We start from the raw sequence: 72,089 nt of genomic DNA on the forward strand, positions 1-72,089 counted from the left end.
TGGCCCCCAAGCGCTTGGGCCCCTGCACCCGTAAGGGAGACCCAGAATAATCTCCTGGCTTCTGGCTTTGGATTGGCCCAGCTCCAGCTGTTGCAGCCGCTGGGGAGTGAACCAATGTAGGAAAGACCCTTTCTCTCTCTCCTCCCCTCTTTGCCTATAACTCTGCCTCTCAAGCAAATAAATAAATCTTTTAAAAAACACTAAATATAAGTGAATTAAATAATCCTATCAAAAAGTAGAGCTTGTTAGAATGTATACAAACACTGAACTCAACTATCTACTGTCTATTGGAGAAATACATTAGATTCTGTGATAATTAATTTTGTATGTCCCCTTGACTGAATTACAGTACGCCCAGACATTTGACCAAACATTATTGTGAGTGTGGTCTAGGATAGTATTTCTGTATGACATTAACATTTTAATCAGTAGACTGAATAAAGTAGATAGCTCATCATAATATGGGTGGCCTTTTCCAATTCATGGAAGACCTGAATAGACCAAAAGGCTGACTCTCCCACAAATAAGACGGACTCCTGCTTGACTGACTATTCTCAAGCTGAATTGTCAGTTACTTCCTGTTTTTAAATTGAAATATTGTCTCTCCCTGGGTCTGAAGCCTACCTACAATAAATTAACCTTAAAAAAACTTATCTAAAATAACATAGCTAGTAGTTTTGTACAGTAGACTTAAAAGTAAAATAAAAGACAATATTAACAAAAAAGATGTGAGGGGATTACTAATAATACAAGATCCATATGTTTACTACATATGAGGCAGAATAAAATTTAAGATATATATTGATTCATTTAAGATGTATACAAGAAACCTCAAGGAAACCGAGAAATGCATCTCACAAAGACATAAAAATTAAACCAATCATAGAAAAAAGTAATTATAAAAATGATCAGGTTAATATGGTACCAAAAAAAAACAAGAATAACCAAAGTGATCTTGAGTAAAAACAACCCAATTAAATACCTGAATAGATGTATCACCAAAGAAGGTACATAATCATAATTAGTCACAGAAAAATGCAAATTAAAATAACACTATTGATTAGAATGTTTTATATTAGGAAAAAATATCAAAGACAAAGTACACAATGTAAAAACACAAAGCTGTAGAAGTTACTATATAATTTTATGAATTTCTGTAAACCTCAATGCCAGAGTAGGCAATTAAGAGTAGCAATTAAGATGTCACTTGGAGTCCCACATCCCAATTCTGAGTTTCTGTTCCATTTCCAATTCCAGCTTCTTGCTAATTTGTACCTGGGGGTCTATGGGTGATGTCTAATGTACTTGGGCCCCTGACACCCAAGTGAGAGACCCAGATTGAATTCCAGGCTCGTAGCTTCAGATTCGCAATTGGTGAGTGGACCAGGGTGATTGAGGTCTTCCTCTCTCTGTTTCTGTGCTTTTCAAACAAAAATAAATAAATAAATAATAAACTTTTGAAAACTTAGATGCCTTCCAATACAAATTTAAAGATGAGAAAAATTTCCTTGTTTTTATTTTTTCCTTATTATTTCCTCAATTTTCCTGAAGGTGGTTAGGGGAAAATTTGCTGTATTATGAAAGAAGTAAGATCAAATGGTCAAAGCTAATGAGTGCAACGGCCAAGGTTGGGACAGAGCTGTCAGGAGTCAGGAACTGTATCTGGGTCCCACCCACAAGTGGCAGGAACCCAAACACTTGGGTTATCTTCCACTGTCTCCCAGGCACGTTAGAAGGAAGCTGGAGGGCCAGCGCCATAGCTCACTTGGTTAATCCTCCGCCTGTGGCGCCAGCATCCTATAAGGGTGCCAGGTTCTAGTCCCGGTTGCTCCTCTTCCAAGCCAGCTCTCTGCTGTGGCCCAGGAGGGCAGTGGAGGATGGCCCAGGAGGGCAGTGGAGGATAGCCCAGGTGCTTGGGCCCCTGCACCCACATGGGAGACCAGGAAGAAGCTCCTGGCTCCTGGCTTCGGATTGGTGCAGCACCGGCCATAGTGGCCATTTGGGGTGTGAACCAATGGAAGGAAGACCTCTCTTTCTGTCTATCTATATCTACCTGTCAAATAAATAATAAAAAAGATGAAAAGAAGGAAGCTGGATCAGAAAGGGGAAGTAGCTGGGATTCAAAGCAGACACAGGATAAGGCATTCCTAGAGGGAGTTTAACTTACTGTACCACAGCATCAGCCCCTGCTATTTAAAACAGTAAGAAAGCTTGCAAAAATAGAGGGTTTCCATCCAAATATATAAAGGAAGGAAAGTTAAATTAACATCCACAATAATTTTCTCTTCAAATGGCATTAGTTATATCACTATCATTTTTTTCACAATTACACTTCCCTTAAAACTGCAAGAAAATAAATGTTTTAGAGCAATAAATTGTTGTTATTACAAAATTTCAAAGATATTTCCTAATATTCAGCACTGTCTTTCATTTCTAAACAAATGTATCAATATTTGTTTAAGTAAAGGAAAAGGACTTACAATCACAAAAGTTCAAATAAAAGCCAAAAAAAAAAATAGCTCAACCCTGACAATCTATGTAATGTGGCTAGTTCTTTATGTATTAGTCTGAAATATCAGTGAACACATTTAGAACATGTTTCTAGTGGTATGCTAATGGAAGACAGTAATTAAATAACTATGTGTTCACAAATAACCTTTAACTGACATCAATTTAGGCAAGAATACACAAAAATTTAGCATTATGATGGCAGGATACCATTTTTTAAACGTTCTCACCATATTTTCAAAATCCAAACAAAACTGAATCACTCCAGCAATTTCCAGATTCCAATGCTATGTATCAAGAAATTGTAAACTGAATGTCAAATATATTTGGAAAAATTTGTCTTAGGCTAATACTTATGATCCCACCATGAAATTCCCAGCATCGTTTGCATTTTGCTTGAGAAAATGTCTCCCTTGTGTGCATCTAACATTGGTTCATTGATTTCTTCCTTTTCAAGTTATACAGAAACTTTTATTATTTATTTAGTTTCCAAGTTTTAATTATTAGTATAGAAATGACACGGAGTCACGCATGCTCTTTCAAAAATGAGCATTCCTTTTCTGTTCTTAACATATAGCACTAGAAAAGAAATTGGTCATTGGATCTCATGCCTACATTCTTTTTAGAGTTAATCAGAGGCTTCAATATACCATTTGTATTTTTCTGTTTATATTTATGTTAGGAAAAGGGGCACAGATTGGTGCCTTCTCACACGGGGCACCAAGTGTAAGAAAAGGGGCACAGAACAGAGAGGAGATAGAATACAGACTTGCAGCCAGACTGAATTTATTCAGAGAAAGCAGATCCACAGAGGTCCACCAACTGCCATCATGCTCAAGACTGAACAATGGCAGAGCCCCAGACGCCAGCAGGCTGGGCCCTTTCATCTTAGGTGTGCTGGGAGGGAGGTGGGGAGCAGGAGAAGATGAGCTTCTCCATACTGGTCCTTCCGGTTTGGCCCCTCGGCTTCCAACCCTGGGGTAGAATGCAGGGGTTGGGGTGGGGAACAGGTGGTGTGAGGAACTGATCTCTTGAAAACAGGCGAGGTAACAAAAAACCTAAAAGTGGCTGAGGCTTACGTCCTTGTTGCATCAATTTGCTTTGCGTTTTGTTTCCATGAGAAGCTGTGCATTCCTCTAAAATAACTTACACACGGCCCAGAGTGCTTGATTTAATTCGGCACCATGAGGAGATATCATGGTGCTACACTGACATGAAGGACAGCTGAAATCCGAAACTTAACCAATAGGATAGAATTAAGAATACAGACAGATTAAGGGAAAAGTTAGAATTCTGAATACTGACTCAAATAGACCAGACAACATGGTAAGTTTTTAAGGATTTTATTCAGGGAGAGAAGTGTGCAGGGAAGTGAGGGCTTTATTTAGGGCAGAAAGAGAAGCCTAGAAGCCAAGTTGAGTCCATACCAAGAGGAGAGCAGGCCAGGAGTGAGCCCTGTGAAGCAAGCATGCAGGCAGGAGAGCCAAGAGTGGGCAGCCCAAAGGTACGTGCCCACAGGGCAGCAAGGGAAGGACCCACCATGTTCCAAACCTTTTATTTATTCCCAAAGGGAGAGTGGTTTCATAGTCTGATTGGCAGGTGGGCATACAGGTGGGATCAGGTAGGGGCATGAGATCACACAGGGGTGTGGTGAAGGCACGGTCTTCCAGCTCACAAATCGAATCGATTTTATCCTATCTGCCTGCCTATATCAGCTGGAAACCATGCACAGGGACCGCTGCTGAGGGAATGGTGGGAGATGCACCCATGGGCAAGACCCTGCAACGACACCCAGAGAGCTCAGCTGACACGGAGGGGACAAAGCCTCTCCTGCGTAACAACCCCACCAATCCAGCACAACCTGGCGTGGGGCTGGGGGAGTGGTGAAAAGACCCTTCCTCTGAAGTGCACAGGCAAGCCCCAGCTCCACCCCCACCCATCCCACAAAAGGCTTCACCACCAGAGGCCCTGCGCTCTGTGAGAATCAACAGCAGGCAGGGCATTTCAGCACTGAGAGCAAAGCCATTCAAAAGTGTTAAACGGCTATGCTAAGAAGAAAAGACAATGCCAGCGACCAGGAAATCCTTGGACAGCCAGGCCAGAAAACCAGACACCAAACTGGAGCATCTAGAGGAGAAACTGATGACACCGAAGACAAGTCAATGTTGACTTTCCAAAGTGAAAATGAAGAAAGTATAAAATGGAACAAATATATATATATATATATCCAAGAGCTCTGCCTAAAGATTTATATATGTTTAATTGAATTTCAAAAGAAGAAGAGAAAGAGAATGGGCTAAGTCAACTATTTGAAGGTACAGTGGGCAGGAACATTAGAAAATTAAAGAAAAGACACAAACCATAGATCCCCAGATCTCAAATAGCCCCAAGAAGGATTTTTTTTAATCTAAGCTTATTACAGTCAGAATACTAAAAAAAAATCAAAGATGACAAAAATTTGAAAGGCAACCAGAGATCAAAGAATAAAAAAGTGCATAGAGAGACACAGATGAGAATGTGTCCAGCTTGCCATCAGAAACTATGCAAATCAGCAGTGAATAGCGCTGTTCATTTAAGTATGGACTGAAAAACCGGGAGTTCTACAATCCTGGGCAGCATGTGAGATTATCTTTCAAAAACAAAGGTAAGTGCTCTTTATCAGAAAGTCAAAAATTGTCTGATATCATTGCCAAGTGATCAAAATTGAAATAAAATTTTAAAATTTTCATCAGAAATTAAGAGTATACGGGCCAGCATTGTGACGTGGCAGATAAAGACGCTGCTTGCGACACCAGACCCCATTTGGGAACCAGTTCATGCGTGTCCTGGTTGTTCCAAATCTTTTTTATTAATTTTTTTATTTAGTAAATATAAATTTCCAAAGTACAGTTTATGGATTACAATGGCTCCCCCCCCCCATAATTTCCCTCCCACTCCCACCGCTCCCATCTCCTGCTCCCTCTCCCATTCCATTCACATCAAGATTCATTTTCAATTATCTTTATATACAGAAGATTGATTTAGTATATATTAAGTAAGGATTTCAACAGTTTACACCCAGAAAGAAACACAAAGTGTAAAGTACTGTTTGAGTACTAGTTATACCGTTAATTCACATAGCACAACACATTAAGGACAGATCCCACATGAGGAGTAAGTACACAGTGACTCCTGTTGTTGACTTAACAATTTGACACTCTTCTTTACGGCGTCAGTAATCTCTAGTCATGAGTTGCCAAGGCTATGGAAGCCTTTTGAGTTCGCTGACTTCAATCTTACTCTGACAGGGTCATAGTCAAAGTGGAAGTTCTCTCCTCCCTTCAGAGAAAGGTACCTCCTTCTTTGATGACCTGTTCTTTCGACTGGGATCTCACTCGCAGAGATCTTTCATTTAGATTTTCTTTTTTTTTCCAGAGTGTCTTGGCTTTCCATGCCTAAAATACTCTCATCGGCTCTTCAGCCAGATCTGAATGCCTTAAGGGCTGACTCTGAGGCCAGAGTGCTATTTAGCTGTCTTTATGGCATCAATTCACCATTGTATAAAAGACAACAAATACAATACGTGTGTTTGGAAAGGAAATAGACTATTTATTCTCATAAAAGAATTATTTGGTTAGAAAATTCAAAAGAAATCTTTAAATAAGTTACTAAAATTATAAGCAGATTTTACAAGATTACAGGATGCAAGTTTAATAGACAAATTTAAATTGTATTTCTACACATTATGAAAGGAAAATTAAATTAGAATATAAAACAATTTATAAATACATCAAAGCCATAAAATATTTCAAAACAAATTTAGTAAAATGCATTCTAAATGAAATTATCTAAAATATTGTGGAAATAAAAGCCCTAGAAAAACTAAGAAATACTGTGTTCATGAGTCAGAGACTCAAAATCACTGAGGTGTCAACTATCTCCAAATCAAGCCCTGGGTTTATGTAGTTCCATCAACATCACAGCATGGTAGAAAACTAATGAGGCGATTCCAGACTTTATATGGAAAGGACAAAGAACTGGTATAGACAAAACAATTTTTGAAAAAGAAAAATGAATTCTGAGAATTTATAATACACGATTTCAAGAATTTCAATAAACTACAGGGTTAAAGAGAGTATTTTCTTAGGATAGACATATGAAATAATGGAAAAGAACAGAAATACCATAAATAGATCCATCTGTATATGCTCAATTTATTTTCTTATGCATATGTCAACATAATTAAATGGAGAAATGAAAATCCTTTCAGGAATTGTTGCAAGAAAAAAGATAGCCTTATTCAAAAATCTAACAAAGCTTGATCTAAATTTCATATCATACTAAAAATATCTTAAATGGGTTAGAGATCTGATAGTATATGATAAAACTATAAAATAACTGAAACTAAACAATGGAAATCTTTGTGACAATGAGGTAATGCTAGGTAAGTTATTGACAAGTTAGTTAGCTTCAGAATTAAGAAGTATGACTCATCTGGACAACACAGTTTAAAAACTGAAAAGGCAAGACAAAACCTGGGAAAACACATTATCTTTTTTCTTTTTATGACTGATATCAGACTATTATCCATTATTTATAATCATACATACAAATCAATAATAAGATAAACAATCTAATAAAGAAATAAGCAAAATATTTGATTGTATTTTTCATCAAAATGATATATTAATGGAAAATTAGCACATGAAAATATGCCAAACAACTTCCATCAGAAGCAAAATGACATTGAAATCAAACTAACATACCACAATAAAGACACCAGAATGTCTAAAATTGAAAAGGCTGACAGATTGCTGGCAAGGACGTATTAGAATTGAAAAGCAAAATGACACCACTTTTTTAAAGAAATATTTGTCATATTTTTGTGAAATTAATATTTATTGAAGGTATAATCCAACAATTCTATTACTTGGTATAGGATTTCCCAATGAAAACATATATTTCTACAGAAAGATCCATACAGACGTGTTTTAGCAGCTTTTTTACTGCTAGCACCAAGCTAGAAATACCATGTATTCAGTAATAGGTGCATAGATAAATAGAGTTAATCTATAAAATTGAACATAATCCAAATACTTTAAGCAACTGCATCACTGATACATGCAAAAATGTGAATGACTGTCATGACCAAATGGAAAAAGCTGGAACAGGGAAAGCACAATGTATAACTGCATTTGTATGACATTGGTACAAAGAAACAATTGTAAGACCAGAAAAAAAAAAATCTATGATGGTTAATAGAATCAGTAAAGACTTCAACAGTTTGCACCCACACAGAACATAAAATGTAAAATACTGCTTCAGTACTAGTTATAGCATTAATTCACATTGAACAACACATTAAGACAGAGATCCTACATGAGGAGTAAGTGCACAGTGATTCCTGTTGTTGACTTAACAATTTGACACTCTTCTTTATGGCGTCAGTAATCTTCCTAGGCTCTAGTCATGAGTTGCCAAGGCTATGGAAGCCTTTTGAGTTCGCTGACTTCGATCTTATTCTGACAGGGTCATAGTCAAAGTGGAAGTTCTCTCCTCCCTTCAGAGAAAGGTACCTCCTTCTTTGATGACCTGTTCTTTCCACGGGGATCTCACTCGCAGAGATCTGTCATTTATGTCTTTTTTGTTTTGTTTTGTTTTTTGTTTTTCGCCAGAGTGTCTTGGCTTTCCATGCCTATAATACTCTCATGGGCTTTTCAGCCAGATCCGAATGCCTTAAGGGCTGATTCTGAGGCCAGAGTGCTGTTTAAGACATCTGCCATTCTATGAGTCTGCTGTGTATCCCGCTTACCATGTTGGATCATTCTCTCCCTTTTTAATTTTCTTTATATTCAGAAAATCAATATATACTAAGTTGATCTTCTGTATATAAAGATAATTGTAAATGAATCTTGATGTGAATGGAATGGGAGAGGGAGTGGGAGATGGGAGGGGTGCAAGTGGGAGGGAAATTATGGGGGGGAAAAGCCATTGTAATCCATAAGCTGTTTTGGAAATTTATATTCATTAAATAAAAGTTTAAAAAATACTTAAGATTCAAATCATTCAAGAGGAAAGGTTTTGGAAACAGCAATGATTGTTATACAACATTGTGAATGTAATTAATACCACTGAATTGTATACTTAAAAATTGTAGATATTATGCTACATATATTTTCCTATAATAAAAAATTTTTAATTCAAAAAATAGTAATCAGCAGGAGGAAGAGGAAATTGAATCCATTGGGTGGGAGGTAACTTCCAAGTGATGAAAATGTTCTATGTGATGCCATGGCTACATACTCATCAAATTAACTCAACTATATACTTAGGATTGCTGATCCTCATTGAATTTAAATTACAGTCCAAACTGTCCATCAAGTCCATCAAGTCCATCACTCACAGAGATCTTTCATTTAGGTCTTTTTTTTTTTTTTTTTTTTGCCACAGTGTCTTGGCTTTCCATGCCTGCAAAACTCTCATGGGGCACATGGGCATTTTTGCCAGATCTGAAAGTCTTAAGGGCTGATTCTGAAAAACTCTGGTTCTGAATGTCAGCTGAAACAGTGGTAGCAGTAGATATGAATTCTATATTAAATGTGTTTAGAAATTTTAAAGAAACACATGAGAATGTAAAAAACATGAATAATCAAGGGATCACAATAAAATTATTAAATAGGTTAATAGGAACAATATGTTAGAATGACCAGATTTAAAACATGTAATCCCATCGAAGTAGAAAATTCAGTGGTTAGGTTCAACAGAAAATTACAACAGAGAAGAGTATTATGAAATTAACAAATGGGTCTGAAGTGGAGGCATAAGAAAACTAGTAAAATAGAATCCTATGCTAAATTCTGTTGTGTAATGAAACTATAGGACACCAAATTTAATCATCTGAAGAGTAGAAAAATTAAGACAGAGCGAGAGAGGAAAAGAATTAAGTCATTAAAAGCCAATGATTAATCTGACAGCAGAGAAGTCAGAAGACAATAAAATAGCAGGTGTAAGTTACTCAAAAAAATAACTGGAAATATAAAAGTGTATGCAGAGCTAAATAACCATTTAAAAACAAATTAAAATAAAGACATCTTTGAACAGAAACTGAGACTGTTATTAATAGGTAAGATTAAAGGAATTCTTAAGATATGTGCTTCAGAAAGAAGGAAAATGACATAAAAACGAAGGTCTGAAATGGGAGCAAAAATAGAGAGAAATAAATTAGTAAATGGGTTTTACATTAAAAATAAGTGACCCATTACAGCAATTGCAATAATGTCTAAATTTTAGGATGGAAAGACACATCGCTTGGAATATTGGGACACAGCTTGTGAAGAATATAGATGGGATGGAAGTTAGTGGCCTCAAGTTCTCGCATTGTGTGGGCATGAAATGATAAAATGACCATACGTATGCCCACAGAATTCAAGAACAAATGCTGAAGAAGTAGGATGAAGAACACAATTTCCAAAGAACAGAAGAGAAATATGAAATGAAATAAACAGAATAAAAATCAACACCACAAAGGAAAGGCAAGACAAATGGCAAATAGAAAAAGAAATTATAACTATTTGGGGAAACCAGGCAGGGAGTTGGATTTCTGCCAGCCCTGCACTGTAATGTCATCCCTACCCCCTCATAGGCAAGAATATGGAATAAAGTTTAAGATATCTAGGTCCATAAGAACAAGGGTTAGTTTAAAAATGTAGGTGATAACCATAAATGCAAAAAGAACAAGCTACATTTTTCAGCACAGCAGATTTCATATTGAAATTATAAAAAAACTCAATATATGGGAGAGTTTTTAAAAAATTAAATCACTCATAGACTAAGAAGTAACAATGGAAGTGGTAAAATGTATCTATAGAAAGTAATAACAGTAAAAAAAAAACACTCAATTCAAGGTTTGTAAAATATAATAATAGTAACTATAAAAATGCTTAAAACTGTGTGTATGATATACAGAGATTTGTATGCTCTCTACAATATATATTTAAAGAGAATAATTTTTATTATTATAAAACTACAGAAGATAATGTAGTTTACTTCAAAAATTTATTTAAAATAGACTGAAAAGATGTTTACATTTTAGTGCAAAAATTTTTGGAAACCATGTTTGTATAGACAAAATAATGAAACAAAATTATGAGCTGGAGAACAGACTCACACACAGACAGAGACAGAAAATACAGTGGAGTGATACTGTCAATCAAGGGGGGAAGGGTGGTCTACTGAACAAGTTAAATTGGGGCAATTATTATCACTATTGAAGGAAGAGAATATTGACAGGCTCCACACAAAAAAAATCATTCACATGCACATTAACAACAAGAACATAAAAATTTTAGAACCAAAATATAAGATTGTATCTTTAAAAAATTAAAAAATTTTAAAGAAGATTGTATCTTTATAATATTTTTTCTCCACAAGATAGAAAAGTACAAACCATCAAAAACAAGAGTGATTCTCTTAGTCAGCATTGCTATTATTACGAAACATCAGAGGCAGGGTGTTAAACTTACAATTCCGCTGGTTCAAAGCCCCATGTCTCACGATCCGCTCTGGTTTGGCATCTGGTGATGGTGATCCCATTGGCAATCACATTGTGGCACAGGACATCGCACGGCAAGAAGCAAGGAACTTGTGATTTTGTCTATTTTCCTCCATGCTAATAAAACCTGAGGTCTCAGTCACAGGGACTCTATACTCAGGATCCAATCCAATCTAGCCACTTCTCAAAACCCCGCCCCCCACCAGACATCATGATTGAATAAAGTCTATGGCCTCTTCGTGCCATTAACATAAGACTTTAGATACTAAACTGCATGAGAGAAGGAGCCAAGTCTTATGCAAATCATAGCATTGATGATTTCAACCACATTAAAATTAATATGTCCACCAAGAGACACTTCAAGAAAATGAAAAACTAAAGTACAACTAGAAGACATTTGCAACATATACCATCCAAGATATGTAAAAACTGGAGGGAAGGTTTTCACTGTGGCATTGACTGTAATCACAAATGACTGGGAGCCATGCAAGTATTGATCAAGTGAGTAGAAAACTAAATTTTGTTCTACTATATAACAGGATAGTGTATTGCCCTGAAATTCATGAACTGACAGTACATTACATTTTTTAAAATGTGAGTGAATCACACAATTCTAATGGGAATGGAAAAATCAAAATTCAAAAGGATGCATATGGTCTATTTACAAGCGGTTGAATAATAAAAAATAATGTTATATACACTGCAAACTTACCTAAATATGAATATACTGTTAGAGTAGAAAGCACCACATGGAAATGACAAGGAATAAACATAGTGTACGGGGTTTCCGGAACAAGGAGAAAGATTCAATTCTGAAATGGCCATTGCATTTTCAACTGGAAATGCTTTATTCTTGAATATAGAAAGTGTGTATATCAGCTTTATTCTGCTGTCTTTTCTACATTTTATACATTTTAATTATTTGATAACAAAGTTTAAGCACAAAACCCAATTATTTACTCTTAGCTTCTGCTTAGTTGCGAGAAACTTTGTCAAAGGAAAAGTCAACTATGAGTTTCCCCAAAACTGGGCAATTCCAGAGATAAGAGCATCTAGACTTTGAGCTCCAGCAATGTGTGGACACCTTTTCTTGTCAGAAGCTTCTTACTTACTCAGTAGAATGTTTGCATTTCTTTTTTGCAATTTTAACTTTATATCATAAAATACTGTATAGAAATTCAGGCGGTTATATTTTCTTATGCAAAATTGGGCAATTTTAAAAAATGAAATGCAAAGCAACTACAATTCAAGAAAAGAAGTTCAAAGGTTGTTTCTCCATAGTTCACAACATGAGTTGATTATATTCCTGTTGATTATAAATGGTGTTTTAAAATTGTTTTCAATATTTGAAAGAGCCAAAGGGGATGCAAATTTACCAACATTAAGGTTCCATAGACTAATTAAAATTTCTTATTTATTTGTTTTGTCTATTACTACCTCAGTTCACTGAGAGTAACACCTGATGTTCATGCTAATTAGCAACTTTAATTGGATATTATCAATGTCTCTTTGACAATGAACAATTATTTTATCAATGCAGTCTATTTAGTAATCAGCAGGCTTCATACCACAAGGTCCAGGAGGGAATATTAATTAAAATTCTGCACAATGATATCAGCTTTGAAAATCACTGAGATATCCATCATCACACACAACTCTTAATCCTGTGACTATTAACAAAGCAAGGAAAAAACTCACAGTTTCCAGCAGGACAGATTTATGAGAACTTATTTCAGAATTTTCTCTATAATTTTATAGGAAAATAGTGTAAGAAAAGGAAGATCCAAACTAACCAAAACATACTACAAAATTCAAGTTCAGCCAAATTAGGGCGAAAAAAATCTGTAAGTATGTGAACATGTTATGAAAAGCAATTAAGACAACCACGACTGGTAAGAAGCCATAAGTACAGAGTCCTGATACAGAGTCAGAGAGGAAGGAAAGAGAAAGAGAATGCAGTGGTGGACGGGATCAGCTGCTTACAAAACACATAACCTCTTCATGTAAGAGAGCTCCACTTCATGTGGGACTGCTGTGAGTTGGGCTGAGAACGAACAAAGGAAAAAGCTTAGGAAAACCCATGAGGTCAGCCAAGTGCTCAGAGGTTGCAGACCTCAGAAGGTGGACGAGAACCAACTCTGGAAGAAAACGGATCTCTCTGGAGGACAGGAGCTGCTCTTACTGGTTAAGTCAGATTTGGGAAAGGCTTGTGGAAGGCTGATGGTTGAAGACTTCTGGCATTTCCAAGGTTGCGGGAGATGAAGTAGGAAAGTTACACAGAGGTTCCACATTTTTAAAACAAAAGTACATCTCCATAGCAATAGCACAGAGATCACTTGAGCTACAACATCCCCAAGGCTAACCTGACTCTTGTCTTATGCGGCTATCCCCTAATATATAGATATTATTTGTGCTAAAAATCACTCAAAGAGTTTAGTACTGCACGTACACACAGGTATTTTAAGAAAATATGAAAAAAAAAGCCAGTGGAATATTTCTTTAGCAGAATGGTCAGCAAATTTTTCTGTAATGGATTGTTCAGCAAAATTTAAAATAGACATAATAAAAGAGATAAAAAAGAGTTAGCAAGAAAATAGCAATAATAGAATATTAAAGGGCACATTAATATACTGGAAAAAAACTACAACAAAAGCACCACAAAGACAGGCCAAACTCTAATATACTATATGGCATGCTCATTTTTTATTGTATATGCATATATATAGTATGTATATATGTTTTATATAGTATTCCATATTGTATATGTATGGATTTTTAAATTTTTTGCACCAGAATAAACTTGTCTTTTCATTTTCCGTGAACATTTTGAAGAACTGTCATAGTATATTAGCATGTATTCCCACACCAACAAAAAGGGGAAAAAAACACTGAATAATCTACAGAAGCGTGATTTTTTAACCTACGAGAAAGCTAGGGCCCCAGGGAGACTCAAATCTGAAGAAAGATTGGCAGTTCAGCAGGAGCACTCATGTGTGGAAGTGAGTGCAGCGCAAGGCTCCACATAAGCAGAGAGGAAGAATTCGGCTCAACTTTTACCCAATTTCTAGAAGGGTGACAGTGAGATAAAGCAATTGCATAGGTCTAAGGAGAGTGGATACCCACTGTAGGTTTTCTTCCCCCAGCCCACTGTGCATCCATGGGTAACTGGGAGCAGTGTGAAAGGAGAAGACTTGCTTTTGCAGATCTGAAAGATGGCGCTAATGCTGCTGCAAGAAGATATGAAAGAGCCCCACCCCCAATCCCCAGTAACTTCCTTCCTGAAGAACCAAAGCCTTGGCTTCTGTAAGAAAGGCAACATGTACAGTCAACTACAGAGTTGATGGAGATTCACAACGTGGTGGAAGGAAGGGTACAAGTCTACATCTCAGCTTCTGGGTGAGGTATACAAAACCACCTTGAACGCAGTTTAAGCATTGCTGGTATTGAAGAAGAAGCAGGGGCACTTAGCTTTACCTCTGAAATTCCAGGTCCCAAAGGACTAAAGAGGAATGCAGTATGCTTCTGTCTTCTATTTATTAAAATTTTCAAACAGTAAAAAAAAAAAAAAAAAAAAAAAAGAAAGAATGCTTCTGTCTCCATTAAGCAAGAAGGGAAGGAAGCATGGAAGCAGACCCTCTTGAAAGTCCAGATTCAAAAGCATGATAAGAACATTGAGGAAAAGTCCTCAGGAACACGACCCAGAAACTAAGCACAAGACAACACTGGAGGAATTTGGAGCCAGTGGTGCACTGAGGGGAGACATGGAAGTAACAAACATCAAACCTAGATTGACCCCCAAATAAATTGATTTAATTCCCCTACAGACCACACTGATAGTACAGCAGAAATATACGTGTGTTCATTTTTCAGGGATAAATGTCATCAATGAAATATGAAATATACACCAACATGCATTATAAACATCAATCAACAATTACAAGATCAAAAAATTCTCAATAGAAAAAACAATCAACAAAATAAGAAACAGAAGTGATTTAGATATTGGAAATATCAGTAAGGGAATTCTAAACTGTGAGAAATATGTTCATAAAGAAAAAGTAGAAGAGCAATTTTAGAAGAGAGATAGGAACAGTCAAATGCAAATGCAAGATGTATTTGTACATCTTATTGCAGCTTTAACAAATGACCACAAAGATAGAAACTTAAAATTACACAAAGTTGTTATCCTACAGTTCTAAAATCATAGTGTTGGCAAGGTTACATTCCTACCTGGAGGCTATCAGGAAGAATACATGTTTCTGCTTTCTGTAGCTTCTAGACATTGGCTACATCCCTTGTCCTCATGCCTTCTCCCTATCTTCAAGGTCATTAATACAGCAGTCTTTCTAACACTGTATCACCCAGATCTCTACTCTTCTGCCTCTGCTTGCATACTGAAGACCCTCGTGATTACACTGGGCCCACCTAGATGATCCAGGCTAAATATCCAACTAAAATTCCATTGTTCAGCAACCTTAACTGCATCTGCTAATTTAACTCTCATATATGATGTATTTCTCAGCTCCAGAAATTAGAATGTGGATATCCTTGAGGGTCATTATCCTGGCTAGCAGTTAGGGAATTAAAAGCATGACAAATAGATGAAGGGCAGGTTTTAGAAGTGTGTCCATCAAGATGGCACAGCCGAGCAACTACTGCAGATGAAGATTGTTCAAAATAGAAAAAAATAGAAAATGGAAATGAGTAGCCATGAAGGGTAAGAATCAAGGATAGAGACAGAGCACCCACAAGCAGTGGAGTGTTATTAAAAGCCAGGACTTACTTGTGATTGCAGGTCTGGAGGGGGAAAAGACAGAAAATGGCCAGAAGAAATATTTGAAGAGAAAACAGCTGAGAATTTTTCAAATAAAATGAAAATATCAAAGGCAAATCCAAGTTTAGAAGACAAGAAGCCTGATGAATACAAAAGGGGAAAGAAAAGCATCTGCATTTTTCATACAAAAATTGCTAACTTTGTCAAAGCACAAAACACATTACAGAAGAAGAAAGATTAAAATGAATATAGACTTTCCATCAGAAGTGGAAAACCAAAGTATAATGATTTGACATCTTTGGAGTGCTGGGGGAAAAATCTGTCAATCCAGAATTGTAGATGCAGCAAATTGTATTTCAAAAACAAACAAGTGAAGACTTTTCCAGACAAGCAAAATCAGAGAATATTCATAAATTGATCCTGCTCTAGAAGACATGCTAAACAAGCTCATTCAGTCAGATGGAGGATAACGCCAAACATAAACTTCATTCTACCAACAAGAAGGGATGGTTGCCAGAAATGGCTAAATGAAGATACATAAAAGAATATTTTCTTACCTTAAATAGATATAAAAATTATTTGTTAGCTAAGACACATTTGGCAACAATGGATTGTTGGTCAACAGCATTAATGATATTAGAATATACAACAAAAGTAACAATAAAAGGAGAGAGGGAGAAATGATAACTACATAGTAAGGGCCCTACACTCCATGTGAAGGAAGCCATTCACAATTAGTTGAATGTAGAGTGTGTTCAATGAAACTTTGGATTGTATTCCTAGGTCAAACATTGAAAAAACATATTTTCAAACAGCTATAAAATTAGAAAACAGTGGAAATGAAATGGATAATTAAAAATTCTCATTAGTTTCAGATATCTATTGATAAAATTGAGGTGTAAGCAAGTGAATGAATGTGGGGGAATAGTGAGGGAATAGTACATATCTCATGGGGTGCTCACAGAGACAACCCACAGAAACCATGATTTCTGTAAGATGTGCTTGCACTACAATGTCCAGTCCACACTTAGACCCACAGCCTTTGCCTTGTTAACAGCTGTTCCTTAGCGCCTAGCACAGTGTGTAGCTCAGATACATACCTGATACATCAATGAGTTGTGATTCTACCTTCAAGCTTTTCTCCGCTCTCCACCATATGACATGTATTCTGTCAGAGCCTCTCACGCTTTACTGTATGCTTGCACATTTCCTCCAGATTGGAGAATCATCATTTAAAGCTCGGTTCACTGAGTCGTACTATGTCATCACTCATTATTAAATATTTCCAGAAAAAAAGGCTACTAATGCAGATAAACTTGATTGATCTGTCCAGAAATAAAAGAAGATAAACCACAGTGGAACAATCAACAAAATATCCTTTCAGAGGATTCATAACACTAAAACAAATAAATAATAAAAAGTAAAGTGTTTAAATTTTGCATTAGAAACGTAACACTAGCATCGAAAAATGCATCAACAAAGACGATTTATTGAATAAACGTTTTCATGCTAATTCTGTATCATTATTTACTCTAAAGGAGCAGTTATTTGTATAAAAAATCATTTTGGGAATCTCATTACGGGGAAAAATATACCAGCAGCACTGCATCTCAGGAGCATAACTCTTGCCAGGAATGCACATTAATCAGAGTTCCCATAAGTTTCAAAACATTAGAAAACTATTTCCCAGACGGTTCAGTTGTCTCAAATGTCTGGAGAAGAATAGTGAAGCTGAGGCAGAATCCTTGAAGCGAATGCATCAGAGCGTGCCCTTGTGAGTCTATGAGGATGACCTTGCAAGGTTAGAGTCTACTGCTCCTTTTTCTGCCACTACTCTAATCACCATGACCATTCCTAGCCCTAAAGCTCACCTAATAGAACTTGTGCCCATGAAGTCTCCTTCAGGCACATCACAGATTGCTTAACTGGGGATTCAATTAATCTCAGTCTTTATGTGTACCCCTTTCTTGGCCGAAGACCTGCTATGGAAAATGGAGTGATTAATGCAGAGTTGCATTTTACCAGATAGCTCCGGGGGTCATTCATTCTAAGGGAGAAAGAAGGCTAAAAGGCCGTTCACTGACATGGTCCTGTAGCATACAGGGGCACTACTCACTACCACATTCAGGTTGACCTGTGCTCTGTGTTGCTGGAAGTCTGATGGTGTCCTTTGCGAAAGGGATGAGAGAGAAAATGTGGTAAGGACAATAGAGGCACAGCGACAGGGAGGGAGAGATAGCTACCTCAACTTCCTTTCCTCTTTGATATTTACTCCAAGAATAGGAACCAAGTAAATATTCCCAGAAAGGGTACTCCTGGTACTCCAAATTGCACACTGATTTTCCAAACTCTAATCTGTGACGTTGTGCCATGGCACAGGTACAAATCTTGAATCTGCCACTTCCTGCTTATATGAACCAGTTTCTTAACCTCTGTCAGCTTTAATTTCTGATGCCCACAATGGGGGCTAGGAAGACCTAAATGAGGGTCTGTCTACAGTGCCCCACCCATCCCACAGCCAACATGTCCCAGGGCCTGGCACCTGGTAAGTGCTCCGGGCAGCTTCCTCTAATGAGTATAAGACTGCCAATTTAAGAAAATGGAGACTTTAATTTCTCTGCAAACTGTTGTGCCCTATTCATTATGGTCTGGAGAATTGCTCACGTTTGCATCACCCCTAATTATATTAACATGTGAACCTGGATAATTATGTCAGTAACTGAGTGACCCATTTTGGGTGATCTGTTATGTGAGTTAGTAAATTGTGTGAACAAGCGTAAAAGAATCAGAGATCTGCAATTATTTTTCTCATCTAACCTAACAGACAAAAGATGTTCAGCCAGCTAGGAAGAACATTCATGGCCTCAAAGCTGAGGAAGCTCTACTCCCCTTGGCATGTTTTCCCTCTCTAGGAATAACAGCTTTAAAAGTTTAGCTATTACATTTTCAGTACCATGCAGGGTGGGGCATAAGTGCTTAGTAGACATGGTGTTGTGCTCACAGGTGCAGGGCACAAATGAGAGAAGCTGGACTTAATTATTTTTCTTGAAAATAATGCTTACTTCATATACAAATCGAGTTTTTTTTTTAATTCATTAAAATAAGAGTCCTCCCCAAATACGGAAGGACACTACTATGACAGCTAGCATAAAAGCAAGATTGTTTATATTGAAAAAAAAAAAAACACAGAAGATATCTGTATCGGCACTAACGTTTATCCATTTCAAAATGGAAACAATCCATCACCCTGGAAAATGCATTTTACTAATGGGAAAAGTAACTTCCAAAGTGTGTGAAGGAGAGAACAGTTTGGACTGCCTGGGGCTGTGAGGCCACCAGTGGAGGATATATTACCATATCAATGACTGACCTTGCACCTGATCTTCCAAGAGAAAGACTCCAGTGTTAGCCTCTGAAGTAGAGCAGATTTCCTTCCTCAGTTTGAGGCTGAAGGTTACTGCAGATGCCAGTTCTGCTTGGACAATTAACTCTCAGATTCCAAAACAGATCTGGAAGGGGCTTCAATGAACAGTGTAGCAAGTGCCTTCACCAAGGTCTTAGCTTCTAGCTCCTTTCCCCTTTCTCACAGGCATAAAAATCACACCATTGTGGCATTGTTATTGACATCTCAGGAGCGTCCCACATCAACGGCTTGAAATAAAGACTGGTAGATTTATTGATGTGCCTCCCACTGATCACTCAGGAAATAACTGAAGAGACTGCTGACTTATAGTCAGAATGACTCTCAAAGGTCTCCATTAGTCCTTGCTTATTTCTGATTTCTGAATTTCTAAAGGACTATTCATTATTTCTTACTGGACTTCTATCAATTTTTGCATGATTCAGTTTACCACTGACAAACTCAAAGGCAGATTCAAGTATGGATCATAGTGTCACTTCAATCACTACGTTGCCAAGCAGGACCCTATCTCTGCTTGGTTTCAGAGGAGTGCAGTGTGTTAAGAACTACAGTGATGCTTCTCATATATCTGCCAAGATGAAGAGCAAGCCTGTGAAGAGAACCAGAGGATGCCTCTTTGTCGCAAGAATTATTTTGAGTTAAAGGTAATTAAGCAGCAACCTCAACATAAAAACTTTCTGCCCTCCTCCTATTTGCCAGAAAATAGATCATGAATTCATAGTTACCCCTCCTCCCCTCTTCACCAGGAAGTACTGCTGCAGGAAATGGCTGAACTGGGGATATTGTCTCTGTGCAAGAGAATAATACCAGATTTGAGCTCAAGAGCAGTGCTAAGCATGTTAGCCAAGTTGAATGAACAGAATGCACCTGACAGATGAGGCAGGCATTCAGGAAAGGATGGTGAGCTCGGCATACATTCAAACCAGTTTCCCCCTCTTCCTTCTGAGATATTGGTGGATGGAGAGCTTTCCAGGAGCAGTGGAATTCATGAAATTCCTCCAAGGATTTTATAAGCACAGTATGATTGACTTAATAGCCATCTAAGTGCAGGCTCTGGAAGATTCCCCGAAAGAGGGTGATGAGGCTAGAACCCACTAACACAGTTATTGAACAAGGTGGAGACTTTTGATGTGTAAGCGCTGGTTGGCTTCCAAGGCATGCTTCTACATTTTTATTCTCATTCAACCACACAAAAAGTCCCATTTTCTTCAGCCCTCTCATACATACTTAGGCTAATGTCCACCCTGCTGACTAACAGTAGAGGTTCATCACCATGGACAGCTCTAAGTTCTTGTTAGCCTGGAAAGGGCACCAGAAGAATCTACAGAACTTTACTACCTGCCTCTTATTAACTATTAGTTTCCCAAATATTTGCCTTTTCACAGTTTTGTGTGTATTCCCGCTTTTTGTCATATCTTCTGTACCATTGCTAAATGAGTCCAAGTTCATATCAAGTATTTGAGTTACTCATCACATTGATGTGGGTGAGGGAGTATTAATTATTTTTTTACTCAAGGCTCTTGTCTTGCACAAAAACAAACATGCTAAGTGCTGACACAAATAAGGTGCACAAAGTGGTAAAATTTATTCAAAAGGTGAGTAAGTAAATACACGTGAACATGACTTGCCCTACACAGAGAACTATCCAACATGAATACAAGAAGGGCTGGGGTAGGGAAAACAGAAAGAACGCCAGCAGCTGCTCCAGCCATGATGTATGATGTGTGTATGCGTGTGTGTGTGTGTGTGTCTGTGTGAGAGAGAGAGAGAGAGAGAGCCCCTCCCAGCTGTTGGTCTCTTTTATCTGGGATCAGGGTGGTGCCTCTCTAGTTGTTGAGGCTACCAGGGATTTATATGGCACCTCCACAAATTCCAAGTTCCATATAGAGCCCATTATCCATATTTGACTTCCAACTCAGCAGTCCTAAACTAACTTCCTGATTATTTATCCCACATCAACATGTTAACAGGCTTCTGCTGGGTTTTCTCTTATCAGTCTGCCTTTTGTCAGCATAATTTGCAGGACTCCAGCCAGAGACCTACGTTGAGTAGAGGAATTTGGTGTTTCCTTCCTTATATCTAATTTTTCCATTCTAAATATTTCCTTCTAATAATTAAGTTTACAACAGTTATTATGTGAGAGGTTAAACCTGAAGGATTTTATGATTGGCCAAGCACGCCAGAGCTATCTGCCTGTGGCTTTGAGGGAAGTTTTTCTGGATATAACTGTTTAGGAATCCCCATGGCTACCCCCTTGCTGCATTGGTAAAGTCAAAGGCCTCCAACAAAGGCTACATGAATATTTTAGAAAAGTTTTGCCAAACTCTGCACAGCTGAGGCTTTATTAAAAATTCACATCTTTATAGTATTAATATAATCTCCAATTAGCATTTGGACATTTATTGTGTCCAAAGCTTTGTCTTTGGAACTCTAAGTCTGATGAGTATCTGTTGGATAAATGACATGAAAGTACCCCATTAATAGCTTTTTAGTCAATAGTACTTCAGCACTCGACGAGTGACCACAATAACAACACCTCTTTACTTTTAATTATACTCAATTAATTGCAATGATATCTAATCCAGTCTTTCAAAACTCAAGACACTATCAAGTGAGTGAAAATATAGTTTTCCTTAATTCTTTTTTCTTAGCACCTTCCATGAATAAGTGTGTTGTAAGTTTAATTGGTTTAATTATGCTGAATAAAATCTATAAGGAATATGGTAGATGCAATTAAAATTTAATCAGTTCATTCAGAACAGATACTATCCAGCTTTCTTCAAACCAAATAAGTTCAAAATAGTACTGTTGACCTGCTCAGGGTTTCTGTATAATGGCAGTCATTATACTCTCAGTTTGATGTGCTTAAGTGAGAAAATTGTGAATAGTGTACTGATTGAATCGTTGAATTCAACTAGCTTACGCAGCTAAGGAAAATCATTAAAAATGGGACTTGCTGTTGAATAATGACATATTTGGCACTCTTTGGGGATTTACATTTTTTACCTTATTACATGCTTTGGTGAAACTCATTAACTTATATATGCAGCAAGTAATTTTGAGTATGTTTCTCTCAAAAAGATAAAATTAAGGTTTTTTTACATATAGATGTATACTTATTTCCATATTGATGACATGTAACATTTTATTTACATATTGACAAACATGAAGTCTTAAATTTTAGTTTTGATTCTGTCAAAAAATTGTATATGGTTACTTATTGAATTGTATATAAGTCAATGAAACATTTATTTAAAATGAAAAGTACATAATTTGAAAGCATAATAGTAAATTCCTTAATACTTTCGTAAGCAGCATTTGAACAACTACTAGATTTTTTTAAGTGGCAGTCACACTAAGAATGCTATCAGAATGTTTGGAATATAAGTATGTTTTTGTCTGGACACAATTTTACTTCTGATGATTATGATGGTAATTATTTTTCTTAATGTTTCCCTATTATATTTTTTAAAATAATCTATAAAAGCAATATAGGAGTTGAAACAATTAAAAATGCAAGGACACAGATCAATAGATTGATTCCTTCTTTGTACAAGTTCTTTATAAAGCAAGTACCAGTAGGCAATCTTTTGATTTATTTCTTCCATGGCTTTATCCAAGCCAGTAGTCCTCAAAGAAGTCTATATACTGATGGCAACCCAACTCAACACAAGGCAGCAGCATCAATCTGAAGTGGTAATCATTAGATTCTTCATCAGTAGTAGGAAAACATGACTGTTTCAATCATACATATCCTTTTTGGAAGAGTAAAAATCATTATTAAACTTTGCCCCTGTGTACATTTTCTTTTTAATGTTATATATCATAGTTGAAGTTTGCATACAGTACTTCTGGCACATACTAAAGTAGAACAATTGGATTCCAAGAAAGTCAGGTAGCATGGTTTCATTTAAAAATTGATCTAGCTGCTCTTTTCATTAGACATCATTTCTATTTGAAGGACCAAGGAACAAAGTACGATCATTCACATTTAAGTATTTGGCAGAAAAATATTGAGGATGTTGAGCCTGTCATATAAAGGAAAGCAACTGACCATATTTATTGCTGAAGATAAAATTCAAACTGTCTTGTAGAAATCCAAATTTTGGAAAATCCTATCTATCACCATGAGCTCAAAAGCTGCTCAATATTTAAAGATGTTTTGACTAATGATGACATTAATGAGTATGGTCTCTTTGATCCTGGATTATCTGCATGAGTCAGTAAACCATTGACTTCCAAAGGATCACTGCATGGTATTGCAAAATTACATGTGGGTAGAACATCCCAAGAAAATGTGAGACTAATGGATTTTAATGTGAAAGAATATTAAAAAACATTGATATGAGAAGGTGTCTTAGCAAAAGATCAAGGACACGCAGCATGCAAACACCCAACAAAGGAAGTAGCAAGAATTAAGCAAGTAGGTCTGTTTAATTTTAAATAACTTAACATTATCATGTTCATCATAAAAAATGATCTCCAGAGGTAAGATATGTTAACAGAATTAAAAACAAGCTAGAAATGATGAAATAATCAAAGAGAAATGTATAAAGTCACCACAAAGGCGAAAAGTACTATAGAAGTAATTCAAAAACTATAACATGTGTCAGGAAAGTTAGAAGAAATTGATATAAAATGGAATAGATATAAGACAATTTTTATGAGGGTGAGTCAATGTTAACAGAGGTCTACAAGTGATATAAAAATACTCTAACACAAAATAGAGAACTTCCCTGGTACAAAGAGAGACAAAGTTTGTATATGGAAAAAGTAGAGTCTGCACCTTGGGAGGGAATGATACAGAGGAATAATACAGAGAATCTTTGAACTCCATTGATAAGGGATAATTTGACTAAAATTTTTTAAGAAAAAGTGCCTTGAGAAATTTATACCAGCCAAGCTATCCCTAAAACAAAAGGTACATTCTAGAACTTAAGGGGCACTGTACCTATAATCAATTTTAGAGAAAACAAAAACTATTGAACATGATGTTCAGCCAAAGAAAATATTAAAATACTAATTAAGAATTTAAACAAATAAGGGTTGCTGTTGTCATAGCAGGTAAAGCTGCTGCCTATGATGCCACTATCCTATATGTGTGTCCATTTGTATCCTGGCTGCTCCACTTCCTATCAAGCTCCCTTCTGATAGCCTTGGAAAGCAATGGAAGATAGCCCAAGTGTTTGGGCCCCTGTGGTCAAAATGGGAGAGCTGGATGAAGGTTATGGCTCCTGGCTTCAGGATGGCCCAGTACTGGGTGTTGCAGGCATCTAGGCAGTGAACCAGAGGATGGAAGATCTATCTGTCTCTCCCTCTCTAACTCTGACTTTCAAATAAATAAATAAGTAAATAAATAAATATAAAAAAAAACAAAAGTTTGGAACAAGTGACATACTGAAAATTGAATGCATTATCAAAAAAAAAAAAGGAAAAGATGAGGAAGAATTCAGAATCAGTGATGAGAGGAAACTGCAGGGTGTATTTTTTCTCTTGTACAGATTTGGATCAACGCATGTCAAATGAACTGACTCATCTAGTTGCAGAAGCAGGATAACTGCAAGATTTCATTTATCACCTTTGCTTCTGAGGATTCTTTTAAAGTCTTATAATTTATTTTATTTAATTAATATTTAAACTCTTTCATTTGATGCCTATTTAGTTTATTACCCACTTTAAATTCAAATGGAACTAGATTAATTTTTTTATTTTAAGAATCATGTATATTGCCATCCAACTTCTGTACATTATTTCATCTATCAGGTTTTTCATCTGCATAGAAGTATAGAGATATATCTGAAATGAAGTTCAGAGACATTAGCAATGTTCCTTGGCTGGGTGAAATTATTTAGAAATATATATTATTTTTCTTTTCTCTTTTTTATTTACCTCTGTATTGGCTGAGCTATATTCATAATTGTTTTATTAAAAAGTTAATACTCCACACTGAAAGTGCAGGGAACGAAGCTTCACACCAGCCCACTGCCCCCTCCGCCACTGACGGAGGCCAGAGATGCTGAGCTGTATCCCTCTCGAGATCCCTCTGGATTCCTGTTCTTCCCATAACCAGTTGACACAGTCTCTGGCCCCACCCAGCCCATGCACTCAGGACTATGGCTTATATCTTAGGTGCCTTGCCTAATCGAGCAATGCATTGCTTGCTAGTATTTGGAACTGGGCTCTCTGTGCCCCACCTAAAATAGTACATCAGTCCTGCTTGCTAGAATGTCTGGTCCAGCGTTTCTGTGATCTACTCAGGTGCAGCCTCGGGCTCGTGGCCCCAGTCCCTTCCACAGAAGCTGAGCAGTTTTGGGTGGTGCTGCTCATTGGTTCCTCATGCCTGAGTTTTCTGCACCTGACTCAGCCCAGCAAGCAGCTCAAGCAGAGTGACCCAAACAACATATCCAAATATATGGGATACAGCAACAGGAGTGTTGACAGGAAAGTATATTGCAATAAGTGCTTACATCAAAAAAACAGAAAGCTATCAAATAAATAATCTAACAACGCATCTCAAGGATCAAAAAAATAAGGAACCAAACCCAAAGTTAGTAGAGGGAAATAAAAAATAGAGAAAAAATAAAACAGAACTTTTAAAAGTTAAAAAATATGAATTAAATGAAAAGCTGGTTTTTGAAAAAAATAAACAAAATTGATAAATGGTTACCCAAATTAACCATGAAAAAAGAGAGTACTCTCAAATCAATAAAATCAGAAGTGAAAAAGGAGATACAACAATTGATACCCAGAAATAGAGTCATTAGAAGCATACAATTAAAAGTCAACAACCTAGAAAATCTTTTTTTTTTTTTTTTAAAAAAAAGGGATAGATTTCTGGAAATATAGAACTTACCAAAATTGAGGCGTGAAATCAAAACTGAAGATGAGACTGAATCAGTAATAGAGTCTCCCAACAAGAAAAGTCCTGGATCAGACAGGTCACTGCTGAATTCTACCCAATTTTAAAAGAAGAATTAACATGAATTATTCTCAAACTATTCCAAACAATTGAAAAGGAGAGAACCTTTCCAAGTTCAGACCATGAGGCCAACATAATCTTAATTCAAAAACTGGCAAAGATACAACAAAAGAGGAGAACTATAGATCAGTAACCCTGATGAGTGTAGATGCTAATGTCCTCAACAATTAAATGCTAGCAAGTAAAATCCAACAGTGCATCAAAAAGATTACTCATCCTGATTTATCCCAGCAATGCAGGGAAGGTTCAACATATGCCAATCAATAAAGATGATATATCACATCAACAATATGAAAGAAAAAGATATGATTATGCCCATCGATGCAGATAAAATGCAGCATCCTTTCATGAAATAAATAAATAAATAAAAAACTTTTAAAAATGGAGTGCATGGGACGCCGGCATCCGATATGGGCGCTGGTTTTTGTCCTGACGCCTCTTAAAACCCAACTCTCTGCTAATGGCCTGGGAAAGCATCAGAACATGGCCTAAGTTCTTGGGCCCCTGCACCCATGTGGAAGACCCAGAAGAATCTCCTGGCTCCTAGCTTTGGACTATCTAGGGAGTGAACCAGTGGATGGAAGACCTCACTCTCTGTCTCTCTCTCTTCCTGTCTGTAACTCTGCCTTTCAAATAAATAAACAAATATTAAAAAAGAGAGAAAGAACATACATCAATACAATAAAAGTATATGACAAACCCACAGCCAGCATCACACTGAATGGGGAAATCTGGAAGTATTTTCACTAAGATCTGAAACCAGGCAAGGATGCCCACTCTCAATGTTTTTATTCAGTATACTTCTGTATGTTTTAGCCAGACCCACTATACAAGAAAAACAAATTGAGGGAATACAAATTAAAAAGGAGGAAAATTATCCCTGTTTACAGATGACCTGATTATTTTAATAGGGGAAACAAAAGACTCCACAAAAAATGATTAGAACTGACAATAGAGGGGCCAGCTCTGCAGTATATGAGCTAAGCCACCACCTGAATTGCCAGCACCCCATATGGGCTCCAGTTTTATTCCACTTCCAATCCAGCTGTCTGCTAATGTGCCTGGGAAAGCAGCAGAGGATGGCCCAAGTGCTTGTGCCCCTACACCCATGTGAAGACCCAAAAGAAGCTCCCAAGTTCAGCCTGACACAGCCGTGGCCACTGCAGCCATTTGGGGAATGAACCCACAGATGGAAGATCTCTCTCTCTCTCTCTCTCTCTCTCTCTCTCTCTTTCTTGCTCCATAACTTTGCCTTTCAAATAAAATAAATCTTAAAAAAAAAAAGAACTGATAAGAGAATCCAGCATAGTTACAGGAGACAAAATCAACACACACACACACAAATCCATCATTCCTACATGCCAACAATTATCTGGTTGAGAAAGAACTTAAAAGAACAATCCCATTTACAACAGCTGCAAAAATATACAAATATCTTGGAAAAAATTTAACTAAGGATGCGTCAGATTTACACAATGAACATAACAAAACCCAAGGAAAGAAATAGAAGACACACAAAAAAATGGAAAAAGCTTACCTGTTCATTGATTGGATGAATTAATATTGTCAAAATGTTCATATTACCTAAAATTTTTTAACAGATTCCAATGCCAATCTCCATTAAAATTCTAATAAAGTTCTTCAAAGGGCTAAAAAATTCCTAACTAATATGGAAATACAAAAGATCCTGAATAACCAAAGCATTCTTAAACCATAAAAACAAAGCCAGAGGCATCACAATGCCAAATTTCAAAACATACCATGGGGCTATTGTAACAGAAACAGGATGATACTGGCATCTTCACAGCCACACAGAAAAATGAAACAGAACAGAAACTCCAAAAAGAAACCCACCCATCTGCCATCAACCAATATTTGAACAATGTGTTTAAAACACTTCCTGGAGGCCGGCACCACGGCTCACTAGGCTAATCCTCCACCTTGCAGCGCCGGCACACCAGGTTTTAGTCCCGGTCGGGGTGCCGGATTCTGTCCCGGTTGCCCCTCTTCCAGGCCAGCTCTCTGCTGTGGCCCGGGAGTACAGTGGAGGATGGTCCAAGTGCTTGGGCCCTGCACCCCATGGGAAACCAGGATAAGTACCTGGCTCCTACCATCGGATCAGCGTGGTGCGCTGGCCGCAGCACGCCGGCAGTGGCGGCCATTGGAGGGTGAACCAACGGCAAAAGGAAGACCTTTCTCTGTCTCTCTCTCTCTCTCACTGTCCACTCTGCCTGTCAAAAAAATAAAAAAATAAAATAAAAAAATAAAAAAACCCACTTCCTGGAGAAGACAAACTCCTCAATGAACAGAATTAAGAAAATTGGTTTTGTACAAGTTGAAGTTTGAAAAAAGACCTCTGCCCTACACCTTATACAAAAAATCAAATCAAAACAGATTAGCAATCTAAACTTAAGATCTGAAACTACCAACCTGCTAGAAGAAAACATCAGGGAAACACTGCAAAACATCAGTCTAGGCAGACTTTCTGAGTAAAACCCCAAAAGCACAGGTAATAAAAGCAAAAATGGACAAATGGGATTATTTAAATCCAAAGAGTTTCTGTACCACAAGGTAAACAATTAACAAAATGAAAAGACAACCAACAGATTGGGAGGAAATATGTAGAAACTGTGCATCTGATACTAGATTAATATCCAGAATATAAGGTACTCAAGAGAACAACAACAATAATAAAACAATTCAGTTAAGAAATAGGCAAAGGATATGAACAGGTATTTTTCAAAAGATGAAACACAAAATGCCAACAAACACAGGAAAAAATGCTCAAGATTACTAGCCATCAGGGAAGGGTAAAGAAGAACCACAGTGATTTCTCATCTCACTTGGTTAGAATGCCTATCATCCAAAAATCCAAAAATAACAAATCTGGTGAGATTATGAAGAAAATACTGTTGGTTGGAATTCAGACTGGTACAATCATTAGGGCAAATAAAAGGCAGTCTCCTCTAGAAGCTAAAATAGATCTATACTATGACCCAGCTCTCCCACTTCTGGGAATATAATCAAAGGAAATGAATTAAAATATTAAAGAGATGCCTATACTTCCATGTTTATAGCAACCCAACTCACTGTAGCAAATATAGGTATCTATTGATGAATGGAGAAAGGAAATGTAATATATGTACTTAGTCATAAAAAGAACAAAATCCTGATATTTACAACAAAATGGATGAAACTGGAGATCATTATGCTAAGTGTAATAAATCAGACACCAAAAGACAAGTATCATGTTCTTTCTCATATGTAGAAGTTAACATGGAGTATAAAAACTCTGTGATGTCATATTATTTAGTACATAGATGGTTACAAATTTTGTCTTCTCTGAAGTATATCATTTACATGACAATATATACATTTCATCATCTTTCCTCCCCTCATAATCATTGTTGTGAATCCCAAGTTATGTGATATTAATAGTTGTTTTGAATAAATAAGAGAATACATATGTAAGTATATAAAATGAACATAATAAATGTGAAATAACTATGACAAAATCTTAAGAATTGTCAAATTTTAATATAAGTTAAAAAATACTTCTAGGAATGTAATGGAAGAAAAGATTTGTCACACTGAATCTCATAAATGTGGAGCTATGTGTTAGTAAAATATTTTAAAGTAAAGTAAAAATTTTTAAAAAAGAAGAATATTTCTTAGGAAGGAAGATTTCATAGCTTCCTCACTGCTTAGGACACCTCTACGGGGGAGAAAAGTAACATCTTCTTTACCCATTCCTGTGTACTAAGCTGAAATATCTATAGCAAAATACAAGTCAAAGAGTAACAAATGTATTCAATAAAAAATGTTTTGTAAGAGTGGGAATAAGAGAGGGAGGAGATGTACAGTTCAGCACATGCTCAATTGGACTTACCCCTAATGGCAGAGTTAGAAACATAACAGGGGATTCCAACTCAATTCCACCAAGGTGGCATGTACCAATGCCATCTCACTAGTCAAAGTGATCAGTTTCAGTTCAAAATTGATCATAATGATAGGATTAAGAGTCAAAGGAAAGGGATCACATAAACAAGACTAGTGTCTGCTAACACTAACTGATAGAATTAAAAAGGAGAGAACAATCTAACATGGGAAGCAGGATACACAGCAGACTCATAGAATGGCAGATGTCCTAAACAGTACTCTGGCCTCAGAATCAGCCCTTAAGGTATTCAGATCTGGCTAAAAAGCCCATGAGAGGCATGGAAAGCCAAGACACTGTGGAAAAAAACAAAACAAAACAAAACAAAAACTAAATGAAAGATCTCTGTGAGATCCCAGCGGAAAGAACGGGCCATCAAAAAAGAAGGTACCTTTTTCTGAAGGGAGGAAAGAACTTCCACTTTCACTATAGCCTTGTCTAAATAAGATCAGAGTTGGTGAACTCAAGAGGCTTCCATAGCCTTGGCAACTCATGACAAGAGCCTCGGGTAATTACTGACGTCATAAATAAGAGTGTCAATTGTTAAATCAACAACAGGAGTCACTCTGCACTTACTCCCCATGTAGGATCTCTGTCCTTAATGTGTTGTACTATGTGAATTAACGGTATAACTAGTACTCAAACAGTACTTTATACTTTGTGTTTCTGTGGGGGTGCAAACTGTTGAAATCAGTATATACTAAATTAATCTTCTATATGTAAAAATAATTGAAAATGAATCTTGATGAAGAATGGAATGGGAGAGGGAGTGGGAGATGAGATGGTTGTGGTTGGGAGGGAGGTTATGGAAGGAAAAAGCCACTATAATTCAAAAATTGTACTTTGGAAATTTGTATTTATTAAATAAAAGTTTAAAAAATGTTTTGTGATAGGGGAGAAATGAATACCCGAAAACCCAAAATCCACATGGCCGGTCATGCACATGTACACCTGGAGGACAGGAGTGTATAAGCTAATGGTGTTGAACCTGCAGTGGCAGCTGCGCGAGACATGTGCGTGCAGATTTGCCTTACCATGTCTGTTTCTCTTTGTTTCCTTTTATATGGGGACTGTGGGACTATATGGCCCTACCTTCAGGGGAGGCATGGAAGGGAATTCTTTTACCTGCATTATGGGAGAAAGGCAGGGCAAGTCCAGAGAAGCTTCCTCCTTGGGTGGTTTTCTCAATTTCCTTCAGATTTAAAAGCTCAAATGTCAAGTCACCATATGTTGGGGTAGCATTTCCATACATTGTGAAGACAATAGATGCCCTGCCTCAAATGGGATTTGTGAGGTTCAAATGAGTGTTTCTATGTATCCTTTTCCCTTTTATTGAATGATATTAAGACCTTCAGCTTCAAGACAGTCTCCTTTCCTCTTGTGATCACCTCGTCAATATTGGTGCTGAGTAGACAGACACAGGAAGTCTCCTTGTCTGCAGGTGTCTTCTCATTGAGTTCTTGATGCCATAACCATGGCCTTGGCTGCAGCTGACATCGATATGAAATAATACAACACACCGTGCCTCACAAGGTTTGACTTATGTGACAGATACTGCCCTTAAAAATGTGCATAGAAAAACTCATTTGAACCCCACAAATCCCATTTGAGGCAGGGGCTTCTATTGTCTTCACAGTGTATGGGACTTTCAGTGACAATGTGGGGAAAGGTCCATGTTGCTCCCCCTCTTCGTGGAGGAACGACACAGGACCCTGCGCTGTTCTTCTGTCTGCTCGGCCCTTCCCGGGTTTGCTGCTGGTTCTTCCCAGGTTGGCTACTGTCCCTTCCACCTCCGTGGAAGGGCGGTTCCCCCTGCCACTTTTCCCCACTTCCGCTGGGGAGCGGCACACCGCCGGCCGGCTCTCTCGGGGGCTGCACAGGTGTTCCTCAGGTGTTCCCCTTAGATGTTCCTGGTGCATGTTGTCTCTCTCCTCCTTTATAGTCCTTCCACCAATCCCAACTCTGCCACCCACACGCCGAGTACGCTGCTCTCCTCCAATCAGGAGCAGGATCAGCTCCTGGAGGTCATCACTCAAGTTGGCAAGAGGCAGCTGCGTAGAAGCTGTTTTCTCCTCTCCCAGCACCATATTGTGGGAGAGCAGATGCATAGAATAAGTCTTAATTCCAGTAACAGTATAGTCCGAGTTGCTCCCCACAGTCCAGGTGATCTGTAATGTTTTGCCTACCTGGTATCTGACTCAAGAGGGAAAGTGAGGTTGGCTGGAGGACACTCCTAAATCAGGCCAATGCCAGACTTGCCCTCAGAACACTTCCTTAGCATCTCTTTCCCTCTTCCTTGTCCTACTTTATTCTTACCAGTGAAAACATTTTTAATCAAAGACCAGTCCCCCAATAAATAGTGCCCTTGAGTCTCTGTCTCAAGTTCTGTGTGTAGGTAGCTCAATCTAAGGCATTGATTAATTAGTTAGATTTGGAAGGGGACAAAAGGGGAGCACAATATTTTTCTCTGGTGAACTGAGTCATGGGGGCACTGTAAATCAGATGAAGAGGCACCACATTTTGAAGTAACTCTGAGTAGTTTAAGAATAATACAACTTGGGCAGGCAGCAGAGGATCTACGTGGGCTGAAGAATTAATTTCACGTGCAGTAAGCCAGGCATAATGCCCAAATACACCAATTAATTGGCCTGATGAAGACATTACTACCTGCACTGACAATCAGCCTGTACCACCCACATCTTGGGATTTTCATATTGGATTCTGTACCCAGCAGCACTAGCACTATCTATCAAGATAAGTGGTTTTTTTCTGCATCCTTTGCTTCTTCTAGGAAAAATTGTTCAGAGTTACTTTTTGCAGTGCTAGCTCTCTCTCTTTCAAGTTAGGAGGAAATTCATCCAGTTGGTACAGCCTTGGTTGGTTGGCCAATGCCTGAGTTGCAAGGGAAGATAGAAGGACAGGATCACAATGAATAAGGATGGAAAGTCTTCAAACACAGGAAAGGGCTGATCGTGGCAACCTAGTAGGATGACAAACTGCAAGCATGTAAGAAGAGATAAAGTTTAGGGCGAGGATCAATCAAAAGTATTGCCATGGTCATAGAGGCTTGAGGTAAAGTGGAAAAAATGATCACTGTAGAAGAAGAGCTGTGAAAGCTGATCTCCAAAGAAGGCCACCTGTGTCACCTCATGTGCATGTGCACACACACTACTCCTTCCACCAAGAAGTGAAGTATTGTTGGAGATCAACTATGACTTCCTTTGAACAGTGTGACGTGGCAGCACTGCTCTCATGTCAGTGTCAGGATTAGTCCATAATAGTCTTGGAACCAATTTATTTTTTTAAAGCAGCTACCGTGTTAAGGCTAGTCTACTGACAACTGGGAGACCCAGGAAATGAGAAACTCAACACAGGAAAGAATCAAGCTGTCCCAGCCAACATAACACACTATAGCTCAACACCTGATAGAAGCTGTCTTTAATGCTCCCAAGTCAACCTTCCAGCCCCTGTGTGACCACAATCTGTCACAGATCCAGGGACTCATGAGAATCAATGAAACACCGTTGTTTTAGCTGCTACATTTTGTAAGAGTTTGCTTCATACTGAATGATAAAACCAAATTTCCTACCCTAAATTGTGGTGCTGTCATAAGGAAACTGGCCTTGGCTCAAAAATCAGCCAGGAGAAATGGCAAACATTGATCTGTTTAACAGACAGTACATCACTATCACACTGTCTTAATTATCATAGCTTTATAAGATTTATTGAAAACTAATAGTGAGTGTGTGTCCTGCAACATTATATTTATTTATCTTTTTTTTTTTCAGTGTTGATCTTGCTATTCTAGGTTCTTGGCCTTTCCATACGAATTTTAGAATCCATAAATTAATCAAAAATCCTACTGATATTTGATTGGAATTACCTCAAATTTATAACTCCAGCTGGAAAAATATCCATCTTAATAATAGAAAGAATAAAAAAATTCATGGAAATTATAATTAAAAGATACGTTCCTTGGGGTGGGTATTTGGCCTAGTGGTTAAGATGTTGATGGGACAGACACCCACATTCCTTATCACAGACCCTGCATTTGAACACTGTTCTAGTTCCCAATTCCAGCTTTCTGCTAATACAGACTTTGGGGGCACCAATGAAGGCTCAGCTAGTCAGGTCCCTGCCACTCACGTGGGAGGACTGGACAGAGTTCCCACCTGCCTGTCCCAGTCCTGGTCATTGCAGGCCCTTGCAGAGTAGATGGGAGCTCTGGGTGTCTGTCCCTGTCTGTATCTCTCTGGTTGTCTGCCTCACAAATTAAAAGTAAGATAAGTTTGTTTTGGTTCAAACAATTGAAATACATGCATAAACTTTTCATAAAACACATTTCCCCTAAATCTTTAAAATTACTTGTGTGTATTTATGTGTTCCATTTTTCAATGTGTTTTTTAAAATTTCTCCCAGTGATACTCTATGGTTTGAAATGTGTGTGTCTTCTTAGAATTTTTGTCACATTTGTCCATAAGTAGTTCATATTTTTTTCTACTATGGTAAATGGCATTTTTATTTTTTATTTTACTTTTTATTGCTAGTATACAAAAACATCATTGGATTTATTGAACTCGCTTCCTTCAACTTTACTAAAATCCTTTATTACTTCTAGAAACTTTTATAGATTGCCTCAGTTTTTCTAGTTGATCATACCCACAAATAAAGATAATTTCACTTCTTCCTATCAAATATGATGACATTTATTTATCTTTCTTGGCTGGTTTCTTTGGATATAACTGCCAGGACCAGGTTAGCTAGAAATGGTATAGTAGGTATTTTTATGTTATTCCTATCCTAGGGCTTCCATAACAAAAATTACAGACAGGATGACTTAAGAAACAGAAATCTATTTCTCAGTCCTGGAGACTGGAAGTCCAAGATCAAAATATGGGCTGCTTTGATTTCCCTGGGGTCCTTCCCCTTGGCAGCCATCTGACTGTGTCTTCATGTGCCCTTCATATGTGTCTTCATATGGCCTTTCTGTTACATACGCACATCCCTGATGTGTCTCCCGTTTGCTAATACCCTCTTCTGAGAGAACTCAGCCAGATTGGATTAAGAACCTCCTTAACAGACTTATTTATATTTGACCATCCCTTAAAGGCCCTATTTCCAAAATCAGCTGTATTTTGAGCTAATAGAAATTAGATTTTCAGTGTATCAATCTGACAGGCACTAGGAGGAGACACTTCAGTCCATAAAAGGAAAAGTTCACATGCTTTTACTACCAAGTAAAGTGTTATGAATGCCTTTTATCAGGTTGAGTAAAATTGCTTAATCTGCTGTGATCACAGTTTTGTGGGTATATGGGCACCTGGGAGAGAGGAGCTGAGGTCTGACAGCTCCTTGCCAAACAGTCTGGGTTGGAGATTAGCAGTTCTGGGTGATTTACATTTTGACAGCTATAGTTAACCTGACACAGGATAGCAGTGGCCAACCCATATGACGGTCTGGCCCTGTCATCATGCTAAACTGGAAATGCCCAACATGGCTTCAGGGTGTGTCCCCCCACAGTGAATTTTGGATCATTATAATGTCATTATAAAATTATGATGGGGGTCACACCAACTCCCATTATGGGCCTGATGCCAAGACATAGGATTTCCTAAAACATAACACAGAAATGGGTGGTGCTCAAGCCTTGACCCAAATTCCAACCCCTTTGGAATATTTAATTGGACTCCTCCCTGGACACCCATATATCTCTGTATGGTATAAAGGGAAGGCCTGATATTATTTGGGGGTTTTATCCTCTGTAGGGAAACTTTTACTTGGTTTGGGGCTTTATCCATTTTGGGGAGTTTTTTCACTGTTGCATGCATTTTCTTGAAGGGGATTGTTTCTTTCTCTGGGTGTTTTTGAATTTTTGTCTGTTTGTTCCTGCACTACTTCATTCCTAGTCTAGAACTTTTGTTTCAGCTCAAGTAAATCCTGCCATCCTGTACGTATTTATGCTTTATGTTGCAGGATTCTGCAGTTCTTAATTACTCAATTTGTGTCTTGTGATCATGAAGAATTGGGAGCAAACACAAGGAAGAGTGTGTGAAGCTAAAGAGCTTGTTGGGAAAAGAAAGAGGAAAAAGCAAAAGTGAGAGTTGTTAAGGGCTGATTGTCTAGGGTTTTTCATAGGATGTAAACTGGGAAGTTCTTGTGATTTTCCTGGTAGAGGGAAGGTTTTGATTGGTTAATTGAGTGAAAATGCCAGTTGAGACTCAATAGAAACAACAGGAAACATGAAAATCACCCCTGAGATGCAGAAAATTCTTGTTACCCAGATCAGTTGCAACAGCACAGACAAACGTTGATTACAAGGACTAGCACATGACATCAAGATTCCTTTACAGAAGCTGGTTAGTCCTCTGGGACTCATCTGCAAATAGTATGGAAGAAACTTCTGCTGTACCTAGCTAGGCATCTCTCTCTATCAATCCCCCTCTGAAGAGATAACCCTGAGTGCCATTCGGGAAACCAAGTGATGACTACTCTAAGGAGACAGGCAAATCTAGAGACACAGTCAAGCTTCCTTCTCCAGAGGTCTGTCTATGGGTCCCCAGTAGAGTCCTGCGTCTGTGGTTCAATTTTCAGGACCACCTGGAGTGTGATAGCCTCTAGACAAGAAGAGACAAGCTGTATTTTAAGGTAAGAGGGGGTTGTCATGGACATGATCACTGAAATGAAGGGGATGTTTCTAAGTCCTCACTGTGTTGCACACAGTGAACAGTGTTAAAGCCAAGGAAAGTCTAGCCATGACATACACTACTAGTGGAGGTAAGAGGGTGAACAACAAGGTGAAAAGAAGCAACACCGTAAGCAAGGCTATTCCCAAAATAACTGCAGCTTGATGATGGTATCGAGGTTTGAAAGCTGGAAAAGAGTGTACATAACATATTTACTTCTATTTTTTAAAGAGTAGTTTGAGTTTTCCAGTAGCTTGATAGGAGTATTTATCTTCATTGGAAGTGTTGAGATCCTATTCTGGAATCAAATCTGAAGTTGGTTCAGAAACCCAGGCATTCACTTGGGAGTCATGGATCCAGGAATGCCATCTAAACACTTTCAACATAGTGAGGGTCAAAGAAACTAAAGACGGAGAGTGGGTCAGAAGAGCCCTGACTACCCTAAGTCTCCAGGGCTATATTTAGCTCTTCCTGTAGATTGTGTCTCCAGAAGATCATGAATGGCCTGTTGGAATTTGACAAGTGCTATGATAAATCTCATCATATATAAGTTATCATTGTCCATTAGGAAATCATTAGTAAGGAAAGGACAACTCTACAGCATTTCAGAAGGTCTCAAACCTAACTTTAAGCAGATGTTTCTGATATGCACTAAGGCTACAGCAGGAGAGAGGTCCAAGGAAAGTGGATTTCCTGAAACAGCTTCTTGAAGTGTCTCTTGAGGACGTCATTGGTCTTGTCTACCTTCTCTGATTATTGGGGCCTCCAAGAACAATGGGTATAATGTGGTACACCTACGGCCTTAGAGACTCGCTAAGTGACAGCTGCTTTGATGGAGGAGCCATGGTCACTTTGTAGACTCTAGGAAGTCCGAAACAAAGGACTATTTCAGAGATCATCGACTTGACTAATTCAGTAGCCCTCTCAGTTTTATAGGGGAAGGCTTCCACCCAATTAGTGAAGATGTCTATGCATAAAAAGAGATATTGGATATTTCTTGCTTTAGACAAGTAGATAAAATCTATTTGCCAGTGTTCCTCATGATAACATCCTTTTCATCATATTCCAGGGAGAAAGATTCTTTGATTTTGGGTTAGGGGGTTAGGGGATATTTCCTAAGACAAAATCACAGGTCCCCATATAATGTTGTATAATCCTGAGGTGGTCCTTTCCCATAAATAGCTTCTGAGCCAGCAGATAATCTCATCACTCTCCAGATAGAAAGCTTGGTAGAGACTTTTGAGTGCCTTCCACTGGCAGGAAGAAGGAAGATACGTCCTTCCTTCTTCAGACTGAAGCCATCTATTGGGCTAGAGACTATAACCTCTAGAAAGTTCCCACTGGGTGTCTTCTGAAGAGTCCTATGGCCTGTTCTCCTATAGGGGGGTTTTATCAAATCATACAAAATTCTAAAGTTTCAAGGCATAGAATCTCCTTGGTCACTGACCTGACTGACTGATTTCCTTCAGCTACCTCATTGGTCCCCTACCTGTGTCCCTTACAGTGCACAACTGCCACTTCCCAGTAGATAAACACTGAAGATAAAAATCAGTTTCCTGATGGTATTTCACAGGAGTTGCATTTGTGGTGAGGAAGTGCCTTTTTTCCAAATAGCCACATAAGCTTGGACAACCACATGGGCATATTTAGAACCTGCATACACGCTTACCCTTGTATCCCTGCCCAGCTCTTTCCAGAACTACCAGCTTGGCCCACTGAACATTCATTCCAGGAGAAACACGAGAGCTCTCAGCGTGCTCATTTAAGGTGACTATGGCATAGACAGCCTGTGGGTTCCTTGCTCAACAAAGGAACTCCTGTCTGTAAAGATAACCCAGTCAGATCCTTTAAAGGGGTATCCTTGAGGTACTCTCTAGCTGCATAGGTCTTTAGAACTATTCACAGTCACGTTCTGGGTTCTCCATCTCCTCTAGGAGAAAAGTAGTAAGATTAAGAGAGGATAATGTCTAGAGATCACAGGCCCTCCAGCCATAATGCATGGTATTTTATAATGTGATTGTTAACTGGAGGCTTCCTTATCAGGCTAGCAATGCTGTCATATTATGAGGGTGTGTGTTCTTAGATCTTGTCCAGGGTCAGTTTGATGGCTTAAGGGATTAGGAGATCGATAACTGCCTTTGCTCAGTGAGAGGCTATCTACCCTTTGGCTGCCAGTTCAAATTATGTGCTGAGATACCCTACAAGCTATGGAGCTGGTCTCTCAACACCCCTAAAACACCCCTAAAACCATCCCCTTTTCTCTGTCATATATAGATTGAAGACTTATTCTTTGGGAGCTTAAAATTAGTGCCTTGAGTAAGGCCAGTTTAAGTTGGATAAAAGCCTATTGGACCTCTGGGACTCTTGTCAAATTATAAGTCCCTGTGATCTGGGTATCTTTTATCAGTTGGGATAAAAGATGGGTTATTGCTCCAATCCAGAGATCCAGAGTTGACACAATCCTCTGACTACCAGGAAATCAAGAAATATCTAAGCTCTTCAAGAGTTTTAGGAAATGGCAAGGAAGCTATGGGCTTAATTCTATTTTCTCCCATTGCCTTAGTTCCTTCAGATAAGGTTAAGCCTAGATATTTTATTGGAGGATGATAGGATTGTGCTTTAAATTTTGAGACTTTACAGCCTATTTTATTCCAGAAAGTTAGGAAGGGACTTGCTGCCCTCTTGGGAACACTCTGTTGCTTGAGTGCAGAAGAAAATATCACCCACATACTGTATAACAGTGGCCTATGAATGGGAAAACTCCAATAGGTCTTTGGACAAGGCCTGTCTAAACAAGTGTGGATGTCTCAGAAATCTTGTGAGAAAAATGAGTTGAGGTGGTCTTAAAAAACAAATATTGAGAGTTGGATTAAAAGTATACAGGAATGATATCCTTTAAATCTAAAACTATACACCATTTAGTTCCTTCCGGAATTTGGGGCAGTAAAGTATAGGGCGAGAGACCACCAGGTGAACACACCACCACATTAATAAAATGCACATCCATTGCCAGCATCCATTCTTTGTTGGGCTTTTGGATTCCCAGGATTAGAGTGTCCTGAGAGTATTGAATGACTTTAAAAGTCAGTTTTAAATTAGTCTATTATGTCTTTTAACACTTGCTAGGTATCTGGCTTTCAGGGATTTTTTTTCTTTTATTCAGATTTATTTATTTGAGAGCAGAGTTACAGAGAGAGAGGAGATACAGAGAGAGATCGTCCATCTGCTGGCTCAATTCCCAAATGGTTGACAACTGGGTCTGGGCCAGGACAAAGCCAGGAGACAGGAGCTTCTTATGAATCTCCCACATGGGTAAAGGGGCCCAAAGACTTGGGCCATCCTCCACTGTTTTCCCAGGTGCATTAGCAGGGAGCTGGATCGGAAACGGAGCAGCTGGGACTCTAACTGGCATTGATATGGGACAACAGCCCTGTAGGACACATAGTTTTAATCTACTGAGCCACAGCACTATCCCTTAGGGATATTGTTTTGATGGGCAAAAGAGGAGGAATTCTTAAGACAAATTCTTAAGATAAATCCTGGTTGGATAGTTATTTCTCTACCAGTATTTCCCTGGGTTTCTCAAATTTCTGGATTAATATTCGTGTCAAGTAGGGGAAGGATTACCCCCGAACCCTGATGACGGTGTTTCCAATCTGGGCTAAAAGATCTCTCCCAAGGAGGGAAGTTGGGCTCTCCAGATGATCAAGAAGGCACGTGTGAAGTTACAGTTTAGGGGCTGGGTGAAACATCAGGGTTTTCCTGAGATGACTTTCTTCATAATACTAGGTGGAAAATGGAGACCTGGATTTGAGAGAAGAACAGAAAAGGTGGCTCCAGTATCTAGAAGGAAATCAACTTCTTTCCCTTCTACAGCTAAGACCAATCAGGACCCTGGATGCTGATGTTATAGTTGGTAGGAGCTTGTAGGGCCCCTTTAGTCCTGTTGTTTACCTGTGGAAGGAGTCCCGGTACCAACAGCCTTGGTCTTCAGGAGCAGTCAACTTTCCAAAGATCCCCACTGCAAATAGGCAATGGTTTTCTCTGGTGATAGGAATGTGGACGTTCCTTCCTGAAGTGCCACATCTGATCACAGCCATAGCACTTTGGAGATGCCTGGGGACCCTCAGGTTGGTATAGCCATAAGACTGCTACCAGAGATCTGCCCTTTTTCTTATCTATTGTCTCGTTATAGGGTCTTCTCCTGGTCCTGATTTTAAAAGACCAAAGTGGCTACCTTCAGGAGGTATTCTAAGGACTCTCAAGTCCAATAGTTTTTTAGCTTTCTCCTAATTGCTAAGGCTGATTGAACAATAAACTTACCCTTCAAGATTGCCTGTCCTTCAATTAAATCGGGAGATTGGAAGTATGCTTGACTAATGCCTCCTTCAATCGCCCTAGGAAGGTGGAGTGGATCTCCTCTTAACCTCATTTATTAGGGGCCTGGGCCTGGTCCTCCTCAACCCCTCTCTGACACAAGCAATGAGATATTTCAGTTCCAGTGTCATCTCATGTTCATCAAAGGTGAGGCTCTTCCTGGGAAACAGCCTGTTTTCCTTTAAGATAGAGCTGGTCCTCGCCTGAATAATCAAGTGAGGTTGTAAGTGTCATATAAAGTTCATCCCTGGAAGTTTCTGCAACTTGGAGAGCAGCTTGTTTCTCAGTCTCTGGGAGACTGATTTAGGTAGCATCGCATCTTTCCAGGTGGGTGAGATCACAGGTGTTGCACAAATTATGGAAGGCCTTAGTCTATCTGTCAAGTTCACGTGGATAGCTTCCCAAGTCCCCCTTTATCTAAGAGCCTACAGAGAAAAGAGGACCTGGGCACAAACAGGGCTGCCAAACACTCAGGGAACCTCCTGAAATGATGAAATTGAAGCCAGCAGTTGGTGAAGGAACAGGAGCGGGAGATGGTGGAATCAGTGTAGACTGTTGGGCAAGTTCCACCAGTGGACAGAGGGAGAGGGATAGCTGTGGTCTTGAGGGTAGCTGCGGCTAAAAGCCCTGGATATAGCTTACAGAGTTGGCAAAGGCCTGGATTTTCCATAGGACAAAAAAAATGCTTGAACATAATGGACCTCAGACCATTTCCTTTCCCTGCAACAGAAGAGGCACAGTTAGAGGATGGTGGCATATCTTACAGTTTCCTCTGGGGGCCAAGTTTCTCCATCCTCCAGAGTATATCTGGACCATGCCACGGTGCCAAAAACAGAGTAGGAATTCTTTTTTCAAGTTTTAAGGTTCAAAAGAATCCCAGTGTCCTATGATGTAGTCCAAAGGACTACATGCTAAAGATGGCTTATTACCCGTTTGAAAGAGGACAAGCAAAGGCACCCCAAATTTTTGTCTCCACCCACATGAGGAATCCCTCAAGTTCCTGGGCTATGGGAGCTCAGTCCGGGAGCCCATAGAAGGTAGAGGTTAGAGAACAGGGGTAGATGCTCTTAGATGTGCCTTGATTTCCTGGGACATGTGATTGTATAGATCATGGGTGCACGTGTGACCTGGCACTCACACTGCAGGAGGGTTAAACAGGCAGGAGTAGCAACCCTTAGCTGTGCCTAATTCTGATCCTCCCGTCTGCCTCTCTGTCTTTCCTCTAGACCTTGGCTAACTAGATGTTGGAGATGGCTTGCCTGTGTCCAGCTTGCAAGTGCCTATAATCTGAATGCTGCCTGGAAGACCCAGGAGATGACGTACTCTTCAGGATCATATTTAGGTTATGCTACAATCTTAACACCACATACCACGGCCTAATTGCTCTATGAGCATCCTGGATACCAAATTCTCATCCTCTTAATAGTTTGTTCCTCCCTTATTGATTTATTAGTTTTCTTGTGCCTTTGTCACTCCCCCTTTAGAGAATCCAGCCTGTTAGTGAAGCCTGCTAGCTTGAACAGAGCAAAAATGAAAATTACTGTTTTTTTCTTTCCCTCCAGCAAGCCAGGGCCACATAGCCAGAATGATGTGTGTGTGCACACTCAGGTCACGTGGACTTGGGCAGTTCCTTATCCCTGGTGTCAATGCCCTGTGCAGGGGCAGAGACAACCCCTATGCTGACAGTGACATCCTCCCTGGGGGTTTTAACCAGTAGTGCATGGAGGAAGGCAGCCAGCTCCCTGTCTCAGCACAAACTGGGTCCTTGTCAGAAGCCCAGGGAAGGAAAGAAGTATACACTCCTGCTATTCTCCGTCATCATGCAACCAACAGAACATGCAGGATAAGCTATCAGATATAAAGCCATGGGGGATGGGTCTGCTCTTGAGCCATGTCTTATTGACCCCAGAGCTTTTATATAAGTAGACAACAAAAGTTTGGCATACTTTTAAATTAAATCAGTTTTTATATTTACCACTTGTGAGCCTTTGTTTTTGACAGTTCCATGGATACAACTGGAAATCTCAAGGTCAAAAGACCAAGTTTAAATCTTCAAATCTAAAAAGTTTTCAGAGGTTTAAGAACTATGGCTAAAATAAAAAAAAATAGCAATAATCCATTTAACCTGAATATTTTAACCGAAGTTGTTAGCCAGGTCTAATTGGAGTTTCGGTAATCACTTAAACAATTAAAATCGGCAGATAATGCTAATTCCTCTAAGACTCAGTTCTCCCAAGTAATAGGGATCAGATAAGCCTGTTGTCAAGAGCTGAAGAAAAAAAGTCGTCAACAAAATGTAAACTGCAGGAATGGGAGAAACAGATTTACGGGGCTGAAAAGAGTTAATGGATAAGGTCTCTTTTTTGCCAGCTTAGGTTTTGAAACCCAGTCCGGCCCCCTCCTTTCTTGACTTTGAGACTGTGGGATGAGAGAGAGCAAATAGGGAGGAGAGAGAGTGAGGGGTGCAGATTTTAGTCCAGTGCCCGAATGGGTGGCTGGTCTGGATCCGATCAGGGAGGCTTCAGTCAACACCAGGGAACCACCCTGGCCAGAAAAACCTTTAATTATTCCAAGAACATACTCCAGGCTCATGCACTGGATGAATTTCTCTGAGAGGAAACTGAGGCAGAACCAGCCCAACATTCCACCAAACAGTAGAAGGGATTAGTTAGGTCTACCCCAGCAAGCTTGCCCTCTGGGTCTTTAAGACCGGCATCCATGTTAATCACTTTAACTGGATGACAGATTCCCAGTGTTTTAATTGATAGTGGACTAGAGTGGAGAACAAAGGACTATGAAGGGGCTGCCTCTGTGGCACAGCAGGTGAAAGCCCTGGCAGGAAGCGCTGGCATCCCATATGGGCACCGGTTCTAGTCCTGGCTGATCCACTTCTGATTCAGCTTTCTGCTATGGCCTTGGAAAGCAGTACAAGATGGCCCAAGTCCTTGGGCCCTGCACTCAAATGGGAGACCTGGAAGAAGCTCCTGGCTCCTGGCTTCAGATTGGCACAGCTCCGACCGTTGCAGTCAAATGGGGAGTGAACCATCAGATGGAAGACCTCTCTTTCTGTCTCTACCTCTCTCTGTAACTCTTTCAAGTAAATAAAATAAATCTTTTTTTTTTTTTTTTAAAAAGGCATATGAAAAAAGAAACAGAAGCAATCCATGTTTACTCCTCTTCTGATGATCCTGAATAAGCCCACAAGAAACGTTGCAGGAGTGTGCAATTTTTTTTTTTTTTACAATTTATTTATTTTTTATTTGAAAGGCAGAGATGGAGAGAAGAGAGTGGAGAGGAAAAGAGATCTTCCATCTGCTAGCTCACTTTCCAAATGGACCCAATGGCAGGAGCTGCGCCAGACTGAGGCCAGGAGCCAGGAGCTTCATCTAAGTCTCCCATGTGGGTACAGGGTCCCAAGCATTTGGGTGGGCCATCTTCTGCTGCTTTCCCAGGCGCCAAGCAGGGAGCTGGAATGGAAGTGGAGCAGCCGGGACTCAAAACAGCACCCATATGGGATGCTGGCACTGCAGGCGGAGGTTAAATTCTACTCCACAGCACCTGCCCCAAGTGTACAGTTCTTAGCCATCTGGGTTCATGTCTCATGACCATAAAGATTTAGGAGTATGGACAAGGAAGAGTGTGTATCAAAAATAATTTAATAATATAATAATAAAAAAAAAAAAAAACAGAGAAAGCAAAGAAAAAGGAAAGGCTCCTGGCAGAGCCACGAGGTTCTCTGAAGAAGGGAACCATTGAGAACTGATTGTCTAGGGGAATTTATGGGCTGTAAAAGAGGAAGTTCCCATGATTAGTCCAGGAGACGGAGGGGTTTTGGTTGGTTAATTGGTTATCTGGTGAACATTCCAATCAAGACTCAATAAAACAATAGAAAACACAGGAAACCTTCCCCCAGGACACATACAATTCCTGCTACCTGGAACAGTTCCAACAGGACAAGGACTAGCCCATGCCATCAACGTACTCTCCAGAAGCTGGGTGCTTGACTTTGCTCAGGTCCTCGAGATCATCTGCAGATAGCGTGGGAGGGGCCCCTGGTCCCTGTGCGCCTAGTGTGGAGTCTATCTCTATATCACCTCCTGCTTGGAATTCTTTCATGCGTAGAAGGGAGAACTTGCACTAAGCCTGCCAGGAGCACTGCAGCCCATGGCAATGTGATTTTTCCATTATAGTTTTCTGATACGGGGAGAGGCAGAATTTGAGTATGCTGCTCCAGATTTCCTACCACTCTCTGCACCCAGTGTGTACACTTTCACAATCCCAAAGACGGGGGATAGGCTGCATATGGCAGTTTCCACTCTCACGATGAGGCTGTTTTACCTGCATGCTTGATTTTAGGAAAGAAAGGTTGTCACATGAGCTCACTAAAGGCAGTTTCTTCCCACTGCTTGCAGAAGACGGAGTCAGAGACCTGAAGAACTGGAAGGGTTTGAGACACTGTTGATGGCTTGAAGATAGAAAGGGTTACGTGCTAAGGAAACTGACCTAGCTCCCAGCTGACTTAGCTCTCAGCCGAGGGTCAGAATAAAACGGGGACCTCAGCTCTGTAACCGCAAGGAATTGAATTCTGTCAACAAGAAAGAACAGGAAAAAGTCCCTCCCAGCACTTTGGAAGAACTCAAACCATCCAACATTTTTATTTCATCTCTGTGGTATCCAAGCTACAAACTCAGCCACATCATGCTTAACCTCTAACCTAAGAATGTACATTAATAAATGGATGTTGTTTTAAACAGCTAAGATTATGGTAATATATTATGCAGCATTAGGAGTTTAATGCATATGATGGATTAAATTGGGTGGTTTTGGCATGTTAAATCAACCTTGCATTCTGGGACAAATCCCATTTGGTTATGATATGTTACTTCTTCTAAATATTGCATGAATCATTTTGCTAAAATTTTGTTTAAATATTTATATCTATGTTCCTCAGAGATATTGGCCTGTATTTTGGTTTTCTTGTAATGTTTTTAACTTAGTTTTCATATCACAGCAATCTTACTGTAACAGAATGACTTGGAAATATTCCTTCCTCATCAATTTTCTGGAATAATTTGTGCAGGATTGGTATAATTTCTCCCTTAGATATTTAATAGAATTTACCCACAAGCCCATTTAAGCCTTTAGGTTTCCTCATAAGAAGGAGTTTAACTAAAACTTATTTGTTTAATAGATACAGTTATTTAATTAACCTATCTTTTTTCTGGAGTTAGATTTGGTATTGTGTGTACTCCAAGTAAATTTTCCATTTCATCCAAATTTTCATATTTATTGACATAAGTGTGTTTATAATACTTTATTATCCTTTCTCTATTTTTAGAACTTGATATTGACAATTCATGTCTTGTTTCTCCTAATCACTCTGGCTAGAGGTTTATGGTTTTTATTGATTTCCTCAAAGAACTAGTTTTAAGTTTTATTGCTTTTTACAACTGTTTTGTATTTCATTTATCAATGCTATTAATTTCATCATTTTCTCTCCTCTGCTTATGTTATAATTAGCCTACCTTTTTTTCCTGTGTAAGAATATGGAAGCTTAGGCTGTTGATTTCATGCTTCATTCTAATATAATAGTTTAGTGTTATATATTTTACAAGTTCTGCTTAGTGCAATGCCACAAATTTTATTAAAATACTTTTAATTATCTTTTTTCATTTATTCTTGGATAATAGGTAATAGAGAAGTGTGATTTTCAGTTTCCAACTACTTTGTGGCTTCCCAGAGATCTTTACTTGCTCATTCCTAATTTCCTTCCCTTGCAATTATAGAAGACACTTTCCATCACTTCAGTCCTTTAGATTTATTGAGACCTATTTCACATTCCAGAATGCTATCTATCTTTGTAAAGAAATGTTTGAAAAAACGTTTGTTCTACAGTTTTTCAGTAGAGTAATATAAATATCAATGATCAACTGCTTGATTGTTTCTATACCCTTCCTGGCTTTCTGTCTACATGTTCTGTCAATTATTGATATATGTATTGAAGCTTCTAAGTGAAATTGTCAATTAGAACATTTTTCTTACTGTTGTTTTTGCATTTTTCATGTATTTTGAAGATGCAGAAGTGTTTTGGATTGTTAGATTTTCTTAATAAACTACCCATTTCTCATTAGAAAGTACCCTTCTATATCATTGATTATATTCTTTTATTGAAAACCATATTTATTTTTAAACATAACTTCCCAAGCTTTTTTTTTTATTAGTGATAGTTAACAGGTTTCTATTTGCATTTTTTTCTTTCAACTAATGTATAGTCTTATTGTTAAAATATGTGTCTTACAGGACAAGCATGGTTGGGCTTCACTTTTTTGCATTCAATCTCATTTCTGCCTTGAATAGGGTGTTCAGACCATTTACATGTAATGGGGTCATTGATGTGGCTAAGCTTTATATATATCATCATGCTGTTTGTTTTCTAATTGACACACGTGCTCTTTATTTTATTTTGTTGTTTTTTCCTCTTCTCTTTCCACTAATCAACTATGTTATAATTCCACCTTACCACCTTTGCTGGCCTATTAGCTAAAATTCTTTGTTTCCTCACTTAATGGTTGAGGTAAACATTGAACATACAATATTAATTGATGATATTGTGATTGAAAGATCTTGTACCACCTCCTTTTTTGACATAAGGACCTTAAAGCAATATACCTTCATTTAACTTCTACATTTGTATTTTTTTTTCTTACGAAGTTTACTAATACACACATTATAAACTGATCAGTTCATTGCTGTTATCTTTATTCAAATTGAAAATCATGCTTTAAATGATTATAATGATAAGAAAAATTATATAACTCTCCATGTAGATTCCATTTCTGGTGACAAGGATTACTTTGTGCAGATGTATATTTCTGGTCATATAATTTAAATTCTGCCTATAGATATGCCATTAGCATTTCTTGTAATTCTAAAGGTGATGGATTATTTTGGATGATTTCACTGTTTGTGCATCTGAAAAAGTTTTCTCAGATTTCTGAAAGACTTTTGCGACTATGAGCTACTAGACTGACAAGGTTTCTCTCCCAGTTCTTTCCCTGTTTTCTCACAGGCACAGTTTCTAACAGGAAATGCACTGCCTTCTGACTTTAGCTCCACTTTATTCCTCTGATTATAATATCTGTTTTTTTCTCTTGTTCTTTTATGATGATAATTCTTTTATCAATGATCTTGAGCATTTTAATATTACTGTGGTGTAATGTTCAGTATGATTATAATTATTGCTTGGGTTTTATTTTGCTTCTTGCAACTTTGAGATTTACTTTCATCAAATTCAGAAATATTTCCACTATTATTCTTGAAAATATTTTCTGCCTCCTTCTTTTCCTTTGAAGAGTCAAATCACATCTACATATTCTGTTCAGAGTTATCTTATACCTCACAGATGCTTTGTTCATTTTTAAAATTCTTTTTCTTCCAATCTGATTTAATCCCATCTATGCATTTTTAAAATTGATTGATTAATGGATGGATAGATTTATAGATTTATTTTTACTTTATTGTATATTTTATCTCTAGAACTTTAATTTTGATTTTGGTTTTTCTAATATAAATCTATGTAAATCTAACAATTATTTTCTCCATTTGGCTTTTTTAAAAAAAATATTTATTTATTATTTGAAAGGCAGAGTTACAGGGAGGCAGAAGCAAAAAGAGAGAGAGAGAGAGAGAGAGAGAGAGAGAGATCTTCCATCTGCTGGTTCACTCCCCAAATGTCTGCAACAGCTGGAGCTGTGCCGATCCAAAGTAAAGAGCCAGAAGCATCTTCTGGGTCTCCCACTTAGGTGAAAGGGCCCAAGGACTTGGGCCATCTTCCACTCTTTTCCCAGGCCATAGCAGGGAGCTGGATCAGAAATGGAGCAGCCAGGACTCGAACTGGCTCCCATATGGGATGCTGGCATTTCATTACCCTCTGTGCCAGAGCGCTGTCTCCCTTTTGGATTTTTTTATATCAAATTCTTGAAGTTTATATTAAACAAAATTTTTAAAAATTTAAAGAAGAAAATATAGCTATAAAAAAAGAAAATAGTTTTCCCCATTCTGTTAGATGTCTCTTATCATTTCCTTTGCTGTGCAAAAGCTTCTGATTTTGATACAGTATCGTTTATTTAGTTTGCTTTTGTTGCCTGTGCTTTGGGGTCTTCTCCAAGAAGTTATTACCTCTGCTAAATCTTGGATTGCTTCCCCTATATTTCTTCCAGCAACTTCATAGTCATAGGTCTGAAATTTACTTCTTTGTCCATCTTGATTTGATTTTTGTATATGATGAGGGGTATGTATCTGATTTCATTCTTATGCACCATTTTGCCAGCACCATATGTTGAAGAGATCATCCTTACTTCAGTGTATAGTCTGGGCACTTGTGTCAAAAATCTTGGGTACTCTGCTTCAGTTCCACTGATGTCAGTTTGTCAGTTTTTATGCCAGTACCATGATTTAATTACTATAGCTTTGTAGTATGCTTTTTTCTTTTTTTTTTTCAAATTTTATTTAATAAATATAAATATCCAAAGTACAACTTTTGAATTATAGCGGCTTTTCCCACCATAACCTCCCTCCCACCCTCAACCATCCAATCTCCCATTCCCTCTCCCATCCCATTCTTCATAAAGATTCATTTTCAATTGTCTTTATATACAGAAGATCAACTTAGTATATACTAAGTAAAGATTTCAACAGACTGCACCCACAAAGACACACAAAGTATAGAGTACTGTTTGGGTAGTAGTTTTACTGTTAATTCGCATAGTACAACACATTAAGGACAGAGATCCTACATGGGGAGCAAGTGCACAGTGACTCCTGTTGTTGACTTTACCAATTGACACTCTTGTCTATGGCATCAGTAATCACCTGAGGCTCCTGTCATGAGTTGCCAAGGCTATGGAAGCCTCTTGAGTTAGCCAACTCTGATCTTATTTAGACAAGGCCATATTCAAAGTGGAAGTTCTTTGCTCCCTTCAGAGAAAGGTATCTCCTTCTTTGATGGCCCATTCTTTCTGTTGGGATCTCACTCACCGAGATCTTTCATTTAGATCATTTTTTTGCCACAGTGTCTTGACTTTCCATGGCTGTGAAACTCTTATGGGCTTTTTAGCCAGATCAGAATGCCTTAAGGGCTGATTCTGAGGCCAGAGTGCTGTTTAGGACATCTGCCATTCGATGAGTCTGCTGTGTATCCTGCTTCCCATGGAGGATCATTTTCTCCTTTTTAATTCTATCAATTATTATTTGCAGACAATGTTCTTATATGTAATCCCTTTGACACTTAATCCTCTCTTTTTGATCAATTTTGAACTTAAACTGATCACTTTAACAAGTAAGATGGCATTGGTACATGCCACCTTGATGGGATTGAATTAGAATCCCCTGGCACGTTTCTAGCTCCACCATTATGGGTAAGTCCGAGTTGGATCTTTTTTAAAAATTTTCCTGGTGAGATCCAAGTAAAGTTTAGCCAGAGGCTCATTATAACCTTTAATTAACACAAGAAATTCTCACTTTACTAAAGCCCCTCGAATGATGAGCTTTGCGTGGCTGCTGGGAACAGGCACTATCGCTATCCCTACCTCTACATCAGCACTTAGTAACCCTTTGAGATATGTTTTTTTTTTTTTTTAATCAGGCCTTCATGTTTTCTCACAAATGCCCTTGCTGATAATTATTCCACCTGGTACCTGAAATCTGTGGGTTCTTTCTCTGAGTAGCACTTTTTTTTCTCCTGTCTTCTGTTCTGAAAACTCCTTTAAATTTTGATTCTCTCTCCACAATATAGGGAATCTAATGAACTCTACCAGGGTTTTCCCTCCATGTTCCACGCCATGGTAACTCCCTGTAATTGAGAGAAGTTTTGGAACTTTCTCTAGAAGCACTTCAAAATAAGTCACAGGCAACATAGTTTACCTGGTCCAAGTCATCTGGGGAGATAGAATTCTAGGAAGGACTTCAAGTCAATTTCCCAAACTATTTTCATTTTATTTCCATGCCAAGTCCAGGATAAATTTGAAGATTAGTGAGGTGTACTTCAGTTGTAAACTTCAATTGAGGAATTTTCCTATGGAAGACTTGTACCCAAGCTCTTTGTCCAGGCTCCTTATCATGTCATCATAATTCTAAGTTGCCCACAGAGAACTCTGGGATCTCCACATCAAACCCTTAAAACCCTAAATTTATGCAATAGCGGGAAAAGCAAGAGTGCCTCATCAGGTCCACCTGTGTTTTGTTTATAGAGTAGCTCCATTTATGACTAAAAAAGCGTTTCTTTGGGATTTAACAGAGATGTTCTAAGTGAATTCTCAGGAAATGAAAGCAAAGTAAGAACAGCATGAACCAGATGTTTGGCCATTCAAAGCCATCCTACCTTAATTGTTAGCAGAAAGGTTGCCTGTAATTTTACGTTTCTTTATAACGGTTATCAAGCATAACTGTTACTCAAATAATACCTAACAGAAATGCGTAGAAGCAATCAACCTTTACTTTATATTTGATAAGCAGATGAATAAAGAACTTCAATTTCTAATAGTTCAAGTCATATTATAAAATCCATGATGTTGTCCAATTTTCTAGATGTAATTTGGATAGACTAGGAAAAGAAAATATGCTGCCTGTAAGTAGCAGAAAAAGCTAAAATTTCCCTGGTTGTAAGGATTATAAAACCATGCAAGTGATTGCCTAGGCTGGTGGTGCAATTGCTTTTCCTAGAGAGAAATTTCGGAAAAGATCAGTCACACAAGTATTCAGAACAATTAATGTGCAGGCGCAGCCACACCTGCAGAGAAGAGTGAATGTAAGGGGCTGAGGAGAGCATCCTTAAAGGGACAGCAGTTGGTCCTTGGATGAATTGAACTTGCCTGCCATTGGTGCATTTTATAACACAAAGAAAATTTATTTGAGTAGTTCAAGAGGAGCCTAAAAGTCTACAGGTCTACAAGGAGGAATGACTATGCCAAGTTTTGATTACAAACAAGAGAGAAAATACAGTACAACAAGTCTCTGGAAAAGTATAATTTATAGTAGAAAGCCTGTGATGAACCAAAATGTCCCCAGTGCCCTCCCATGCATGTATATTTTCAACAGAGCCCTTAAGCAAAGCAAAGGAACAACTTGCAGATGACAATTTATTAAAATAGACTCAACACTGTTCTTTCAAGTGTAGTAGTTTACCACATATTGAAAATCCACAGGTAGTCTCAAATAGGGTACAACTTCAGTGTCACATGAAAGGGTATGTATTTTCCATCAAGTGAAAACACATTTACAATGCAACAAACACTGCTTAAGTGACCCATAGGGGCTTCCAATCTTCCCTGAGTGACTGCAATTAATCAAAACAATATTTCTAATACAATCAAGCAATGCAAGTGCTACATACCATCAGGCCACAGTCTCTCAGCCTCTGTCCCTTAGCTTAGTCCCTTTATAATTCTGAAACTGAACCCTTATGATGTAAATGTAGGGCCCAGCCTCTTGTCTGCTTCCTTAGCCCAAGATGTTCTTGCCTCTCCTCTTCAAAAGAAATTCACTGACTTGAGGGAGCGGTCCAGCTGTCCCTACAAGGTTCTAATCACTAGGTTCAAGGAGTCATTTGTTCTCCAATAGATAAGAATGGATGGCTAGTATTATCTAGAGGGGTTTGTTTGGGGGAATTTCAGGTCTGGGCAGAATATAACTGCCACAATCGCTAACCCCCAGATGAACTGGAGCCCACATGGCTACCATAAATTCACTAACCAATCAAAGGAAGGTCATGAATACTGAACAACCAGGAACTTGGACACAAGTTGATCACGCACCTCTCAACCCCGATTTCAATCACCCCTAATTCCTTAGGGAGCCCAGAAATTAAGCTCTAGCTGCCTGGCTCCTTGCTCCACTCCTTGCAATAAATACCTCCTTTATTCACCACCACAGTGTCAGTGATTGGCTTTATGTCAGGTGAGTGGACACAGTTTTGGCATACTATACAACACTTCCAACTAGTTTGGGGTGTTTCTCTATAAAAATTCCTGTCAGCCACTTAATAAAATGAACTCCCTGAACAGAGGGAGTGGTGCAATTGGACCTACAGTGTTCTAACCATTGGACACATGAAGTCATTTAGTTCTCCATAGTATCTTGATGATCTTGATGATCTATATTACCTTGAAGGCTTTCATTTTCAGGAGTGCCAGGTCCAGGGAGAAAATAATAACCACCTCCATGTCGTCTCCACACTGACTGAAGCCCACTTTGCCATCTCAAAAATTATCTAAAGAGCACACCACCACTCACTAATAAGACCATAAACATTGCCAAACCACCAGGAACCTGGACATGCACTGAACATGCACCTCTCATCCCAGTTTCAACCCATGAGCACCCTCACCCCTAAGCTCTGAAGGATTCCAGGAACTGAATGACAGCTGCCGGGGTCCTCGCTCAGCACATTGCAATAAACTCCTCCAGTCTTCCACCACCTCATTGTCAGTGATTGGCATCTAGTGTGCAGAGTCGGTTTGAGGGGTGCTATAGAACCTTTAACCAGTTTGGGAGGGGTTGTCCTATATCACTGACTTTGCTAAGCATTTTTTTTACTCATTTAGAAAGTAGAAAACAAATTTTAGATTAACGGAGATAGGACGTAGATTGTGGACATAGACAAGTTAAATACATGTATCCTCTAGAGCAAGAAGATAGAGGTAGAAAGTAACTGAAGAGCAGCCCATGGGGATCTGGGTGAAACTGCTGGCTTCTAGGTGATGGGCTTTCCCAGGGACTAGTGGTTCATGCTGAATGAGAGACACCAGGTGGCTTGAGGTATTTATTTATTTTCTAAACAAAACAAAATTCTCACAGTATGAGATGCTTACCTAGGAGAAACCTACGCTTTCCTGCCTCCCAAATGTATGTGACTTGAATTCAATAACATCAAACTTTGAATTTTGAAACAGTCTTCCATTGTCAACATAATCCTAAGAAAGGAATTTTGGAACAAGAAAAAAACAATAAGCACGCACACACACACACACACTATTGCAAAGACCTCATTTTATGAATGGAGAAATCAAAGATCTCAAGGCTTAGCAACCAGGAAGACACACATCAGGTGCTGAAGAAACATTTGGCTGCAGAAGCACAAGCATCCTCATGGTGAGGGGAAAGGCAGACGAGCAGAGGTAGGCAAGGCACGGCAGTTGGGGTACTTTAGTAAGGAGGATTTGGAAGTCTAGCTCTTGGTCCAAGTTCATTTTCTCATCCATTTTAACCCAAAAACTCTTAGTTTGCCACAACAAATATTTACCCTTTTAAGGACTTGCCAGAAGCAGTGCATGCATCTGTCTTGGTTGTATCCTAGGACAGAGTTTGGCAAGCTTTTTCTAAGCAGAACCTGACAGGAGGGATGAGAGATGCTGTGGTCCGTGCTGTCTCTGTCCCAGCTCCCAGGCCCAGCTATTCACACATGAAAGGGGTCCACAGACAAAGCCTAAACAAAGGAGTACAGTTGTGTTTCAATGGAATGTTGAGTCTGCACACTAACATTGGAATTTCGTATTATTTTCACATATAATAAATTACCCTTCTTTTGATTTTTTTCAATCATTTAAAAGCATAAACATCCTTCTTAGCTTACAGGTCATACAAACTCAGATGGAGGTCAGGATTTTGACCCTAGGCTATGGTTTGCTGACCCTTGTTCTGCAGACAGTGACTGTGATGTCGAAAAACAGCAAAAAGAGTCAGGACACAGGGCAGAGTAGGGAGGGCCAACCAAGGTCACTCTGGGCATTGGATGTGGTCATGAGTGCCTGCCAGGAGCTGGGTCTGCAAGAGAGACCATCAGAAGGAAAAGTCCTATATTTCTGTTCATGTTCTACAAATGGAGAGAAGATCCCTGGCCAGAACATCTAAGATAGCTCTTTCTTCGTGGGAGTAAAATCCCAAACAGCCTTCCTGGAAGCTTGGGTACCCTAAACACCTGTGTATTAACAAGGGGGCATCAGGGACTGGGGAGAAAGCTGGGTGATAAGGGCTTCCTTAGCTCTTCCGTGTCGAGGTGGGGAGAGGCAGCCAGGTGCAACTGAAAGCTACACCTGCAAGAACAGAGAGGAGATGGCAAGCCCTGCTTTTGCAGCAGATCCCACTGTGGGAGGCAGAGAGAGAGACGCCCCTATTGGTTCTCAGGCTAAGAGTCTGGACACACATTAGGGGACCATTCACAGTGGAATTGATTCAAATTGCAGTTGTATGTCCAGACGTAAAATGCATTTACATGCAATTAAAATAAAGAGATTAATTAGTGCAAGTTGTTAATATTTAAGATTTTTGATTCATTTTTTTAAGTTAGAAATGCTATGATTCACCCCAAGAGAGATTGCAGGAATAGGAGGGGTGAAGCAGGAGTTGTTACAAAATGCTAAATCCCATTTCTTCAATTCAATTTCCTGCCTAACCGGCACATTTCTGTAGTGTCATCCTTGATTTTGTCAGAAAAATACTCTTCTTTTCTCTTTTTAAAAACAGGATGACAGGGACCAATTAAATTAATGAACCTCACAGAAGTATTTCCCTTGGCAAATGGCAGCTGCATTAATGTTTGCACTGTGCAGCTTTTGAGAGCTAAGCCGCCATGCTAAATGCCTGTGTTGCACAAGGTACTTCCTGTGCGGCAGGCTTCTGCAAAATTACATACATTAAGAATCAGATTTAATTTTTTGTTGCCACATAGAATTGAGACATATACAGAGAATATGGATAGCAAAGAGTATGAGGCACATGTAGTCTCTGTATGTGACTCACATCATTTAGTCAAATGAATTATTTGATAACGACAAGAAAATTTCTCAAATGTTTATAAAAATTAAGATGTTAACAATGCTTGTCCACATTGTGTGAATACCTTACTCCTTGGGTAATTAACTAATTGAATTCTTATTATAATCTCTCCAAGATATGGGGATAAAAATAATAAATATATGTCTCATTTTGTGATCTCTCTGAGATACACTGAAGCACAATATTCACAACATGCATTTAGCTCTTTTTTGCTAAGCTCTTCAAAGAGTATCTGAATCATAGATTTTTCTTAAACCAGGCTGTAATGTCTTTAAATGTTTATGCACCTTGGGAGAAAACATTAGCAATATATAACCTTTGGTTCTTACCAGACACCTACCAGTATAATAATACATTTTACACAGAATACACATGTGAAATTTGATAGAGTTACACAATCTTTCTTGTAAAGATGTCTTTCTGAAAAACAGTTACAATGTTTTTGACTTTGTGAATCGCTCTTTATATAATTATTACCATCATTAAAAGAAATAGCAACAATTAAGTGATAAAAAGCTTTTTTAATTCTGAGTCTTTGAACACATAGTCAAACCACATATCATATATATTATATATCCATAAAGGATATATGAAAAATGGTTGATTTATTGCTCTGACAGTAGATCAAATATTACTTGGCTTTTTAATTTGTTAGGAATTCAGTGCTGCATTGGGTATCCACTTGTAAATCACAGTGCTAGTTTCCATAACCTAGTGAAATTCACAGAAGTGAATTGATGATTTAATATGGGATACACACTGTAGAATTAGATTTTCTAGTAGATTCATGGTTTCATTTCAGTATGAATGCTTCATAGGCTTCATAATTACAACACAACCCACCTGACATACTTTATACAGCATTGAAGGATAGGGGTTCATTTGGGACCTGTTTTAGAATAGGAAAATTCTCTTTAACCTATAGGTAAACTAAGAATGGACACATAAGCCCTTGTCAGGTGTGGAATCATCAAGAGGGACTTTATCCATGTCTGTGCTTGAAGCATGTAAAGAAAGCACTGCTGCCACTGGCATGTTCAGCCTCCCACGCTCTAGAAAAAATCTACTGAAGCCACGAAGCTACCTGATTCTTTGTTGGCTTTAGTTACGTCAAAGAATATGAATGATTTTGAGATAAATCAAATTAAACAACAGACAATGAATTTTGGGCTGGCATTTGACGTAATGGTTGAAATGCCAGTTAGGTTGCCCATGGTCTCACACCAAAGTGCTTGGGATTAATATCCAGCTCCAGCTCCCAATTCCAGTTCTTTGCTAACGCAGACCCTGGGAGGAGCAGGTGATAGCTCAAGTAGTTGGGTTCCTGCCACTCACACGAGAGATGTGGACTGAGTTCCTGGCTCCCAGCTTTGGTCCTGCCCAGCCTTTCCCATTGTGAATCAGGAGATGGGAACTGCTGGGTCTGTAAATAGCCTCATTGCCTTAGATAACTCTTGGCAACGTCTACTAAAGTGAGCAGCCAGTTCCCTCATTTCCCATCAATTCCACTTGTGGGGAATATGCCCAATCAAATGAGTATATATGTTCACTCCGTTCATTGCAAGACAGTAGTTACAACAGCACAAACTGTGGGACTAACTCTAACACCCTCCAACCTATGAGTCTATAAATTAGCATAATATAATCATACAATAAAATACTTAGTTTGAGTCTTGATTCTGATATTTAACAATTTTCTCAACCTGAGCAATTTATTTAGATGTTCTAAGTATCTACAAAATATTCAGCTTGTCTATTTGGCTGCATTGTTGAGATTAACAAACATTGGTGCTGGTAAGATTACTAGAATACAGCCAATGCCTCCTCTTCAACAAGCCCAGGAATATTTATTATATGTTTACTAGACCATTTTCAGTTCTTTCCTTTTGCTTACATCATGGGTAATCTAACAGAAGAAATTATAACTTGTATTTTTTTATTTTATTTTTATTTTTTTTTTGACAGGCAGAGTGGACAGTGAGAGAGAGAGACAGAGAAAAAGGTCTTCCTTTGCCGTTGGTTCACCCTCCAATGGCCACTGCGGCCAGCGCGCTGCGGCCGGTGCACCGCGCTGATCCAGTGGCAGGAGCCAGGTGCTTCTCCTGGTCTCCCATGGGGTGCAGGGCCCAAGCACTTGGCCCATCCTCCACTGCACTCCCTGGCCACAGCAGAGAGCTGGCCTGGAAGAGTGGCAACCGGGAAAGAATCCGGCGCCCCAACCAGGACTAGAACCCGGGGTGCCGGCGCCGCTAGGTGGAGGATTAGCCTAGTGAGCCGTGGCGCCTGCCATAACTTGTATTTTAAACCCAAGTATTTAGGATCTTTTCTATTAATTTGCAGATGATTTGTTGGTGTGCATGTTCTTTCTGTCTTTCCAGGTCACCCAGCCTCTTCAGGCTTTATGCTCCTTTCTCTGCAAAGCTGTCCTGCCACTGATACACTTGCCCGTGTTCTCAGTTGCAGCACCTACTTCCTCTTTCCTGAACATTTTATTAGTAACGTTGATGCTGGTGAGTAGGAGGGAAGATGTTAGATTAACGTTTCATAAGACAAATCCATTCTTCTCTTCAACATGTGCGTCAAAAAAGACATGTGAGAGAAGCTTCCCCACATTAACCCTCCCACTCCTCTTCATCCCTCCTGTGTAAGTGTCGCCTGTATTAATTTGTTAATATTAGCAGTGTCTGGAGAAACCTGTTAGCAGTTTAAGAGCTTAGTGGAGGACTCTGACGTGACTAGAGAAAATGGACTGTAATAATGGAGCTGACATCTTGCCACAAAAACGATATAACTGAGGATGCCTTTTAAATAAGAATGATTTTAATGTGTATATATGCATACATTCTACTGATTTTACAATAATTTGATTATACATACAAAAAAAGTCATGTCCTACATACATTGAACAGAACTTCTCTTTTGTTCCTCACAGTTTTTGCCATAGGGTCAGCTGCAGACTGCCAGTTCTCTAAGACTGTCCTGAGCGCCAAGGAGTTGTTTTATTGAGATATTGGAAAGGGCTTCGGGGAGACTAGAAGTAGCCAGATACTGGGCCTCACGACAAGTTTGTTCTTACTGCTTCTTGTGCCTACAGAGTTCGTACTGTGTTTGTCACAGTTTGCCATGTATTCCTCTCTTTATAAACAATTATTTTACTGCCTTCCTTCTGTGCTTTTCTGTAACAACCACGAAACATCAGCAATGAACAGATTTGTGCATGTGTCCTTTATTTTATTGGAGAGAATTTTTGAGAGAGACTATTTAATGATACATTAAGTATATCTAATGTTAGGTATAGATGTTTGTGTAGAACATTTATTTGGTGGAAGAATTTCCCTCCTGCTGCCACTTTGTTGAGGGTTTGTGTTTTTTAATCAATAGTGGCTGCTGAATTTAATCAAGTTTTTAATTTTTACATTATACATTCAAAAAAAAAAGCTCTAAAATAAATAATTCTTAATGTGAACCAAAAGCTAGACAAACAACAAGTTTAAATTTTTAATAAATAAATTATGGGCCGGTGCCACGGCTCACTAGGCTAATCCTCCGCCTTGAGGCGCCGGCACACCGGGTTCTAGTCCTGGTCAGGGCGCCCGATTCTGTCCCGGTTGCCACTCTTCCAGGCCAGCTCTCTGCTGTGGCCCGGGAAGGCAGTGGAGGATGGCCCAAGTGCTTGGGCCCTGCACCCGCATGGGAGACCAGGAGAAGCACCTGGCTCCTGGCTTGGGATCAGCGCGGTGCGCCGGCCGCAGCGCGCCAGCTATGGCGGCCATTGGAGGGTGAACCAACGGCAAAGGAGACCTTTCTCTCTGTCTCTCTCTGTCACTGTCCACTCTGCCTGTCAAAAAAAAAAATAAATAAATAAAATTAAAAATAAATAAATAAATTATGGTCAAATAAAATTGTACTTGGTCTTATAAAATGAACATTGAAGTATTTAGTGTTCAAGAGACACAGTTTCTCTCTGTAGTCTCTGTATAAGTAGTCTTAAAATTTGTAATGAGATAATATCTTAAAATGGTAATTAAGATAAACAAATATAACATTTATTAAAATTGGTAGAAATAAAGATTTTCCAGGTAATAAAAATAGATAAAAATATAAAAAATCAGAGGTAAGTAAAAGTCTTTAAAATGAATTATAGGAATGAATATGAAAAAATAATTTTTCACATTTGAAATGTGTATTTTTTGAGGAAATTTCATAGCATTCTTAGCACTTTTGAAGAAACTTCATGTTGTTTTCTACAATGGCTGTACTAATTTATATTCCCATCAACAGTGTGCACTGGTTCTCTTTTCTCTACATTTTCCTCAGCACGTTTTATCTCTTGTCTTTTTGATAATATTCAATCAAACTAGAGTGAGGTGATATCTCAATGTGTGTCACTTTTTTAACTTATAATTTATTGTATTTGAAAAGCACAACAATAGAAAGAGAGAGAGAGAGAGAGAGAGAGAGAGAGAGAATCTTCTATCCTCTGGTTCACTCTCCAATGCCTACACATCTGGGTCTAGACAAGGTTGACACCAAGAGCCAGGAATCCATCTGTGTCTCCCAAATGGGTGGCAGGGACCCAAGCACTTTCACTGCCTCCCAGGGTGAGCATTAGCAGGAAATTGGATCAGAAGTGGAAACAGGGCAGGTTCCTGGTCACTCCAACATGGGATACGGCCATCTCAAGCACTGGCTTAATCCACTGTGCTGCAGCTAGTGCCAGCCTTTTCAATCCCATGGGCAGTCCTCTGATGATTGGTGATGTGCAGCAGTTCTTCTGTGCCCATTGGCCATTTGTTTGTCTTCCTTCGAAAAATGTCTGCTTAGATCCACTGCCCATTTTAATTTCGGGTTATTTGCTTGTTTCAGTTTCCATGTGTATCATATTCTGGTTATTAGTCCTTTGTCATATAAACCTAGAAGAACAAATTGAGGAAGTTCACTGTAAAGAAATGATTGACATTTGAGGAGCAGATGTTTGCCCTGACTTCTGCATTACCCAGTGTGTACATGTATTGAGACATCACAGAAACTGCCTAAGTGTGTGCAATTCTTACATATCAGTTAAAAATAAAACATAAGTTCTCCCCACAAAGTTAAATTTAAAAGATGTTTATAGAAAAGGGTAAAAGAAATGGCAACCCTACTAGATTCTGGTCTCTAAACAGTGTTTTCCCTGGGAAGGAAGCAAGGGAGTTTGAAGACACCCCTGATGTCCTCTTGGAGGAAAACACAAGATGAGCCTGGACAGCACAGGCTTTCAGAGAAAGACGACAAATGGTTAGCAGGATCGTGTCAAAGACAGAGGGAGCAAACTGGCGCTCTGCCTGCTAGGGACCCAGGTCAGGACCATCTGCACATTAAGGGTTCACTGCTGCAGGATGTTAGGGCAACAAAGCATTCTTAGGTAAAATGGTTAGGGAAAAGACAATGCACTTAATTTGTCTTTCTGGTGACAATTTTTTTTTTCAGGATAATCGGATTGTGCTCATATACTTGTGCAAGAACACATTTTTCTTTATAAAAAAAAAACATCTAATGAAGCGAAGGAAGATATTATATGAAAATCACCATTTTGCAACCTCCAATGACAAAATGGCTCAGGCAGCAATCTCACTGAATATTAAAATTATTAGCTAAGGTTTGATGAGAGACTTCCAACTGAACAGATCTAACTGACTCCACCTAAGCATGGTAATCTTTCCAAGTGGATGAAGCAGGCACTGTGGGCTTGGTGAGGAGATACAAGAGGAAGTACATGGTAAGTATTCTTGCCCACACATTTTTAAAGATTGTTTATTTTATTTGTAAAACAGATACAGAAGGAGGATTAGATACAGAAAGAAAGAGAGAAAGACAGAGCTCCCATCCACTGGAATCCTCTCCAGCTGACTGCAACAGCCAAGGCTGGGCCAGATAGAAGCAGGAGCTAGAAAGTCCACTTGGGTCTCCCACATGGGTGGCAGGCGCCCAACTACTTGAGCCATTACCTTTGCCCCTCAGGGTGTGCATCAGCAGGAAGCTGGAATCAGAAGCAGAGCCAAGACTGGAACCCAGGTGCTCTAGAACGGAATTTGTGCATCCCAGCCAGTGTCCTAACCACAAGAAAAAAATGCCTCTCTTTCCCAAGCTTTCAAAACAAGCTTTTAAATATACGACAACAAACCAACTGATCACTCTTCAAAAAAATGCCCCCCTTCGTCTCGCACTAGTGTCTCTGAATGCCATATCACGCAGGTTGCTGCAGCCAGGAACCCCCAGTCTTAAAGTCCTTCAAATCCCTTTTTTTTTTTTTTGACAGGCAGAGTGGACAGTGAGAGAGAGACAGAGAGAGAGGTCTTCCTTTTTGCCATTGGTTCACCCTCCAATGGCGGCCACGGCTGGCGCGCTTCGGCCAACGCACCAGGCTGATCCGCTAGGTAGAGGATTAGCCTAGTGAGCCGCAGCGCCGGCCCCTTCAAATCCCTTTTATTCCACATCCCTTCCATTCACTTGTTTTCACTTCTGTTGGTTTTGCCGCTACATTGACGTTAAATGTGTCCTTTTTCTCCATGTCCCAAAGTTCTCATGGCCTGTGTGTGTGTGCATGTGTACATGCATGTGCACGTTCATCTGTGTGCATGTGTGTACATGTTTGTGTGTGCATGTGTGTGCATTAGACTTTCAGCACCTACACATTTCTTATGCCACACCCACAAAGCAAACTCCTGAAGACACCAGGCAAGACCTTTCAGACAGAGGCCCTTTCCCCGTCCACTGTCTTCATCATCTTTGTTTTGCGTCTCTATACACGCTCCCTATAATTTGACAATATTTATTTACTGCTTACCGTCCTCCAAGTGTTCGATGAATTTTATGTTCTCTGTGCAATCTGGTAAATGTCTACTCCATTTTTTTTTTGACAGGCAGAGTGGACAGTGAGAGAGACAGAGAGAAAGGTCTTCCTTTGCTGTTGGTTCACCCCACAATGGCCGCCGCGGCCAGCGCGCTGCGACCGGCGCATCACGCTGATCCCAAGCCAGGAGCCAGGTGCTTCTCCTGGTCTCCCTTGGGGTGCAGGGCCCAAGCACTTGGGCCATCCTCCACTGCACTCCCTGGCCACAGCAGAGAGCTGGACAGGAAGAGGGGAAACCGGGAAAGAATCCGGTGCCCCGACCGGGACTAGAACCCGGTGTGCCGGCGCCGCAAGGCGGAGGATTAGCCTAGTGAGCCGTGGCACCAGTCATACTCCATCTTAAATTTTGCTTATTTATTTTCATTTTGTGTGAAAGGCACACACACACACATGCATGCACATACACACAGAGGTGGGGGCAGATCACCGCATCATTGGTTCACTCCTCCCAAATGTTGGGCAGAGCTAGGCTGAAGCTGGGAGCCAGGAACTCCATCTGAGTCTCCCAGGTGGACGGCAAGGATCCAAACGCTTGAGCTACCACCTGCTTCCTCTCAGGTGTGCAGCAGCAGAAGCTCAGTCAGAAGCAGATCTAAGACTTGACCCTTGGTAAACTCCTTTTTTAAAGCATAGGGAACTATTTATGACTCCAGCAAGCAGCGACATGCATTGACCAAGAGTAATCTTTACGATACTTAGCAATGTTTGCTGTCTGAGATCTTTGTATTTCCCTACCTCATAACAGCTAAAGCTCCGCAGAGGCTGCCCACTTCCGTAAAGGCTCAGAAAGTCACTCATGGACCACCTTAGTGAACCATGTGAGACCCAGGCATGTGCCTATTACCAGGTGTACAACCTTCTCTGCTGAGACCTGTGTCCTTCCTGCCAGGCAAACATAGAAACACAGGGCCCAGGGTTGGCACACTGGGGCCTTCATGGAGGGGATGGGGAAGAAGTGAGAAAATGAGTGAGCTGACCCTCTGAAGTGGTCTCTGTGTGGTTAGCTGGAAGTGCAATGACCAGAGATGTGACATGACCAGCATTCTACAGTCAGAATGGGCTCCAGTACTGCAGGAAGAACAAATAAGATGTGGAAAGAGCAGCAACCACTGTGGACCAGACACTTTCGGATGATCCTCTACCAACAGGTTGGCAGGAGGTCCTTCCTCGGTGGGTTGGAGTGGGAAATAGGAGAAGGCTTCTCCCAATGCTTCCAGTCCCACAGACACTGGAAGCCTTTGCCTTGCCTGGCATTAGCCCCTTAGCTCATATAGTCTCTAAATTTGTTGGTACCCATCATCTCTCACTATAACGACAACCACGCCCATGTGTCCTTGGAATTTATAAGTGACAGCCTCAGAATTTATTATGTGTGAGGATACCAGCCAGACTCAACTTAATCAAATCTATCCCCAAGACAAATAATCAAGCTCTTCAAGGTTAGCGGTGAAAGAGAGGATGCTCAATGTGGACACAGCAAGAAGCAGCACGTAACTGAGTCCCAAAGCACCTGCCTGCAGACTTCAGCAGGTGCCGTGGAGTCCAGGAAGTGGAATGAGGCTTCCACGGTACTGAACAGAAAAACCTGCCAGGCAGGAACACTGCCCCTGACAAGGCTATCATTTAGATGTGAAGGAGAAATGAAGATATCCCTGGACAAAAGCAGAAACAGATCATCACTATCAGACCTGGCTTATGAGAAGTGCTGGTGGGAGTACTTTGAAGGGAACACAACAGACTCTAATGAGTAAACAGAAAATAAAAAGAAGGTAGGTATATCACTGGAAGGAATAGCTATACAGACAAGTTCAGAACACTTTAATTCAGAGGATATGGTGGATGAACCATTCATGTCTTCAGTATGAAGATTAAAGAGCAAAACTGTTAAAACTAGTAGTAACTAAATAAATGTTGTAAAATATGGGAAGATGTGAAATGGTACATTCAAAATTCAAAATGTTTGGCACAGCAAGTTAAGGTTCTGGGGTGACTCACATCCCATACTGGAGTGCCAGCTGGTGTCTCTGCTGCTCCATTTCCAATCCAGCTCTTGCCAATGCATCCTGCTGGGTAGAGGGTGATAGCTCAAGAGTGTAGGCCCCAAGTAGGGAACTCATGGAATTCCAGGATCCTGGCTTCAGCTTGGCCGGACCCTGGCTACTGTAGAGCATTTTGGAATGAACCAGTAGATGGAAGAGATATACTCACCCTACCTTTCAACATAGATGAAAATAAATATTCTAAAAATTTCAAGCTGTGGGGAGGAATGGTATACAAGTGTAGAGTTCATTAGGATTTCTTATCTCTTTATCTTATCTCTTTTTGTTTTGTTTCCTTTAGAGCCAGTGTCAAGTTGTTTTCATTTCAAAATAGCTTCTTATAACCAAAAAATAAATTTTTGTAGCCTCATGGTAACCACAAAGCCAACATCTAAATTAGAAAAAAAAATAAGTGAGGAATCAAAATATACCACTAGAGAAAATTACTGAACCACAAAGGAAGACTGTAAGGGAGGGAGAATGAAGAGAAACTAGAATAAAACTAAAAAAATACCCAAATGCTGACATGAATAAAGTGTTTCCAAGATTTGGGAAAGCCTATTTTGCAAGGAATAGATTTTAGACAGGAGCAGAAGGAGTGGACAAGAGTTGGGTTGCACGCCCGTTGCTAGGCATTTGTCATTGCCCGTGCCAAACTGTCCTTGTCCCAGGGCTTAGAGTTGATTGGCATAAATCCCAGGGACTGACAATCCTGCTACTGATGTTCTGTGTGCCCTCGAGCATGCCATACCTCACTGGGCCTCAATCACCTCTCCACAAGTGGAAGATTTAAATGGGAACTCACAGGAGTCCGGGCCATAGATTCCCTGGGTGTTTCTTTCAACTGCCTAAGCTCCAGAAAAAATTGCCAAAGGCACACACTGAACTCCCAGCTTTGGTATTTGCTCACTGAAGTCAGAGCTGCTTCTGCGAGTACAAAGGTGGCAAAAACCGTCCAACTAGTGCAAATGATGAAAGTGGTCCCAATGACAGGCCTAGCACCATGGTTATTTCCAGGGGGCCCAAAAGGAAGTAGAAGGCTAAGGAAGCCGATCTGAAGTCCCAGAAGGACTCTGCTCAGGCCAGTTTTAGAAGTCATGCCATGAAGTAGCCGCTCAGAGTGACAGGAACCTGTGGGGAGTTGGGCAGGTTTGGCAGTGCGGCTTCACTAGCAGTTCAGACCCCTAATATTATGGAATGGTGCTGAGTTACAGGACGACAGCTGAACAGGGCAACACAGACAAATCTTTTGGCTGGCTGAGTAGGAGATTAAGAAAAGAACCATGAGAAAGAAAAATCCCTGTGTCTCCCAAACTGAAACAGAATCCTAGTGCCCTTCGAAAATGTTAATAAGTATTAACCAGAAAACAAGGCGCCCTGATCAAATAAGTTTGGCAAGTGCTGGTTACACAAAATAATGGAATTTTCCACTGAAGGACTTCACAGATTCTTTAATATGCTAATATGCCTGAGAGCACTCCAAGACTGTGTCCTGTTTCCCGGAATTCATTTACTGCAGGTTTTTTTTTTTTTTTTCCCTTCTTTTCAGAACTCCTATTAGCATCTCATTGGACGTTTATGTTCTTGCCACTCAATTTGGGAAACACTGGTGTAATTCCATTTACATATCAATGGATGTCTGGAATAAGCCCCCTGAGAATGTTTCCACTCTCAGTTTGGCTCCAAAGCTCCTCTGAAGGGGTCTTCGGAACTGGTTGGTGGGAAGCAAGCACAGGAAGGCCAAACACCCTCCAAACTGATAGATTGTTCCAGAATCATTGTAACTGGGGGGAAATTTCAGGGACATTTGCATTGAGTGCCCAGATACCTCTTGACCTGCCAAAGGGGGCCAGGACGGCTTGTGGGAGGACGCTATGTGCTTTCTGGCAACCTGGACTGGGAATGGGTTGCGATGAAGGCAGGAAGGGGGAAGGAATCCGTGTGAGAAACTCTCTGGAAGGTAGGGGGCAGAGCAGGCCACTCCTGAACCCAACCGTCTGGAAGCCTGCATCCTCTCAGCTGTGGAATAACTAGGGAGAGCTGAGCAAGGCGGGAAGAGACAGGCTCACCTTGTGTGTCTGCACCCAGCAAGAGCTTGTCGGGGAGGCCCTCACAGAGAGACAGTTCCCCACAGTCCCAGGGGAGATCATCAACACTCAGGAGATGGGCAGGGAGATGTGATGGCTGAGGACCCCACAGAGGCAGTCACGGTGCGTGTCGGGCGGACAGCAGCCCGTGGAAACCTGCTTCAGCAGTGTGTGGGCCTGTGGTCCCTGGCCAGTGCCCTGAGTAAAGACAGCAGGAGGAGGTCAGTGGTACGAGCTCCAGGTGGACATGAGACACACAGCCCCTCACTCCGCAGACACCACCTGAGGAGGTGCATCCGTGACCAGCCCCCACAACGTTTAGCTGAAGTCTGCAGAGGCTCCCTGGGGAGACCGAGCTAGGCCTGGGTTTCAAGAGTGAGCAGAGACAGAGAGGTCTTGAGACTGGTGAGCTTCCATACATGGAGACTGTTCCCACATCTGTAGCTAAGAGGAGGGGGACCATCAGATTCCAGGCACCCAAAGGAAAAGGAAATACCGACGTTTCCCAAAGGAGGGGAGAGGGGGGTCTTCCTCCTACTAGTTACACGTGTCTGCTCATCAATGGCGGCCGGCGTGACCCTGCCCTGTGGAAGGGGTGCTGCACACTCCTGCACACAGAAAGAGCAGCTGAAGGCTTCTGTCTGGCAAGAAGGGAGCTCGGCCGAGCCTGGCCTGTCCGAGAGGCTCACCCACAGGAAGTCCACCATGTCGCCTGCTGTGTTCTTCCTTGTGCTTGCCTGTCTTAGTGAACAACCCAGTAGCTGCAGGAGGATTGCCAATTCACACAGCAGGAACAAAGCAAAGTGGGGAATGGATCACTGAGAATTTCGGAAAAGACCTAAAACGATTTTGAAGGATGGGCAATTTCCTCACCTGTCAAACGTCCCTTGGCACTGGGACTCCGAGGGTTTAAATTTCCAGTTACAAAGCAAAGGCAGTTTAATCGATCATGGGTGGTTTACATGAACACTTCTAGGCCTTCTCTGAGTGCCAGCCTTGTAATCTACGCCTTCCCACAGATCAGCCGCGTGAACATCCTCGCTGCCCTTGAAAGCTGAAACTTCCCCAGCAAGGAAGCCTCCTCGCCTGTGCTGCCTTGCTCTTCTGGGTCCAGAATAGTATCATGTCAGCACACTGTGCATATAAGACTTAGTGACATACAGTTTCCTTTTCCTTCACACTGTCTAAAATTCACTCTGCGTGTTATACTGGAGCACATCTCAACTTGGACCAGAAGCATTTACATGGTGGCTATTCTATGGATCTACAGAAGAAAAGTCCGAAACAAAATCTTCAGGAAAACTGATACAAATTTTAAAAGTTAGGGGCGGTGTTAAGCTGCTGCCTGGGGCACCCGTACCCATATAAAAGTGCTGGGTTGAGTCCTGACTTGCTTCCAATCCAGCTTCTTGCTAATGCATCCTGAGAGGCATTAGTTGATGACGTACGTGCCTGGGACTTTTGTCACTCATGTGGGGGACACAGATGGAGTTCCAGGTCTGGCTGTTGTGGGCATTTGGGGAGTGAACCAGCAAATGGAAGACATCTTTTTCTGTTTCTCTCTGTCACTTTGCCTACAAATAGATGAAAATAAATAAACACTGAAAAATAGATTTTAAGAATTAGTAAATAAATAGTAATGTTGCAGCCTGTAGGATACATCTATGTATATCCTTATGTGTATCAACAGTAAATAGAAAACATAATTAGAAAACTGTCATTTGTAATAGCTATAAAATTTTAAGGTAATCTGAAATAATTTTTAAAATGCAAATCTTTTATTTTAAAGGAAATTATAATACTTACTAAGAACTCATTTAAAAATAGGTAATTAGGTAAAGAGACATTCTTCTCATTGAGTATGAAGCCTGTCATAAAAATCTGAGCTCTCTGGGCCAGCGATGTGGCTCACTAGGTTAATCTTCCACCTGTAGCACCGGCATCCCTTATGGGCATCGGTTCTAGTCTTGGCTGCCCCTCTTCCAATCCAGCTCTCTGCTATGGCCTGGGAAGGCAATGGAAGATGGCCCAAGTGCTTGGGCACCTGCACCCATGTGGGAGACCAGGAAGAAGCACCTGGCTCCTGGCTTTGGATTGACGCAGCTCCGGCCGTTGTGGCCATTTGGGGAGTGAACCAACGGAAGGAAGACCTTCCTCTCTGTCTCTTTCTCTCACTGTGTGTAACTCTACCTGTCAAATAAATGAATAAAATCTTAAAAAAATTGAGCTCTCTCTAATATGGTCCAGCACTCCAATACAAATTTCAATACAAGATCTTCGTATAAATTACTGAACAAGTGCTCAACATCAGCAAGATGGAGGAAGGAAAAGGAGGGGTAGAGAGAGTTTGCCATATGGTGAAGGCAACATGTGTGTGTGTGTGTGTATTGTGTTTAACTCTATTTATATATATAAATATATATATATTATATATATGTATTTGACATGTATGAGAGAGAGAGAGAGAGAGAGAGAGAGAGAGAGGCGAGACTGAGCCAGATGAAATCTAGGAGCCACGAATTCAATCCAGGTCTCCTATGTGGGTGGCAGGGACCCACCTGCTTGAGCCATAGGTGCAGAATGACAGGAAGCTGGAATTGGGATTGGAGCCAGAACTGGAGTGTAGACATAGACACTGCAATGCGAGGTGAGGGTGTCCCAGGTAGCATCTCACCAACTAAACCCACACTTGCCTTCTATCTTACTGTGGTTCTCATTTGCATTTCTCTTATTACTAAAAAAATGAAAAAGTATTCATAGTTTTAAAATCAACTTTTCTTCTGCAAGCTTTCTAAAATCTATTTTTCTTTTGCAAAATGCCTATAAGATTAATTATTTCATATCTTATTGTGGCTTTGATTTGCATCTCTTTGATTACAAAAATGACTGCACAAGTATTCATGTTTTTGAATCTGGTTGGCTTCTGCAAGATGCCTGTACTTTATTTACCATCTTCCCAACTGAGTGATTTTCTTTGTGATCCATAGCAATCCTCTTTGATATTCTGGATATTAATTTTCTCTCTGTTATAGTTAGGTAAATATTTTGCACTGGCTGTGGCTTGTTTTCTAACTCTGTTTATGTTATCTTTTGATCACAGGCATCTGTTGGGGTAGCATAATTATTTTTTCTTTTTAAAGTTGGTGCTTTCAGCACCTTGGCTCAGAGCGTGTTTTCTCAGCACATGACAAGACAGCCTCGTTTTACTCTGTTCAGTCTTCGAAAACAAAATGCCATAGATTGTGAGGTTTATGAAAACCGGAAATCTATTTCTTACAGTTCTGGAGTGTGGAAGTCCGAGATCAAGGCCGACTCGGGTCTAATGAGGAGCACCTGTCTGCTCAGAGAGGCTGGTTACACCCTGCCGTGCCCTCACCTGGTGGAAGGGCCAGGTGTCCCCTTATGGCCTCTTTATTCATGAGGACACTTATCCCGCAGTCACCTCCCAAAGGAGAGCCCTCGTAACCCCATCACCCCATCACCCTGGGTTAGGATTCAACCTAGGAATTTGGGGGGACACAGGCATTCAGATCATGGCAACACCTTGGGTGGTGTTTTGAATAGTTTGCCTTTTTAGATTTCTTTCACTGTTGTTGTTGTTTTTTATATTGTTCAAATGAGGAAATCCAGGGCTTTATTTTGTGATATAGTGGCCATACCATGGCCCCAACCAAAGGTCATGAAGGGGGAATGCTGGTTCTCCTAGAGTGATAAACAGTCTAAAATTGTGGGGTGGGAAATGGGGTTGATTCCTTGTAGATTTAAAGTGTTTTTTAAAATAGATACAGAGTTGATTTTTGTTTATGGCATAAACTAGAAAAGTAATTTCATCTTCCCCAAATCGCCGCCTTTTTCCAGCATTACGGATTGAGTCACCTCCCTGCCAATACTGAACTCTTACAGGACTTCTACAGAACTCCCATGCATGCGTGCACCTCTTTCTAAATGCTTTCTGGTCTGCTAATGCTTTATGTTTCTATCTTTTCAAAGTGTCTCCTGGTATTAATTTATTTAGTATCTGTACAAGTGTGACTATTAGGAAATATGAAATTATACCTGTGGCTCACGGTGCATTTCTGTTTTACTGAGCTGAGGTTGATAGTTGTAACTGCCTCTTCCTTTCCTAACGTTACAGCATTATTTGTTTCCTTGCTTATTGTACTGACCGAATGCTTAAGAACTATATTGAATATATGCAGCAATACCAGATGGGTTGTGATTCTGACTATATAGGAATGTGAATGATATTCCACTGTTGAATAAGACATGGATGCTAGCCAGGAAGAAATTGGCACCCCTTCCCCTGTCCCTAGCTATACTCAGAGTCAGGACTGAAGGAGTGAGGACAAAAGCCGCAGACCCACACTGACCTCTGACCTGCATACAGCAAGCAGACCCTCCTTTCTCTGCCCTGCCAATACAGCCCCACCCTGCCTTGACCAGCTCCACCCTCCCTGGACTGCTGGACACACCCTTTCTGAGGAGTCCAGCCATCAGCCTGAGCTCTCCCCCAGCTCAGCAGCTCAGCCCCAGAGTCCACCCTCAGCCTCAGTCTCAGTCCAAACCCCTCCCTGAGGGGTCACACTGATCTCACAGGACCTTCTGAACTGGCCCAACCTCTCCCTCTGTGTCAGCAGACCAGCTTTAGCTCAGGCCCCCAAGCCCCTTCCCCCCACCTTGTACCACATACTTTGTACTATATAAACCGCAGGTCTGTAAGGGAAGGTTCTCTCTCTCTCTCTCTCTCTCTGCTAGATGTTTGCTGGCAACTCTCTGCTGTGTGTTTGCCTGGGAGTGAGCCCCTCCTAGGCTTGATTCTGAATAAACTAGGTCTGGCTTTGGCTTTAAAAAACATAAGATATGGATGAAAAATATTTTATTTGCCTTTTATCAGTGCATAAATATCCATTCTATTACTAAATTAGTGTTTTGTATTTTAATTAATATTGAAATGTATCTAATTCCTGCATAAATGTGATATATTTTATTAATTTTCTTTCTTCGTTAAGTCAATTTATTCTTCTTGAAACACT

This window comes from Oryctolagus cuniculus, chromosome 5 (assembly GCF_051225735.1).
Source record: "Oryctolagus cuniculus isolate XC-2025 breed Fujian yellow rabbit chromosome 5, ASM5122573v1, whole genome shotgun sequence".
Taxonomy (NCBI): domain Eukaryota; kingdom Metazoa; phylum Chordata; class Mammalia; order Lagomorpha; family Leporidae; genus Oryctolagus; species Oryctolagus cuniculus.